Genomic DNA, 72,089 nt, shown 5'->3' with positions numbered 1-72,089 from the left:
TCTCTCAAATCCAACAAGCCCTATCTACCTCTCTCCTTATCTCTGTATATATCCATCCATACAAGTTATGTAAGAATGTCCTCTGAGCTCACTCTCAAACTGTTCAGGGAGGATAAAAATTAATCAGTTTCGACGGCTCTGCGAGACAGCAGGAATGTGTCAGAGTAGACACGTTATTCTCATTGAGAAGACTGGACGTCCTCCCCTCAGCCAGCAGCAAGGCTGGGTGTGTTGATGTTTAACTGGCAAACAGCTCAAGAAGGGAAACCTTAGAATGTAGAGCTCACAGTAAAATAATACCACTGTAAAGTTGCTGCACACCAGCCTATTTTAGGTTGGCTGTATTTAAATTTGAAACGTTCTCCAGAGATGATTAATCTTCCATTGACATGAATGGCTGATATCCATCAAACATCATGGCTAAACATGTTGTAATCATCACCTTCCCCTAATTCTATGATTTATTTTATCAACAATATAATCAAATAATCACACTTGATGATCTGACTATATAAACTCCTGAAAAAATGTGATGTGATGTGTGATTTTAAAAAGGCAACATAAGTTTTCGTTGTGCCATACTGAAAAAGTGTTAAAATGACCGTTCTCGGGGATGGCTTTCAGGGATTTTGGCCAACACAGAAACTGTGCAGTAATACTATACCCTCTCCATCAAAACCCATTAAAATGCTAACAGGCCAGCAAGCTGTGGTTCTCCTGTTGTTGTCTGTGTTTACAAAAAATTAAAAATATATATACAAAAAATAAAGAAAAAAAAGAGGGAGGAATGGGGAATATGTGAACTTAAAGATGGCTCCATGATCTTCTGACTCAACAAAAACTTTGCATTTTTTAAATTTTTTTGTCTCCTCCTTTTTTTTGCGATACAGATACAAATACGATACTTTTGAAATGATATCGTGCTGAAATAGTGCCTGAATTAATATTTCAGATAAACAAAAAAAGAAAACACAATGATGGTCGGCAAGATAAAGAACATCTTTAATCTTTTTCTTAAGACAAATTTGAACTTGAAATTTAACAATACATTGATTGTTAACAGTTCAAAGTATACTCTAACTTATTACCTTACATTAATAAGTCTACAGTAATTTCACATTAGGAAGAAGCATTGAATTAAGTTCTCGGTCCTCATCCTCAAACGGCTCCACTAGAGCTGATTTCTTGGCACAATTCTTGTGAGATGGAGGCTGAAAAACACATAAAAGTAGTGTTTAGACGAATGAAAGTATTATTTGAAATATTCCACGATTATTAACTTACATGTTCCTCTGCCTTGCCCTCCTCATGATTCATTCATTGGAAGCTATAGGCACAATTTTGCACATATAAATAGCAATACTTCATAACAAAAACTGTAGCATGGCACACATGGGAAAAAAGAATGAGCATAAAATACCTGTTCTGTTGCACTGCCAAGTGCTGCTTTCTCCAACCTCTCCCTGGCATCAACAACAGCACATCCAAGTTTGCCTTTGAAGCGATGGGGCATCAAAGTGGCCTCCTGGAGGGAGTTCTGAATATTTTCATCCAGAATCATGTTGTGTACTGGCAGATCTGGAACACAAATACACATTTTGAATTACAAAATGGATCTACATTGCTAAGGCTTTTTGAAAAACTTTGAGATTTATAGGGATATGCTACGTACCGAAAAGTCGCTGTTTCTCTGGCAGGACAGCTTTGGCCATGGCAGTCCTCTTCAGCTACACCTCAACAGCTCCAAGTCTGGCACATCACTTTTAACAGCACTGTTGTAAACCTTCTGTGCTGCCTGGTTTAGGTGTATGTGTGAAGAACCCCATCTTTAAAAACGTCAGATTCTTCAGTGCGACCTTCATACTGCTGGCTTTGTGTACAGTGGCAACTAAAACTTAAGTGTTTATCTGGATTTCCTCCAGGGCGTCGTTTATTTCGTCTGCCACCCATACACAACTTTGGTGTTTAGCACTTTCTGCTTAATGTGGCCATGACTGGTGTAGTGCACAGTAACTGTTGCACTACACATGACTTTAATTTTTTAATTTGAGCAGTGGAGATTGCACAGTGGAAAAAAAAAATAAGATCCATTCACCACCAATTTGGTCACAGCCCAGCTTTAGGCATTTTAAACTGTGCTAGCTAACACTAGCTACTAGCTAACGGTCAGCTACCTACTGCAATCAGAGCATAATGCTACCTAGCAATGGCACGTCCATTTTTGGAGCACCAGAGGGCAAATATTTCAATCGACAGCTCAGGCGTTTAAGTGGAAATCTGTGTTGCAATTCAGTCTGGTAGATCGATACCGGTCGTATATGACCAGGTGCCATATCGGCAATGGGTTTCGGTATCCAACCCTACTTGTGATAGACATGTGTTATGCAATACTTTTACTATTCTGACCAAGTAAAAACCAAAAGCACTAATAATAACAGTTTTAACTATTTTAATGAAGCTGCATTGCACCTGTCAGCAGGTGAAAACATAGCTGACTGAGATAAATACCTGTTTGTGCTGCAGACACTGTAAAAAAAACAAACAAATAATGCAATAATCACCTCCCCACTAACATTTTAAGAGGTGAAGTCAACCACACCACAACAGCTGGTCAAAAATGGTCTAAACAACTCACACACACACACACACACCCACACCCACACCCACACACCCACACACACACACATATATATGATACACACAAGCAGGCAAGCATATAAATATATAAACTCCCTGTTTCGGTTACTTGCTCCATACACACACAAACACACACACACACACACACACACACACACACACACACACACACACACACAGTCACGCTTTCAGATCTGGCCACCCAACACTCATCTAGCTAATAAAGCTTTTGGGCCGCAGCCCAGAGAGGGGCTGGTTTGAGGGGCTGTTCAGAGTAAACAGAGCTTTAAAAACAATAACAAGTCACTTGTGAAAGATTCTGAGTTTGCAGCGGCTCTGTGGACTAATAAACTGTGTATTAGTGGGCAACTTTATTGGGACCTTAGGGGAAATGTGTGGAGGTGTTTGCTTGAGGAATACAACAGAGATCAGACTGCCTGGTGTCGCAGAGTCAGGAGGGATGACAAACACACACGTACACACAGATGCAGACTCTCACTTATGGCTCGTCATTGTCATATTTATGGAGTTTCACCAACAATTACACCAGACTTTATTTATAAACTCAAAAGTTGTGTTTTTTGCTGAAAGCCGAAGTTTATTGTAAACAAGAGGCGCTGATGCAGCAATACTTTTGCCACAATACAATGCGTCATCATCTCACAAAGCATCGAGTGCAGATTAGTTTGTTACGTCAAGAGCTTGATTCTAGTGTTTATCAAGCATTAGTCAGAGAGAGTATTGTAAACCTCTGTGTTTTGAAGACTGCAGAGTTTTCAAATTCAAGGATTTGCCATTCAGATAAGTCCTGCTGGAGCATTTCATCACTTCACCAGAGTCCTGCAGTATGAAGCAAGTTCAACATACCCAGGTTATCTTTTCATTATCTGGCTTAACTGAACCTAATATTGGCCGTCCTGGATAACCTGTACTACGAAGCTGGCTATCAACTGGGTAAGTTAACTCTGAGTTTACCTATTCAGCTACAAGTGCGTTCATGTGAAAGAGGTGGAGTTGTTAAATATAAGCAACATTGTCAGAACCATGAATAAAGTACTTAATATGATATGAGATGAAATGCTGATACCTGGTTATAGTGTCATCCAAAAGTGATATTCAACAAGGTGAAATCTAAACAATATGATCACGTAACTAAAATACTAAAGAAACACCAGAATGTCCACCATAATTTCCAATGATTAGAGTCAGGTTAAGGATATATTGTAAATAGATATAATTATTAGTTTCTTACTGAGTGAGGACGCTGTACACATACATAGGGCACTTTGAACACAAACCAAATTGTAAACTACTCTGCAGCGCTGATGCTGTTCTGTGTATTTGTGGTGCGAAACAAGCCAACATTTGATTTCAGATTTGTTGTCGTGGTAATTATACTCTAAGGCAGCCACACCTTTATCCATAATTGTTCCGTCTGGTGTTGAACAGACAATGCTTCAACATTACTTGGCAGATGATGGTATGGTGTGATGGTTATCAGTTCAGGATAGGGTCACTAGTTTCCTCTATTTTGTGTTATCAAAAACAAACACTCTTCATACAGTCTGCAGCTCTTATACAGAGTACATGTTGAATTCCATCTGATCATTACAGATCGAATATTTAATTTTTTTGTCATGTTTGAATGGAAATTCATATTTTGAATAACAAATGATGACCCTGATAGGCTCACATGCACTTACAAACACAAGCACACACAGCCATGCTCTGCTCTACTGAAGTTCAGGTCACCCCATCTCACCACAGTCTCCGCAGACCGGGGGAAAAATGAAATAATGTTCACACTGACAAAGAGAAAACACACTCTCCATCCAAAGAATGAGAAGGGAAAACAGGCTAGCAGTGCAGCTAGTGAGGTGGAAAAGTATTCCCCACACAAAGAATCAGCACAAAAGGCCAGGCACGCTGGAGACTGGAAGATGTAGCCACAAAATCCTGGCTCTAAAACCACACAAAAAACAATAACTGTTGATCTTTGGAGGCTAGAAAAAAAGAAAAACCTGCCCCGATGAGTTTTAATGCAGAGTTGTAAAATTAGAACGTCTGTCTAGAAATATCTGCTGTCTTTTTCCGAATCCGAGACAGCAGGGCCAATATTAATACACCTCTTAGAACACAGAGGCAATGTTATTTCAACTGGATATTGAGTATCTGTATGTGTGAGTGTTTGCGTGTGTGCAAAAATTACATCTAGGAACAGCCAAAATGACCCCTGAAAAGCCAAGTTTAAAAACCACACACACACACACACACACACACACACACAGAGGAATCTGTACTATGTTTGTTTTGTTTTGTTTAATTCCAGACCCCCAGTATGAGGGCTGACAGAACAGTGAAACAGGAGCTGAACAAGGGCCAGACACTGCCAGGAATGAGACCAAAAAGTACTCACTCACACCTTCCCAAGCCTCCGCCGAGGTGCACTTCATCTGTCATATTTACAGCAATCTTGAAACCATCTCTCAACAGAAGAACACGGACTGGGTGCTCACTAAAAGAGGTCGTTTTAGGGTCTTACTCCGTACCTTGTACTGCAGAAGTGATAATGTTGACACGAGAGACAATATTTGAACAATCATTAATTATCTAGTAACCTTTACAGTATCAGAGAGAACACTATATTATTTGGACTTGATTAAAATGTAATTGGTGCCAAAAGACAGTGTCTCACACAAAAAGGTTAGTACTATAATTTGAAACTTTTAACGTTTCCACAAGAGGGATAGATAACACGGGCCCACCCCTGTTGGAAAAAAGCTCATCAAGAAGTAAGCAGCTACTCATGTATGAAATAAAACATCTTCTAAAACACACTCGAGAAGATCACCACACTCATGACTCATGAGGTGCCAAGAGAGAAAAGAAAACCCTCTGCAAAATTATATCCAAAGAAATTGTTTAATAATGCATTCAAGGTTTTGAGAACTTCACCTTCTTCAGGAGAAGTGCCCTTAAGTACTTGCACTGGGCACAGGTCCACAGGCCCCTCTTTTTTCCCCACAAACAGAGTTTTTAAAAACCCAGTAGAATATCCCAAAAAATAAGAAAAAGAAAAAGTTTTCTTATCCTGCTTCACTGCATTAATTTAATATTCTCCATCTATAAAATATTTTCAATGACTCATCCTGCACTCGGGGGTGCATGTATTCAGTTCAATGTGATTTAGGGATTCTAGCTAACCCTGCCCATCATATACAACCGCAACAGACCCTTTTTCACAGCAGATATTTGGCACGCCATAGCAGGAAAAGCACAGGTGTAATTTATAACATTAAAAAAAAGGGACTGCATTCACTTTAGGTGCCAGTGTCCTGCTACTGTGTATGCTGGCTGACTATCATGGCTTACCGGAACACTTCATAGAAATGAACCCTCATTCACAAAATGTCATTCATCTAATTATTCATCATTAAACAAATGCTTTGACATTTCCAAAAGAGCGTGGTTTCTGACTTATATATTCATTGCTCATTGCTCCTTCGCCCTCCGCCTCCTGATCTAAGAACCTAAGCAGGGGACATGTATTGCTATGACAGGCATTTTTCACAGCGGCAGACATTTTGATTCGTCATAGCAGGAAAAGCACACATGCTATTTATAACATCAACAATGGCTCTGTTCTATTCGAGCATCCTTGTAAGCCGTGTGGTGTGACGATGAGTCAGCATGCACAATACCAGGAGCCGCAAACTGAAGCAGCTAAATGGAATTCAGTCATTATTCTCTTTATTATATACACCTGTGCTTTTCTTACTGTGTTGTGTCAAAATGTCTTCCCCAGAGGCTCGTGGTCTGTGAGCTAAGACCGCTTTTGAAAAATACAATCAAACGCATCCCTACCTACATATTCTGTTTAATTTGGACATACTTCACATTATAGAGAGCAAATTACACTCACTGCTATTTTACTGGGACCTCACTGGACCAAAATACACTTTGAGGATGATTATGTAGTCAAGTGAAATGCTGTCAAAATCATGCCAAATCAGGAAGCACACAATCTACAAAAATATACTTTATTGATTTTATGAAACACTAACTGATCCTTCCAGTACAGTCAAAATTTATAATTCATTTTTGGCATCTTTGCTGTCAGTTCTTGTAGCTCTTATTTGTACAACTGGGCCTCAGGGGCAACAAGCTAATGCAAACAACTTTGATATCATTTCAGGAAATAACCCTCGGGGAAAGACCTCTTATAGAGACCAATACAAACAATGCTGATTTTGATTTTATTTGAACGACATGAGCCGTGGTCACTGATGGGAGAGCAGAAATCATCTGTGCTTCGCCACATCCAAACAGACAGGCAGGTAATTTTAGACCCCGAGAGAACAAATTGGCCTGTTTCACCCACACTAGTCAATCAAGAGAGTGAGGGGGAGGGGAGAAAGAGACACACAGACAGAGAGAGAAAGAGAGGGTAAAACAGTGAACCAGACAAAAGGCAGCGGACAGCAGAGATAAAAAAAATAAAAATAAAAAAATAAAAAAAGATTGTTCAAATAAATTAAAAAAAAACTATAGAAAATGGGTAATCATACACAAACTGTGAAAGAAAAAGTGGGAGAGAAAAAAAAAAGAAAAATCTGTGTCTCCATCCTCCCACTGGTGGTCCATGTTCCCACTGTTGCCTCTCTTGATTTAATTGCCTGGGTAGGAGTGAGATCAGAGCTGCAGTTCAGCACGAGGCTTCTATCAGACTTGAGAAACAATAACAAATAAGAAATTAAAGAGATGAGAGAGGAAGAAAGAGACGATAGAAGAAAGAATAAGAAACCAGTGAAGCATGAGGAAAAGGCACATAAAAAGCGCACACTTGGAGAACAAGCAGGACGACTGAGCGCAAAAACATGAGTGAAAGAAGGGGAGGGACAGAGGGAAAGCAGAAACAAGGAGAGTTGGTGGTCCATTTCCTTGTTTTCAGCTATATTTAATTACCCAAGTAGGAGTAAGTTCAGTAGATCAGTAGTAGGAGTAGCAGGCCTTCATCAAAGCAGCAGTCACTGCTTATTAGAATATTATTACAGAACAGCAGCAGCCAGCCAGTGGGCTGATTACTGACTGGGTCCAATGGGAGGCCTCATTTGACTGGAATGTATGGAGGCTGAAATGGAGAACAGGGATAAACACAGAAATACCATTTATAGACTAGACGTTTTGATAGACTCTTATAAAAACTGTGTCCACAGGAGCGAGATTAAAAGACCAGGCGGTCTTTTTCATTATGCAATGACTTTTCTATGACTTTCATTCAGCTCTGAACATGAGATTTTCTCCAACTCTTGCTTTCCAAATATCTTGTTAAAAATGCATGTCATAGTTTTTTTCAGTTAATGGCAGCAACAATCTATAACCTGACAAGACAATTATGCAGATAATCAAAAGAATATTATTGTTGTTTGTGGAATGGCTGATGGATAATTTCATCTAGGGTGTTACAACTTCTTAAGAGGAAATTTATGATAGCCTCACAGGAATAAAAACAAATATTACAAAATATAAAACGAATCAGAGCAAAGACTATGTAGAAGATTAAATACAGAAAAGGGGTAACTACAACAGTATGAGCAATATGATACAACTTTATAATATACAACTTTCTCTTTCACTTATCCAGTGTTTTTTGAGCTGACACTATGACAAGGGTAATGCATGGCTTAGGTGATGGGACAGGAAGACAGTTGGAGTAGATGTTTGCCTGTGTTAAAATGGGTTGTTAGGTTTACTCAAATCATTCTGCTTTCTTAGTTAAATCCAATATGCAGAAGGAAGAAAAATGGCCGAAGTCATGGAGAAGCAAAATATTTTTAAATTGGAGCATAAAGACACAGAGCAGGTGACTGAAATACAGACCCAATCTATGAACACCAATTCTAGGATAAAACATGAGTAGAACAGCATGGTGGGTAATTAGCATAAACTACAGGATTTCAGATCATATCCCCACCACCAATCAGGACAGAGACTGAACTCAGGTTGATTGGTTGGTTGTGTGAAATTAGGCAAAGCGATGCCTGATATTTATCCTCAGATTTGATATGGCTGGTTGACATGGTCCTCCGCTACACAACACACACAAACACAAGTAAGCACGCAAGCAAGTACACAGGCTGTTTGCCTCAGCAACACACACCAACACATTACATCCCTCCGAACTCACGCACACACAGAAACATACACACACCTAGTGTGGTCCAACCGACGACCACCGTGACTGAATGAGACACAAACACACAAACCACAAGCATTCAGTCATTCCTGACTGAGAAAATATTCATGCAAAAGGTCGATTTGGTAGAATGGATAACGTGTGTGAGCACAAATTTAACACGAGGGGCAGTGCGCAAGAAAATTCAATCCTGCGTAGTAACACTGTACCAAGCATTTATAGTTTTCACCGTTTTTGAGAATAATATATTGTAGGTAGCAAAGGCTTTCAAATTCGGCTCAAAATAAAGCCGAAAAACACCTCATAATATTTGTCCATAAATGCAAGAATATCCTTTTTTCTTTTTTTTCTTTTTTTTTTTTTTAAAAACAGCTTTTTTTCATCTTTTTGCTTTTTTGTTCCAGACTTTTTGGAAATACAAGGTCTCTTCGGGCAGCTGAGTGAAACAACTGCCTTGCCGAGTTGGATATCCACTATTTGGCATGTTTGTACTAATATGACTTGGATCACAAGTTTAAGTACCAGCCCTGCCAAAAACCACAACGGTGTCAGCCGGGGTGGTGTGGAGGATTTCTGGAGAATTATGTCTGGGATTTCAGTTTGGGCAGTATCTTTCCCGACGTCCTGGGATTAATCTCAGTCAAACAACACAATGAAGCAGTGAATAGAATGTAGCGCTTTCAAATGAACTGAATCAAATGTCTTCTTACTTCACTGCCTTTTTAACCCCCCCGCCCCTCTTTTTCTGTCTAATACAGATACAAACTGCATCAACATGACCACATGCCAAATATGAGGTGGCAGTGTGTGTGCATATGTGTATGTAAAGTCCAGGCGTAGAGCAAGTCAAGGTTGGCCTAATTGGAGGTTGTTTGTATGTCTGGGAGAACGTGTAAATGATGGAGGTAAGAAGAAAATGAAGGAAAGGGAGGGAGCAGGTGGCCTCCTTCATCTGGACCACAGCTGTACACAGCATGACTCACACACTCCTACCTTGACCAAAAGACAGACAGACAGACACACACACACACACACACACACACACACACACACACACACACACGTGCGTTCAAACACATTTGCGACTGCACAACACTAAAAAACCTGGAGAAATCTTGAATTAGACTTCAGGGACGTCCATGTCACCTGCTGACGCATGCTTCGTTATGGAGAACAACACGTTAAATGAATCATTCAATAACAAAAACAAAATGTTTTCATGTCATTTTCTTCTGTTTGTTGCATAATTGCTTATTATGCAACAGGAAACATCTTACTATGTTCAACATTATTATTCATGTTTACGTTTAAAGCCTCTGAGTATTACCATGAGGAAGTCATCCACCTTTAATTTATCCTACATTATCACAGCTTTTTTCCAAAATGTCAAACGGTGTAGTAGTGCTGAGGAAATGAACCATTTAGATCCCTCCTGAAAAGCAAGCTGATCAATCATCTCACCACTGGTCAGGAAAACAGTCAAAAAATAATAAAATAATAGTACCGCATGTAAAATATTTGATTGAGGTCTACACTGAAAGTCAAGATGGCTTCCATTTTTCTGCATGGGTCGTTGTGTTTCATTCACTTTTTCAATCAGGCTTTAAGGTCAGTTGGCAGCTCTGTTCTCTTCTCTTTCACGGGATCACCTACAGGCTACAGGTTATTTTGCTGTGTGTGAGTACATGTGGAAAGGACATGGGGGTGCTTGCCCTCCAGGGTGTAGTTAAGGTCCTTTGGAGCTCAAGCTTTCCCCCCCCCCCCTCTCATTTCACTTTGATTCCTGGAACACTTAATGTAGCACATGCGCGCGCACACACACACACACACACACACACTTAACAAGACATGGGCACTTTGCTGACAACAAGTTGGGCAACAGCTCAGACAATGTATTCAATTAAACTGGCAAATGAGACACTGACTCAACCCCCGTCTCTCTGAGTCACTGTGAATTACATGAATGTTGCTTTGATTTGAAACAAATTTGGAGCTTGATCAATTCAAGAAAGGCATATAAAATTCTTAATTTCATGGTGAAAAAAAAAAAAAAAATGATGTGCCAAAGCTTTCTTTGACAGGAACTTGAACTGATGATTTGTAAGTCATGCCAAAAGTGTGTGTTTGTTTGAAACTGAAGAATCAACTGTATGTTTTACCGATTTAAAAATCAGCCATTGGTTAGCTGCAACTAGAGCTTGATTTAATCAATTATATAAATGTTTTTCTGTGATGTATGTGTTATGTGGTAAAAAACAGAGATATGAGGTAAAGTGAGGTAAAAAAAAAAAAAAAACGGTGCATGCTGGTGTTATGAAAATAACACAAAGTTACTTATTGTAGTCTGGCCTGCTGGCTTTGTATCATGTATCAACACAGCCACCAACTGCAGGGTCAGCAGAGGCTCATGGGAGGCACTTAAGTATTTGAAAAACATTTAGCGTCCAATTGCTGAAATCTGCATCAAAAAATATACACCATCTCTGGGTCAGTCCATCAGTCAAATCTCAGACATGATACTAACTCTTAGATTCAGCGTGACATGATATTATCTCATTGAGTTGTTCCAATTCCAAATATTGGAATCGCCTCCGATACTGCCTAAAATAGTGGATAAGGTATCAGCAAGTACCCAAGTTACGCACCAATCCCCACATAATCTATTCATAAACTTTATAGTTTCACACACGGATCAAAGCAGTTTTCGAAGAAATCAGTTCTTCGCCGCTCTAGAACAGTAGCCTACACAGGAAGTTGCGCTGTGCAGCCACTAGTGTTTTTAAGCAGCGGAGAAGAATTGATTTCTGGTAAATAGTGTAACGTTAATTGAACGCTGAACACTGGAAACTCCCAACAGTAAGCTGGAAACATGTACAGCATGCACGGCTTTAATTCTGAGGGGCGGCACTAGTTTTAGGATTTCTTACTAGATTTATCTATCTATTTATTTATTCTTTATTACTGACAGTCAAATTAGACAGTAAGGTCCTATGACATTACCTGAGCCACGCAACAATGATCAGGGCTCTTACACCTTTTCCAAAGTCAAATTCAAGCAATTTCAAGGTGCATTTTCAAGCTTTTCAAGCACCTTACAGCTGTTGTAAGTTACATATTTATATACATATAGTATATACTCAAAATGATTATTTCATTCCTCACATTAAATCCAATGTTATTATGCTATAAACAACCAAATTTCTGTTTCGTAACTGCATTCCACAGAAGGGTGACAAATTAAAGAAAAATAAAACAAAGTTTCATGTTTCAAAATGAGTGACCCATCTGTAAGTAGATTTGGCATCCTATAAAAACCTGGCCGAGCCAATATAAAAAAATAATTAGACAAATAACTTTTCAATAAATTCTTTATCGAAAAAAGCTCCTTTTAGCCCCTTTTGCACTGGTGAAAAAACCTGCTAAGGCCCGCTAACATCGGGCTTTCGTCGGCAATGGAAAAGGGTTTAACCGGCATTCACACCCGGGTCAAATGATACCCCTTTTCCACCAAAATTAGCAGGTTTTTTTAACACACAACTGCAAGGAGCAGAGCACACGCAGACGAAGGGGGGGGGGGGCCTGCTAGCCATCGTGTTAACTGGTAAAACGGATCTGTCAAGCGTTATCTCTGGGTTGGTGCTCCTGTGAAAGCGTTGAAGCCTCTGTGTGAGACCCTTCAATCAGTTATTGTTTATTTTAAAAACTTGTTTTGAAGCTTCGTTCACTCTTCCATCCTCGTGCAGTGTAGCCGTGGTGTTTCCGTTGTAACAGCCCCTGGACAGGTGACAGGTATGTCTACAGTGTCTACAGTGTCTGTGCTCTGAAAGTTGTTACAGCAAGAAAGGGGGTGAAAATTTGCGGGTTCACCTGGGTGTTGTGTTTATGTCAATCCCAATCAAGCCGAATGGAGCCGGAGCCGATAAAAACCCATACTGTACGTGTACTGCAGAGTCATTTGACCCGGGTGTGAATGCCGATTAAACCCTTATCCATTGCCGACAAAAGCCCGATGATAGTGGGTCTTAGTTGGTTTTTTGACCAGTGGAAAAGGGGCTTAACTCTGCAGTAGACACGGGTCCAAGCACTTTTCAAAACACCACATTAAATTTCAAGCATTTTCAAGGATTTCCTGCACCCATATGAACGATGACAATTGTCACATCTATACAAGGTTAGTAAAATACAGCTGTTTTTTTCCTTTTCTTTTTTGTGGTATCGGACCAGGTACCCTGTATCAGCCAATACACACAGGTATCTGAATCAGTATCCGAAAGGAAGGGGAAATAAAAAAAAAATATGGTATCATAATATCTTTAGCTCATTAAGTAAATAAACGTCCATAAATCTGCTTCGAAATCAGACCAAGAACACTCCTTATAAGTCAAGAACTTGCCTGAGAATCGTCATGTTTAAGTTTTCTTCAGGATCAAAGTAATTGACTCATAGTTTTCTGTATATCCATGTTTATATAGCAAACAGGAACTACTAATAGCTAATTCTGCATAATTTTGATGTGCCGATATGACATGAGGTAAACTAATATGCAGTTTACATATATGCAACAAACAATGGACAGTTGTCTCTATTTTGTCTCGGGGGGCCCACTGTGTGGGATTTTGAAAACCCCTTGGTTAGGGTATTGGTTGGGCTAAATGTCAGGATAATTCCCAGATGCTATTAAGTAACATCTCAGTAAATGCAATTCCCTCAGAAGTTTGCTAAACCAACATATGTGTTTTTAGAGTAAAACAGGGCAAAGTGCCTTTCAGACCTCCTCTGAAGATTCCTTTCCTTCTCTTTGTAGACTTTTTGTCTATGTTTTTTACTGTCTTACTTTTCTACATTCTTCATGGCTTGTTGGGATTCCATGTCTTGAATTGTGGTTTCCCTTTGCCATGATGGTTATTTGACTGAAACTTGGCATTACTCATATTCTGAATTCTTAACATGCCCTTTTTATGGTTGGAGCATTGGAGAATTACTGTATTTTCCATTGTTGGAGAAAGCCAATGCATGCTTGTTTGAACTTATTTGGCACAAAATCTGATTTAATATAGCCTAGCGTGTCTTGTCCCCTTTGGCATGATATAATTAAATAAGCTGATTTTACCATTAGTAATCTTATTGATGAATATGACTATACAGATCAAAACAGAAATCTTGACGAGCTTCTTCGCCTGACAAACGTTAAAAAAACAGCAAAAAAAAAAAACAAAACAATCGTCATAGGTGCTGGACCACTGGTCTGTTTTGATTAAACTTACAGGGATGCTGCATCTTGTTATTGATTGGCCAAAGGATGAAAAGGATGGCAAGTTTACTAGTTCAACCAGGATACAAAGCAGATATACACAATTTCATCGATGCACGTTAACAGTGCACGACAAAATTGTATGGCTACATACAGATTTGAACTTTCAAGAAAGCATGTGTATGACAGTATAATATAGACTTGGCAGCCAAATACTCTATCAAGGCCTGGATATAGTCAAGTTATAGACGGTGACATTAAGGAACACGAACAGGCTAGGACAAAAACAGCACCATAAAGAATAAAGATGCAGAACAGAGAGCCACCATCATCCAAATGTCACGCATATTAGTCTTGGATAAAGAGAATGCTGCTTCGCATAGACTGTTTTTCTTCCCTCCTTTTAAGGGAAAAATTTTGACTCTTCTTTTGCTGCTCACTGTGCCCGTTTCCAACTACATAATGACTTTGCTTTGCTGTTTGGTCTTGGAGAAGACATCCTAAATCTCAAAGGCTGTGTTTTTGTTATGGGACATCAATCTGCAGAACATGCACTAGAATCCATTGAGCCAAAAACGCCATGAATCAAGGAAAACCAGGGAATGGTTTCATTGATGAGGTGCCAAACTAGGCACTTCTAAATGTACAAATTATTCATCATTCAGCAAGTGCTTGGCCTGGCATTTCATCAGAACACTTTTTCAGTTTGAAAACTGGAAGCAAGGGGCGTCGTATAGCGTAGTGGTCTAAGCAGGCGCCCCATGTGTAGAGGCTACAGTCCTCGCTGCAGTCAGCCCCGGTTCGAATCCCTCATCGGACGGACCTTCGCTGCATGTCATTCCCTGCCTCCCTGTTTCCTGTCACTCTCCACTATACTGTCCATTAAAGGCATAAAAAGCCCAAAAAATATACTTTAAAAAAAGAAAACTGGAAGCAAGGAAATGAGTTTTACAGCCTCTCTTGAGGAAACGCAAATAATTGTAGCTCAAAGATGACAGAGTGGATTCTCCTTCACTTTCGAGCTAGAACCTGCTGCTTCACTGAACTCCCTGAACCATCCCTGAAGAGGACTTGTTGAATTGATCCTACAGGGGCTTTCAGCAGTTTATTATCTGGTACCACGACAGCATGAATGGGGTCTAACATGGAGTGTGTGGACGCGTGTGCACAGCAGCAGAAATAGATAATCAGGCTGTCTGATATGCTTTTGAAAAATCCACCTGGAAACTTGACTCCAGTACTAACATCTAAACATTTCTCACAAGCGATTTCCAGAAAAATACTGCTGAAACCAACATTGTGCTTAAAAAAAAAAAAAAAAAAAAAAAGTAGAGATGAAACCCATTTGTTTATGTTTAACTTAATCTCAAGACCAAATTCTGCTCTGACCTTTTTGTTAATAGAAGTCATTGTAATCATTATCATTTAAAAGTGCAAACATTGCTACATCTCATAATCAAAACAAATGAGACTCTGTATTGTTATCCAGGAGACAGACTTTTTTCAGGCTTAGTATTAAGTTGTGTATTAGATAGCAGCAGTCACCTCCTTTCTGTTATTCGCTTCTCAGAATATTAAAGGTAATCTGCCTGAAATCAGTGTTACAGACAGTTTTATCAATATTGATATAATCTCAAACTAAACATCAGTGCTGGAATGGAAAGTTTTCCCCTTCCCGCCTCCTTCTATCCCTTTCCTTCTTCCTTTCGACTGATCAAAATGAAACTGTAACTGAACAAATTCTATTTTGTTTTCATTTTAATTTCATTTTTATTGGAAGAATTTATCTAAATAGTTGATTTCAGTTCATGTGACTTTCCTATGGTGAGCAGACTACAATATTCATTTTGGTTGTTTTTTCAGTTTTTTAAATTTACAATAGGCACCACCGAGTGCCAAATTTCACTCTTCAGTGTATGTGATTCCCTCTTTTTTTTTTATCCCACCTGCCTTTGCTTTGTCACATCTTTTTCCACTCCGTTTTTTCCCCAAAATTTCTCCTCCGTTATGTCGCTCCTCTCCCCTCTACATTTCCTACTCCCCTCTCTATTTCTCTACTCTTTGTACTCTCATCAGCCATCAGTGCGTTGCTGAGTCCAGGCTTGTATATCCATTAGTCAGTGTTATCTTCATGTCAACAGTTCCTCTCAAATATTTACAATAGTCCCTGGTGGGGGAGACATCCAGCCAGGGGTGGGATGATTCACCCTTTGTTAACACAGTCACCCCAAAGTAACTCTGTGCCACTCAGAAACACATGCACATGACTAATGAGCTTCAAGTGTCCCAAAACATGTTTGGTACACTGAAGTACGTGACCTTTGAGAACAGGTCTTATGTAAATTAAAGACAGGAGAGATCAAGCTGGAAGGCAGCAGAAAAGTATCTACAGCAAAACCTACAGTAGAAGAAGAAACCATCACAAACCCACAGTGTGACATTTTCCTCATAATCATCATCGTTGTCAGTATAAAATCCAATAGGTTTTACAGAAGCCATGACATCCAAAGTCTGTACAATTGGGATGTTCACACCACATATAAATACATGTGGAACTGGACTGATCCATTTACTTTACACTCAGTTGGTGGTTTAATAGGAACACCTACCTGAAACTAATGCAGTCTAATATGACAATAAATCCTTCTTCATGAAGGTCATGTTCAGTTTGTGCTGAAACACTTTAAAAGAGCTGTTCTTATACAGCCTAACTTCATTGATTTGAATTGGTTGCACAAAGTAATAGAAACACTCGTCAACATAACGCAATGCAATTCAACAGCGCCACAAACTGCAGCCTCCAAAAATGATCACAGACAAAGAAGTGAAGCAAATACACATTGCTTCAGTTTTAGTGGTTAGCTAAAAAAGGTTGGGAACCACTGTTGTAGATTAAAGCTAATACTATGGGTTGTTATGGTGATTTTTTTTGGTGTTCATGGTATGCAATTGAATAATAAATTATGATTATAAATATATAGATATATAAAAATATAAAATCAATGTAAAAAGTAGGAAAGAGTCAGAAAAAAAATCCATTATCCACAAAGATTTTGGAAGTCTAAGAGACCACACTATTCTCCTTAGGCCAAGAGAATACCGTCAATGCATCAGCGACACATTCTTTTTTAACCACGTCAGGCAGCAGCAGTTGCTGAAGCTAGAAAACAAACCTAAACATACACTTTGAAATACTGTATATACCAGCAGTGGCAGATAGGCCACCCCAGGTTAACCACAGATATGCTGCACGCGTACACTTCGTAACGCTTCCATTTGGGGACACCCACTGACAACATACACAGAAGGCTTGAAAATAACCAAATATTGCAAATGTACATACAAATGTGCACGTGTCGCACAAGCAAACGTGAGCCTGTGCTTACACACAGATGCAAACACATACACATTCAAGCAACAAAAAATATATTCAGAGTGACTCACCAGTAAACTCTGATAGATAAACAAGATGTTGGAGGCCAGCGAGTTTATTTGACATTTCTCTTTCTCCTCTTCTCTTTGTGGTGTCTCTCTTGGCCCATCTTTAACCGTGACCTTCTGCCTGCTCTATTTGTTTTAGAGGTGGTATTCTGTAGAGCTGTTCAGGGAAACACACACTCTTGTATCCATTCACACAAACATACCGTACATTGCACACGCAAAAACACAGACGTTGCTTAATGGAAGGAGGAAATGTAGTAACACATGACGTTAGTTAAATACTCAAGCATTTCCTGGTAAGAGATTTTTTCTTTTTAAGAATCTGTCTCCTTCTAATCAGAACACTGGTATTAAATCAACGATCAACTAGTGCGTGAACTCTGAGGACTTGTTTTCTCTGAAACTACATTCTGTCAGTTTTGTTTTTAATAACCAGATTTATCCTTTTTTTTTTTTTTTTCATAGTTTTGGCCATCAATACTTGGAAACATGGTGACAAGAAATAAAAAGTCTGACCGGACAAAACATTTGCTCTAGACAACAAGTGCTCAGGTGATTGTAACAATCCCCCAGGTTAGCCAAACTTATTTGGAAAGAAAAACCTTAAAACCTTGTGCCAAATTGTCCATTGTAGGCATTACAAACCTGTTTGTCCATCTTCTGGCAAAATTTCCAATAGACAATCGCTTTGTGAGATTTGTATAAATAGATATGGGTTTTTTGAGGTTTTTTTTTTTTTTTAATTTTTTATTACATGTGGGAGAGAGCACAGAAACAGATGAAAACAGGTCAAAGTACAAAGTCAGTATTTCATAGTGCTGTCATCATGAAGTCATCAGCTCAGTTTTGATGATGATGATGCACCTTCCAGGGTAGTCTTTCAGCCCATGCTGCACTAGTAGTTAACCTTATACCTTCATAGACTACAGGGCAATCAAGGAACACCCACACATCAGTGTGCACTCAGCCACACACACACTTATTCTCCCGGCCTGGTGATGAGCTGGCATGTGGAGCAATCCGTGTGCATGTCAGGTTGTGAGGGGTAACGTTTCAAAACACGCCGCCAATTTTGCTCAGAAACAAAGATGAGGTACCCTTACAACACACACACACGGAAAAATTTGGAATGAACATCTAGAACTGATGTGAGTAGATGATGGAAAAAAAAATTTGGCAGCAAATAAAAACATTAGGCTTGCGCATTAGTTATTAGCCTTTATTGATTGTCCTACTATTTACAAATAGCTGATGGCATTTTGTAAACAAGAACACTTTTGGAAATATTAAAGCATGCACGTGAGCCAATGTACAATATGACAAAGAACTTCTCTCCCATTTCACTCTTAATTTAGATTGAAAATTGTGTGTTTCAAAGGCTTGGAGTTTGTACAATCTCCATCAAATTTTGGCTCTGTCAGTCTTCATACACTACATCAGTTCTATGACCACATACAGTGTAATATCATATTCTTGTTTATCAACAGAGTTATCCTTATCTTGTTTTTAAGTATGGGACAGACTGACTCATTGACACAACAAGACAGAACTGTCTAAAATCATAGCAATAACACATGGTGATCCCGTTTTGTGGTGGATTTTCCAATTTACAGTCATAACTTTCTGCTTGAGCCATCTCAAACTGAATGAATTTAAACTGCTCTACATACGTTTTTACTCAATCTCCATGTCTTTTTATTGCTTGCTATGTGCACTGTCAGTGGTTTGCATGCAGACTGTGTTGAATGCAGCATCTGGTTTTTAAGATCCAATAGCCATTTTTGCTAAATCTGATTTCTGTGCCCGAAAGTCAAACTGCAAAGACAAGTGTAACTGTAGCTTTGGTCTCAAGAATTATCATAAGACCAACAAGAATTGACTGTGGTCTCTGGGTTCACTCTATCACCAGGAAAGACACTGGAAGGAATTCCATGTTTCGGTGCATATTTTATCAGGCAACAAGACAAACCACACTCAAAATCAAACTCAAACGCACACCCATTGTGCTAGAACAATATTTCCCCTCTTGGGAAAGACTCCATCAGACTGGAAAATAATGAAATTAGTTTTCAGGATCCTGGGTATATGGTAAGGTGCAGATTCACATGCTTCATGTCTCAGCCTTTCTCAGCATATAACAAAACACAAATGTTAAAGGCTACAATTCACTAAGTGCATCGTTTTCATAGATGGAGTGGTCACTGTACGCAACTTGAGGGGAAATCTCCACAATCTTATGTTAAACAGAGAAGGACCTCTCTAGAACTAAAACTAGTAGTTGATTGTGTATGCAATAGCTGATTGTGTACACAATCAACAGAAAATGAATCCACAACTACTCTGATGACCAGTAAAGTATTTTAACAAGCAACATAACCAAGTCTACAGCCATGCTGAGTGGTGCTTTGAGCTAAATGCTAACGACAGGATGCTAACATGCCCACCATGACAATGCTAACATGCTGATGTTTAGCAGCTATAATGTTTACTATCTTAGTTTAGTATGTTAGCATGCTAAGATTTGCCAAATAGTGCGAGACACATTAACATTTTGACCTAATGAAGAACACGAGGAAAAGCTACGGGATGAAACAAATTACACGCAATCCATCCACTAGTGGTTGAGACACATTCAAAACCAATGTGGACCTCTTGGTGGTGTTAGTGTAGTCATGGAGATCACTTAAGTCACTAGCATTCATCCTCTGGGAAGATTGAATGTCTATTATATGTGGCGATACCTGACTGGATAATTGAAAACTTTGACCTGGTGGCACCACTAGATAGGAAGTAATTCGATAACCACAGTCAGTTGACTGTCCTCTGGGGACCATGAAAGTGAATGAATTTCATGGCAATACATCTAACAATTGGATTATCTGGACCAAAGGGGTGGACTAATCGACTGATTAACCCACACCGTCATCCCTAGAACCCAAACTGAGTCTGCACATTAAAAGAAAACAAATGTGACCAAGATCTGAAAGAAACTTACTGTAACTGCTAAACACTGCTCTGCCTTCAGTCTCTCTCAAGCCCTCCAAGAGCTCAGACAGGGTGTACATGGTGTTCTCTGTCCACAATCACACAAACCAAAACAACCCAAACATTTAATTATTATATATCAGTTTTTTTCTTTTTTTTTTCCATTAAACCTGCTAGATTGAATCCAAAGTAGGGAACCACTACAGGAAAAATGTAATAAAGCAAAATAAAATAAACAACCTGTCCTTTACGTCTTTGTACAACTCTCCGCAGCTCATCTTCATTCAGGACCTTCATGCTCCCACTACAACAGCCGAGTAACATCTCTTGTTGTTGCTGTAGCATACACACATCCGAACACATCGCACAGCTCTAAACACACACAAACATACGAGCACACACACTTTTAAACATACTTGCATGCACGTACACACAGGCAGGTCATGGCCTCTTATTAATATTTCCTATTCTGGAGTGATCTCTTGGCAGACTGAGCTGTGCTGCTGCAGTGTGTGGCCCTGGCTGCACAAACACATCAGAGTTTCACTAAAACCGCTCTAAATTAACTTTTATTACCATTCCAAGAGGTGACTCATCGGACTGTCATACCAATGAGGGGTTCCCCTACTTCTATCCAATTTTTCTCCCTCTGTTTATTTCTGGTGTGTCTGTATTTGAGCCTCCTCCTCTTAGTCGTCATCATCATCACCACCACCATCATCATGCCTTCTTTCAGAACCGCACAGTGTGACAATACACTATATCAATTTGTTAGTTCAGAAAGCGTGGTGTAATTGTGCTATACTGCCCTGACCAGAAAACCAGTAGTTTGCTCAAAAGGTAAGTCAGTTCATGTTGAGCGTTTCTTGTCAAGTAATGTGCTATTGTCATGTAAACAATGACTATCCTCAGACCCTATGATATGAAGTGTGTAATTTGACTGATTCAACTATGACTGATCACAAAATGATAGTTGCCATGATAACTTGCCAACTAAAATCCAAACACACAGATCTATTACTCAGCCTTATTGGATCGTATTTCATATTCAACTGCACTAACACAGCCCCTTGAATTTCTCTCTTTTTTTCTTTTTTTTTTTTTTATAAAAACAGCACCGTCTTTGATCTGAACACCTGTAAACCTCTGTGATAATGTATTGTAGCATTTAGCAGTGAAACACGATTTAAGTTTTAAAGATGAATGAGCAAAAAGGCATCTATACTGTAAATAAGTGAAAACATGAACAAAAAAAATGAGTACCAAAGATTCCCTTTGGCATTGTAACAAGATAACTTGTGATGTAGAGAAACAATTGTTTTACAAAAGACTTTTTGTAAAGTTTTGGAATTGATCAACCAACAATAATCCAAGAGACTGACTGACTTCTATTTGCTGCAAGGCACATTTGAAAAACAATTCTGAAAACATCTGCGAGGCGCTGCATTTCTCCTATCTGAGTGATTGATTTGAAATTATTTTCTTGTCTGGCACCATGCAACTGCTGTTATTTTTCTCTGCCTGTAATCTGTTCATTGTGTCAAAGTCTGTCATATATTATTCAAATCTGTTCAGTTGGCAGGGAATTAACTGCTCTCTGTTATTACTGTCTGTTTGCAGTCAGTCTAAACTGTCAAAGCAAATGTATTTATACACTGACTAAAAGAGTCCTTGTCTGTTACCACCATGTAGTGTGACAATTAATGGCAGGCACATCAAAAGAAGTCTGCAGACCTACTTCATGTGCTGTGCTGTAGAAAATCCCATGTGCCATCTGAGCCAGTTCTGGCCCAGAATGACCAAACAAATTTTTTCTGCAGGTATTTTTGCAAATTTGATGCAAATTGAGTTTACACTAGAACATGTTGCCTCCAAGAACTTGCTGTATGCTCAAATAGTATGCTCAAACTCTGAAGTCTGACACCGACAACCCACATACCTGCTTTCATGTTACCAAACTGCCAGCCATATAAAGGAGAACCACAGAGTACTCTATTGAAAACCAAGAGAGTACTCTGTGATAAAGTTTATTTTGCTTTAAGTAGTGCAAGGTTGACTGACTGAATCAAGTCCCCCCCCCGTCCCCCCCACCCCCACAAGTAAGCACAGCCATTTGCGATCGCTACTGAGATTACGAAGTACTACAAACCCATACAACTGATACCAGCTCTCGTACTGACTCACTGCCCTCAACCCGCACATGTCAATCTCCGGTCTATATGCCAAAGAGGCCGCTTGGGAGATTCGTGGCTCGCTGGATTTTTTCTTCATGTACCAGAATAAGAGAGTAGACTCCGCTTGTTAGCCTGTTGATATTACTCCTGATTTCTTCTGCCTGTGAACTTTGTAGATTCTTGCTGCTGGAGTTAATTTACACCACTTTTGGTGCCTGTTAGTATTAATGTATTTTTATTTAAATACTTTTATTGTCTCCATATGTTATTCCATATTTCTGCTACTGTCATACACACAACTTGGAAAAGTTTTGTTTATTTACTGTAATAAACATAAATAAAGTAGACAAGTAGAATCAAGACAATTATCTCAGCTTACGTTTTGTGGCCTACAACTTCATATATTGTGAGGATAATGAAACATATTGTGTTACTTCCAATCAACACCATCATATCATGTTTTTGTGCTCTACACTCAAACATTATGGTCTGAGCTTTACCTCAGTCTTTATTGTTGTCTTTGCATCCTTCTTCATGTAGCATTTGACCGCATACTCTGTCTTCATGGTTTCCATACAAGACTACAGTTTACCTCCCTTTGCCCTGTCTATTTGCTGGCTGTAAATGAAACTTTGCAGGAACCAATGCTGTACAAAACAGCCAAGATGCCAAAATAAAATCTCCTCTGTCTTTATGGAGCTGAGCTCATAGAAGCATATTTGCTGTCAACGCTTTCTAATATTCTCACTTAAAGAAATCAAACCCAGATGATAATTATGTGTTTTGCTGATTAAAGTATGTGAAACATTGGTAGAATAGAAACAAAAGAGACTTATATAAATTGAAGCTCTTAACAATGTACTGACCAATGTTTTGTTAAAACGATTATCCATGTGATTATCTAATAAACAAATAAATCAGTCCAATGTGCATGTGAGCATTAATCTCCTTCAGTAAGAATGGAGGTGGCAGATTGCTCTTTGTTGTGTGTTCCAGAAATTCAAAAGAAAGGACAACAAAGCACTGTACTGTCTCCTCTTGTTCTATCTTTTCATCCCTCTTCTCTGGTGGCACGGAATATCTATTGTCTATCCCTCACATATGGAAATAAAACATCCACAACCACATCACATTCTTTTCTGTGCTTTCAAAACTTTCAACTCATGTGATGATGTGGGTATCAAGAGTTTCAAGCTTCTACCACTGCCACCATCAACACCATCATCAGCTATCCACACTATAATACTATACATCATCAAGACACTCCCTCAACCCCATCCTACTGTCATTCCTTCACTGATACAGTACCGCCCAAATTCACTTATTTCTATAGTGTGCCTTGTTATTTAATACAAGTTACAATCAAGCATCTTGAGGCTGGCTCCAAAAGCCAGTCAATCCCCATAGACTCCCATGTTAAAATGCCCAACTATACAGCAGAAACAGCCTGGTACTTAAAACAGTTTTGGTCTCTATAGCCAATTTGTATTTTATATCCCTCATGACAACTGTACTTTGGGTGAATTTTATATAACTAACCTGTTTAAATTTTATCAAGGCTTTAAGTTACACATAATTGAGTGCATGTCACTTTGAGTGACAGGTGGGTGAGCGTATGTTTTTATCATGAACCAACACGCACCGAAGTCTAGGCTCCACACACGCTCCGCCCCTCCTCTTTGCCCATTTTTTCGATTGGCCAGGAGCTGTGGAGACAGTTACCGCCAAGGTGGTGGCGGCAGAGAAGCCCATTCTGAGCTTTAAAACCACTCCTCAGACACCTATGGGTGAGGTCACAGAGGGTACGTCCATCTTTATTTACAGTCTACTATTACAATATATGGGGAAGCCTAGCTATCTGCAGTAGCGGGTCGGTGGTCGGTCTGTTGGTTGATGATATATGTAGCTACACCGAAAGGAAAAAATAAGTTCTTTTCAGCTTGATTTTGCAATACACTGGCTGACTGGATTGGTGTCCGTTTCGTTGCGTTACATTTTCATCACACTTTGCAGGTTTTTTTCCCCTTCTCCCTTAGCCAAGTTTACTCTGGCACATTCCTAACAAAACATCATTATGCTGCCTTCAGGGCCCTGATGAAAATACCAAGCTGTCCATGTAAAAACCAGTCAGAACCAACCAGAATCAGTCATCATATATCATGTACTGTATGAATCGGCTCACATACACAGTGAATAATTAAGGGCAGGAAAATTCATCTTTACTCACTAACAATTCATTTTAAACCTGGAATCCAGCGTTGTGTCGATGTACAGCAGCTCCTGTGTTTGGATTTATGTAGCCTACTTTTCATGAAGGTATTCCAGGATCCTTGATTTGAGTGACTGTGTGTCACCGTCCTGCACTACCAGAACTGATCGAAAACTGGCTTCACAAAGGAGATGCTAACAAAAAAATCATGAAAAAGCAGTTTGCTCCTCAAGCATCGTCTGAACCATGACTTGTTTTGATCCCCATCTTGTAGGGCACTTTGTTTTTAGCTTGTGTTCAGGTAACCTGAGCTCCACAAGCTGTGGAAGACCAAAAGAAGCTGGCTAAGCCCACAGCACGGTCAGTTAATGGATCTTTCATTGCGTTTGTGAGAAAAAAATGTGTTTCATATAATTATAATGAAAAAATAAAAATAACATGCATATGTGTATTTATAAATGTTTGAATAGTAAATTAAAAAAATAAATTAAAAAAGTAAAAAATAAAAAACTACTATACATATTATTATTCTATATCCAAAGTCGGTAAAGATACCTCATCTTTGTTGGAAAAGTTGCCAACTACGGCAAAGAACCCAAATACTACTACACTGCTAGGTGCTTCAGATTAGTGATTATCTGATTAGCACAGCCTTACTCGCTAATGTTCTTTCATTTTTCTTGTTAGCCTAGTTTACTAATAGGTCAATAGAGCAGGAGTAGGTCAAGCTGATAAGAATGCCCTCTGCTGGATCATAAAGGCAAACTACAACTGATGCACTTGTAGACTGCAAATTATTAATTTCAACAGGTCATTACAGTTCAAATATTTATTTTTTTACCCCAAGAACAAATGCTCAAATTTTTAAAACAATGTTAAAGCCGTATTATCTTTATAACTGATAAAAAATCCCATTGTTCCTGCAAGGGTTTGTTGATACAGCTATGGAAAAAAGGGGAGCACTTGGTGTGATGCGACGGATGTCCCTGCTAACGCAAACAGAATCGTTGTCATGCAAAAATGAGATTGCGTAGGGGTGCGAATCAAGATTGAGATTTTAAAAAAATGATCAATCGTGCAGCCCAATGCACCAACACCCAGCCCAAAATATCAGCATCAGTGTCTCCCTGGCAAACATTCAGATTTCATCAGACACCCATTCAGACTGTGTGATCAAACACTTCATGCGAGTCACTGATCACTGAATGGGCCACCATACAGCTGGGGAGTGTTCAAAGACTCTCAGGTAGGTAGGCAAGTGAGGTATGCTGGCTTCTGCTGTTTCCTTCTCATTCAAACACCAAAACAGAAACGCACACGCACACACTCACACTCATAAGTGGCACATTCCTTCTATGACATAGTGCTGCCCAAATAAGGGGCTCGGGTGTTTCTCCCTTTGTAGTTTTACAAACACTAAGAAAGAGACAGAAAGTGAGTGAGACAGAAAGAGAAAGGGAGGGAAAAGATCTGATGTTTTCCTTTTTCTGCCTCGGCTGTGAAACCCCATCCCTCTTTCATTCCCTCCTTCATTGTGTCAGACGCTCTTTTGTGTGTGTTCTGATGAGGCCCCCCATGACACCGAAGAGGTTATCCAGCTGATACCTGAATCCCATTGAAGACACCTTTCTCTCAAAAAACACACACATTCACTATCTTTTTTTTTTTTTTAAAAACAAGCCTCTGTCTCTCAATTTCTTTCTTTCTTCTTTGTTCTTTTAGTCACCTCTCTGCCACCCCAACAGATACACAGGTCACATCACAAAAAGATACCACAGAAAAAGTGTCAGAAAAACACTTACATCACCGTTGAGAGGGGGTTAGGGAGGGAAAGAAGAGTGCCAGTATGAGGGGACAGATATCTTTTCTCTTCTCCCATCTGTATGTCCTTTCCCCTCGTTCCTGCCTCTTGTTTGCATTAATGCTTTCCTTCACCCTTGAGTGATATTGTGGTTTTGAAAGAAAGCTCTTCTTGATTAGGCCATATTTCTATCATTAACAGAAATGAGTAAAGTTTCATCACCTTGAGGAGATAAGTAAACGCACTAACAACCCCCTACCAAGCAGATACAGGATACCATATTAGGTCAGAGCCCAAGGGATTGAACCTCCCTTCCAGACCTTCTTTTTGGTGGTTTCTTTGGCAATTCTCATGGAAAACTCTGGAGTTCCCCCTCGATAAAAGACACCTCAGATGACAGACCAAAGGGCCACCATGTCACAAGATAAGGCTGGCTATGTGTTACGGTGCTGGGTATGATGAGACATAGGGAATAGTATGTGTGTGTCTGTTTGAACAAATGGCAACTCTTGAAACTATGAAAAGCTGGCACATATAACTTTAACCCTTCACTTTATCCACCTCTGGGAAAATATTTGATAGTAGTCTATTCCATTTTCTATATTCAATTTTTCATTTGTCATGACTCAGAAGTCAAATTATTCTACATCAAAGAGCCTTAAACATCAATGAGAACATAATTCATCATCCACTACCTTGTGTTTTCAATGATAAATTTAAGGCCCCTGTCAGCACTAGTAGCAGCACAACAGTAATAGTAGTTAACAAAGGAACAGCAGCAGCAGTAGTAGTGGTGGTGGTGTTGATGATAGTGTTCGTAGTCAAAGTTTGTCTTATTAATCTAGTTTTTCCATAAGTTCTACCAGTGATTCATTTAAGAAACCGTTAAAAAAGGAGCCTCCAAGAATCTTTTTATATACAGTGGCATCCTATAGTGGCATATACATTTGGCATCCTTCAGGATAAATAAACATTCAAACAGACCAATGAAACATATTGTTTAAAAAAAAAAAAAAAAAAAATTAACAAAAGAGCCTGGATGGACCACGGCAGCATTTACTGAACCACTCTCTCTACACACAGTATAAACACACAAACTCACAACCCCTTGCAGAGACAGAGCTGTTCAAACTACCACCCTATAGATCATCCATTTTACAAGCAGACAGGCCCAATTTCACACATTGGGGACTTGGCAAAGTTAGTGAATGTTTGACCCCAACCTCAGACTGAGCTGTGGGTGTCTGTGTTTTCGTCTTGTGGGTAATTTTAAAACCTTTATGCAATAAATATAAAAAAGGAAATGTGTTTTCTTACAAGAAACAGAAAACAAAGGAAGTTTGACAAATATTACCACATTCAGCATGAAATAGTGGCTCGTCAGACCACAAACTGGTCTTGACATTGTTTTATTTCGTCAGCATACAGGACACCTATAGTACATACCTAATACAACAGCTTCTATAGTGTCTGCAACAATAGTTGTTTTCTTTCCTCACGTTGCTCTATAAGCTGTTGAAACACACACCCACACACACGGTAGGTATGGGGGATGCTATGAAGTAGGGCTGGGCGATTAAACGATAGCAATAATTAATATATATATTATATATAATTAATGCTTATAGCATGCCCACAAATGAATCACGAACAGTCAATCATGTCACAGGAACAGAGGTCTGCATTGCGCAAGTTAGGATGCACAGTGAGAGGTATCATAGTTTGTACCTCAGAGTTTTTAAATGTTCTGCTGTTTGGCAAGTGTTTGACATGTTCTGACTAAATACAACAGTTTAAAACCACAGTTGACTGTCTGGTTTCTTCAGCTTTCACTCAGAAGCAAACATCAGCCTTTAAACCTGAAAGAAATAAGGATGTGGCATTTATCATGATAAATATCGATAGACTGAAATTTTTATCGTGATAACAGTATCGCCCAGCCCTACTATGAAGTAACACACAAGCAAACTGCCAGAATACCTGGTATTATGAGTCCCAAATGAAGATCGTATAGGGTAGAGGTCTTACAAAAGTTGTTTTAAAGAGCTTTGACTAAATTAAGAGAGAACATCTATGGGACATGGTAGATCAATAAAAAAATGAAAATAAAAAAAATCAAAGTTCTTTTCTTTTGTTATTTTTTTGTCAATTCAAAAGAAAAGAGTCTGGATATTGTCTCTCAGCTATTATTAATTTGACTGTCACCAAATGGGAACCTTCATACAAGATATGAGTCTAAAACTGCACAACACAACTTGCTTCGTTATGTTTACTTTGTGGTGGGGTTGCGGGCAAATGACAAGAGCCCGATATCCTGTCAACTATTTAGATACATTTAGTATGGACATGTCAAGTGGGAAGCATTGAAAAATAAATAACTGTCTCAAGTTGAGTGATCTATTATAGCGACATCTTATGAACAAAACAAATAAATGTCATAGTGGAAAGCACCACAGTTGCGTAAGACATATTTTCAAGGATTCCCATCCCAGTGTTTGTGTCTGATGACAGCCACAGCGAGGCTACATCATCTTCAAAGTCTTGCAGTGTGATTCCCCCCTTAATTTGCATAGGTTGGGTTTCCTAACTATTCAGTGTAAATACAATTTGTTTCCTTTTGCATTTCTTTTTTGCCCTTATAACTCTTGCCTAGCCACAAGACAATAACAAACTGATGTTAAGTGGTCTGGGAAGATGTTTCAATAAACATTTTGTTTCTCTTAACATTGTGATGCCTCAGCTTTAATGACACATATGCACAAACATACAGATGCAGACAGGCGTGTGCACGCGCACACACACACACACACACACACACACACACATACACACACACACACCACTAAATGATTCCCTTTCTTACTTCAGAGAAAATCTCATCCCCTCACTTCTTACCACTACATTAACCACCCCCTCACCTCTTTTCCCCCGCCTTACGCCCCTCTCCTCTCATCCTTCCATCCCAACCTCTCAACAATTTACATCCAGAGATTGAGAAGCAGCTGGACAATAAAACCATCTTAAAAGGACACACTCCCACAGTGTTTATGTTAGCCAGCTCTGAGCAGCAATGAAACTCAACAGTAAAGAGGCCAGTTGTGTTGCCTGCTGGCCACGTTAGTGTGTCTACATTTATCTCTGGCCGTCACAGTCAAAACGTCTTCAGGACAGTCTGGGGCAGACATTGTGTATGTTTGTGTGTGTGTCCATGTGACGATGTATCCAAGAGCCTGGATCTGGGGGCTTTTAAGGCTTCTTCAAACAAGCTGTTAGGACCATCAGATTAGACATTAAGGAAGGGAACATGCCTGAGATCAAGGATGAAAGAGATTCCTCTCGTTGAGAGGTCCACCATTTTTACCACAGATTGATGTTACACCATCACTCCACCTGTAGCTATAACAAGACCAGTGCTGTAGTGATAGATTAAGATGGTGGCTACCAGCAGGTCACAAATTCTACTACGTGCAATTTATAAAGGATGAATAATCTCTTATTTAACATTTTTTTACATAATACTTAAATGGGACCTTACATTTAGGTCTAGGGTCTAGAAAAAAGCAAATGGTGGCAATAGTTCAAAAGCTAGCACTTTTGACTCATAGTTTTGCCATCCTTAAATTCATGATATTATGTGCTTGATGCTTGGCTACACTGTCATTACAGAGGTTTAATCTCTTCAAATATAGCCACTTAAACCTGATCCCTTTTTAAAATGTAGTCAATATACATTGTAGGCATATTTTTGAGTTGAGTATGAACATAACAAGCAATAATGTGCTTTAATGAGCCTCTGCTGTGTGGTTACGAGAACAGATTTCTCTGATTTGGGACCAGAGTTTGAAATGTTTAATAATGCCTCCTGCGGTGAGTTCAGGCTGTATATACCCATGATGCATGTCAGCAGAGTAGCAGATACACTGTGTAGTTCACATTTAGTCTGACAATTGGTTGGAAGACATGTTAAACAGATGTTGATCCTGGTATAAATACACATCCACATCCTCTGGCCTGATTTTGACACACACAGACACAGACACACACACACACACACACACACACACACACACACACACACACAGACACAGTCCACTGTGGTGGGGATCCATGTACAAATCTCTCCAATCACACATAGTTTCATCTGCACGCCTTTCAGCAAGGATTACTTTCATGTACATAAGGCTATGTTCGTTCTCTCTCTCTCTCTCTCTCTGTGTCTCTCTCTCTACTAACTAGGGCCTGTGGGTTTGTTGCAGGGATGCTTTTGAGTGCTGTGAGGAAGCATACTGCACAGACTCGAGGCTGTCTGTGTAGCTCTGATTTAAAATGTGCCAGATGAACTAACAGCACTGGAAACAGCTCGATTCCTATAGTGGTGAGTGAGGGAAGATGTGGTTTCAGGAGGATTTAAGAGTAAGTTCTGCAAGCCAACTGAAAAGGAACACATTTTTTATGTGAATTCGGAAAATGTACAAAGTTTATATTTGGCATTTAGACTCAGACCTCATCACTCCCAACAAGCATGCACCAAGCTGAGCACACCAGAGACTGGGGGGTGACAATAGTAAATAATCCCCCACTTCAGGGCAGACTAGACCCTACAGTGACTTGCAAACTGAAAGTGAGGAGACACGTTGGCCAGGCTGGGGCTAGCATGCTTACATCAGTAGAAGAAAATAAGTGATGGAAATAGAAGCAAGCTCAAACAGTACACTTAAAGACATGGGAATGAGTGCAGCTGAGTGGAACAGCAATAAACCCCAGAACAGTAGTAGTGGTACTGTCTTCAGTGACAAGAAGTCCTGCAACAGCTGGTGGGGTCCCCACAGACCCCTGATCTCAACATTTAGTGAATCTGGGATTACACAAGACAGAAAACTAAAAAGCCTAAATCTACACAAGAACTTGAGCAGGTCCTTCAACATGTTTGGAAACAATACCTGCAAAGTACCTTGGAAAACTGTCCTGAAGTGCACCTAGGCAAAGAGTGGTCAGCCCAAACACTGATTTGATTTAGTTGTTTTTACTGTGCTTTCTTTTAAGTTAATTGATAAGACCAATAAGACCCATAATACTCTAACATGAGTATTCATAAAATCAACGGATTCAAAGCATCATAATGGTCAAATGAACCAAGGACCAAAACAAAAATATTCAATGACTGCAAAAGGTTAATTTACAACTGCAGCATTAGCAGCAAAGCCGAGACCAAACGTACAGAGCAAACACAGTATTAGCACGACTTACCAGCTGCAGTACTTGGCTCAGTGAAGTGAAGCCGGTCTTCAGCATCTCAGACAGCACAGAAATCCTTTCGAAAGAGTGCGGTAGTCCCCTGCGAGGAAGAGCAGGACAGTAAACTCCCATTCAGGCGATGTGGCGTTTGAGGCCCAGGGCTGGTAAAATGGCCGCTCACTTCATTACGGAAACATAATTCCTCTACAAGGTCCAAAAACCGACTTGGGTGACTCTGGTTTCCCGGGCTAGCTTCTTTATGAAAACTTCAATAAAGGCTGCAACAGTGGCAACATTAGGCAGTTCCGTCGCGGTGTCACCTGCTAATTGCAATTCAGCAGCACGTGTGCAGCAAACGAGTGGGTGGAGCAACGACGATTTAAATTGACCGCCAATCAGTATTTCCATTTATTGTACTTTCTACTACTACTCCATTCCATATGATAAATACTTTTTTTTGTGGGTTAAGATCTTAAATACAAAACATGTGATCAGTTTATAAAATATGATGTAGGCCTACTATACAGTATTTACCTCCACTAAATACAACATTAAATTATGCCACTTAATACATGAAATGTAGAAATGTTGAAAAACTGAAATATCACATTGATATTGACAAGTATTGAGACACTTGAAATTTAGCTCAAGTGTCTCCCATTTCTCTTGATCATCTATGAAATGTTTCTGCACTTTGATTGGAGCCCAACTGTGGTAAATTCTCGCCTGTCTATGTAAGGTCTCACAGATGACATATCAGTGCAAAAACCAGGCCATGAGAAGGGATGAACTGCCTGCAGAGCTCAGTGACAGGACTGTGTTGAGGCACAGATCTAGGGAAGGCTACAAAAACATTTCTGCTGCATTGAGGGCTCCCAACAGCCGAAGTTTGGAACAACCAAGATTCTTCACTCAACCAAACTGAGTGATCGGAGGGAGAAAGGCCTTGGTAAGTGAGGTGACCAAGAACCTGATGGTCAATTTGGCTGAGCTGCAGAGATCCTGTGTAGAGGTGGGTGAAACTTCCAGGATAACCAAGGACAACCAATTCTATGCATGATGTCTGGTTTCCTTCAAACATGACGCCTAGCATTGAGGCCAGACAGGAGAATCTTGTTTCTCACACTCTGAGAGTCCTTTAGGTGCTTATTTTGCAAACTTAAAGAAAGGGGAGGAGAGGCTTCCATCTGGTCTCTCTGCCATAAAGCCCAGATCGGTTCAGTGCTGTGATGGTTGTAAAATTACCAGGTTGCTGAATCTTTATGAAACAAACAAAATGATGTGTCAAAATGTAGTTACTTTATGTACAAACAATATTTTTAAAGTCAAAGTCATTTTCTTTATTCAGCAAAATCACACTCCGCTCACAAACAACTTACACACAAAGCTTTTTGTTAAGTACAGTAACATTAAAGTTATGAGTACACCTGACACAAAATAAATGTGTCACATGACCCTCGTCTGACTGGAGATTCATGTCAGTTTAAAACAATATTTTCAACCAACTGAGCTTGCTCGCTGCTCGGCTAGAGACATCTTAGCATGAAGAATCTTAAAGGATCAGTAGAGGATTGCCTGTATTTGTTAGTTACTTCAAAACATACTGACACTATACATAAAACATAATTCCCGTACATTGAAATGTGCAGTAAGTCTTCCCATTCAGTGATGTTGCATTCATGACAGTGCAACCACTATACGGTTTTAAAAAAATAATGAAAAGTTGTGAAAAACTGGAGATTTTGAACATTCCGTTCATTCATTTCAATGGGAAAAATTAAATAAATCGGAGTGTATGTAATATATGAAAAAACTGAATACAACCAATAATGTCCTGCTGAGCTGAAGTTTGAAAGGAGTGACCATGCTGAAGTGTGTAGAGGATTTAAGAATTAAAAATGGTGGAATTGGAACCTGATAAGAACACATAGTGCTTTATATATTGCTAATAATAATATAACACCCAGAACAGATGGGTTAGCAAGGCCCCAGGCCCCAGGGTGTCTGACTGTCGGGGACCCCAAGAGCCACAGGTTCATTGCGTGTTGACTTACTCTTATATTGTAGTATTTCTGGAGAAGGAATCTGAAGAATCTGAATACTTCATCTACAACTGCGTGTTTTCCTCTCACACATGTAGATGCATGCTCACTGACCTTATCAAACATGGAATCCACATAGTTCGTCTCATCATCAAACAGTTTCGAAAGCATTCACTCACCAAAACACACTCTCCTTATAAATAAATAATTAAATACCATCCACATCAAATTGCATGCAAGGCCAGGCAAAACAAACAGTTTTTTTTTTCAAAGAGAACTTTAACCTTGTAGGGAGGAAGGATGGAGGCTTATTGTGGCTGGAACATGCTGGCTATCCTTCAGAGCTCTGGGTAAATACTGGCAGTGTGACAATAGACTGAAGCTGAGGAGGCTGTCACCTCAGCACTTATCAGATCATGGATCTTCATGCTCTTTCTCTCACTCTCTCTCTAACACACACACACACACACACACATGCACACACCACAAAGACGCACATGACCTTTGTCGGGACCTTAGAAACTCCAGATGCATATTTCACTATCAGAAATAAATATATAGAAATATTAGATGAAGATTGGTGAGGAAATAACTTCCCTTCACATTCAAGAAGATAACTATTTCAGACAGAAGGTGAACACAAGATAAGCGATCTCTCACACACACAATCCTTGTTAGTAATTTCTCAACTCGTTCTTTTATCACTATCGCTGCATCTCGCCTCTGCTGTGGGAGTGACAGTTCTCTTCAGATCTCCTCCAGCCTGAGAGCAGATAACAGCCTGTCTGAGTGCTACTTGTTACAGGATGAAGCCACCCTCATCGCACACACATGCAATCCCTCTCTCCATAAATCTATCTACGGACTAATCTACTTTATTTCTGTAGGCACCACTCCCCATCTAAGTACCTCCAGTTCACTCTCCGCTGATGAATAGCAATCAAGTGCCGCTTGTAGGTGAAAATGTCACACAAACTGATATTTACATTTTAGTCATTATCCCAACCCTCATGACGGACTCATGCGATCCTATTCTGTGGCACAGGGATACTTTGAGGTTATAGAGGCGGCTTTTTCATAACCAGCGTGTGCATCCTCTCTTGACTATCCCTCATCAAAGTAGAGCCATTGTATTCATTTTTTGAATAGAAGAGATGCTTGTTGCATGACACTGGTTGCAGGATGGCAAAATGAAACTGCCTCCCCGCTGTGTTTCAGTGCCTTTTTTTTTTATTTCTTATGAGACTGTCTTTAAGTAAAAATGCGAGTACCTTCTTGAAAACCGTGCAATGTAGTTCAAGGTGCTGCTTTTGTTAAAGCTTAAATCCTTTTGCACAATATGTTTACATTATTTGGTCTCTTTAAAGCAGAACTACGCAGGTTAAGTATGTGTGCCAGTGTGGATACAACTCCTTCCCCTCATGATCCTTCATCCAGGTAATTGCAGCAAATATTTGAGTTTTAAACCCCTGCTGCACGAAACTGGGCAGGTAACATTACCATCAAAGCTGTGGTAGACCTCAGGGGAAACTGTGCAGATCAACTTGTTTACCATTAGGGAATTCAGTTGCACCTTCACGAGTGTGTCAGGAAAGAAATGACACCTTCAGGCAACATCTAGTGTAAATACAGGTTTATTAGGGATGAAAATGTTCCATGATAAACAAAAGAAGGGGAAAAAACACATTCACAGTACATTTCATCATTTTATTTCCTTAACATGGTGCATTGAAACGTTGTACAACTTCACAAACCCATTGTTGCTCTGCACAAATATGATGCCGCTTTACAAAAATACTCTCCTTAAGAAAAAAAAAAACCAAAAAGGTATTAGGGGGCATATTGGTAAATTTTTCAAGATTTTCCAACTCTCTTAATTTGATCAATACCTCATAAATGACGACAAGCTACAAATATTGAGCCAACTTTTCAATCTAATAGTCGCTAAGGACTGCAATTGCTTGTGTTAATTGACATGTAAGAACAATAACCCCTCATGAACACTAATGACATCTGCAGCTCTACACTAGCACAACATACAGTAAATTCGCCAGCAGCAAACTGAGGTCTGATGGTTTAAAAATGCAATGTGAACACAAAACAGAAGGCAATTGGTCATGTTTTAGGATGTAAGACTAGTTGATGGAAGTTGACTGGTCCGTTAGACATCCTGTGGTAGATTCAGTAAAAGGTGATTGGTCTGATGAAGGTCCTATGAAAAGCTATTGGTCATTTTATGGAGAGGTAGGATAGTTGTCATGGTCAACGTATCAGGTCCCAGGATAACTAACTTCTTACAGTACTTGTAAAACTGTTAAATATGACAAAGGCTGCTGACATGTCACCTCATGGGCTGTTATTCCTCAAACCATGTACCACGTTTCTTTGTAAATCATTTACTGTATCATGACCATAAAAACTCAGAGTAGGTGAAGTGAAAACAAGGAGGTGTTAGGTGTTTTTAGTTTGATTGACTCGGCTGAATAAGGACAAGTGTAGAGTAGGAGTTACTGTCAATTTGTCAGTGACCTTTCTTGAACAAGTCAAGGGTTATACAGCAGCCAAACTGTCTATATTTGCGCCGTAGACTGTCGAGGTTGAGTGTAAATGGGGAATGTTTGGCACAAGTTTATGTTTATGGCAAATGTTGGGCTTTAACAAAAGAGAGGGAAAAGAAAAGATCCTGATCCTGAGACAAATCCTCAGTCAATAATGAACAATTCATGTATTCTGAAATGTGGTGAGAAAATATAATTTAAAAAACTGCATTGTTGTTTTAGACTCTTCACACAGATGTCAGGTTAACATCTGGCCCTACTTTACAAACAGTGATCCTTCATTTCCCTCTAGAGCAAGAATGAGGACACACATATTGGAGTGGATGAGCCACATTCACTTGTACAAAAAAAAACAAAAAAAACCTTCTTTACCGCAAAACGCCAATGGCTAACATCACATGTACTGTAACATCTGAACCACACAGGAAGATGGGACACACTTGGGTCAAAAACATCATCAAACCCATTCAACTATCAGAGCTACATGAGTGTTTGTACTGTCTTTACTAGCATTACTGGGCAGCTGTGGTCTCAATTGTAAAGGCCACATCCATTTGTTTTTATTGTATTAAATGCTTGATAGAGAAGGTTTGAATGGATTTTTTTTAAATCTGCTTTTGGATCCATGTGTGATTGCTGCACTAGCGGCATGGGTGGAGGCCACAAGACGCACTCAAGGGAAAAGAAAAAAAGCAAATGGCGTGACTAGGTTCATCTGGCTGGCTATGGCTTCTAAAACGTGATCACGTAGACCTTGTCTGGGCTTATGATAATTATTAGACCGAATACAAAAATCTCCCAATACAGTATAAAACTTGGACTGAAAGAACTTTACAAAAATGTTGCACTATTCTGCTTTTTTTCTTTAACTTGTACAGAAAAGAAGGTATTGAGAGAAGTCATGGTGTCTGGCATAAGCAGTTCAGCAAATAGATCTATATAAAAGGGAACGTTAATTGCCTTACTATAACAAAAACAAACTCTGTAGCGAAAGATTGGCGGGGACTCTTTACAGTGTGGAAAAATGTTAGTGCCTCTTTCTCTCTGATGGTTCACCTTTATAAAACTGCTTTTGTTACGTATTCACTCCAATTCATCTAAAATTTTCCTTTTAACGACTTTTTCCTAAAAATATCTTAACAATGAACTTTAACATATCTAACATCTCAATGCATCTGCATTTCTGATTTTTGTTTTACATTAATATAGGTGTCTAATAATAAGATGACACTCTATCAGGTGTTCCAGAGATTATACAAAGCACTTGATCTAATTGACGTACCCTTCCTTAATATCTAGAAATAAAAGAAATGTCACAGAGAGAAAATATCTGTATTTAAGTACATTACCACAGTGGGAGCACTATACAAAACTATAGTATCTGCATTGCCTGGCTCCTACTGCACATGCGCCTTTTTATTTATTTATTTTCTATTTTTATTTTTTTTACTACAAACCTTTTCTTTTATTTATAGATCATAGGAAGGGATTGCCAATTATTTTTTCCTTTACAATCATCTTTGCTGACTTGATTTGAGTCACAGTCAGAAAAAGATGATCTTAATGCTGAAATAATTTTGGAAAAAACTTTGCCTCATTGTCTTCTACCTCGCTCTCACTGACTGTGCTCTTTGTGGGGGTTTCTGTTTGGAGCAGAGCCGCCTTACTGGCTCTGGGACTCGCGGACCTTGGCTTGCAGGGCGTCACAAGTCTTCTTGGCGTCGCCTAGCAACATCGCAGTGTTGGGCTTGTAGAAGATGGGGTTGTCAACAGCTGCGTATCCCACACCCAGGGAACGTTTCATCACAACCACCTGAAAGGGAGGAGATGCAGTGCACACACAGATACACTCTCATTAGCTCCTGATTGGATGATTACAGATGACAGTACTCAAGCAGAAGCTTTCAAAAAAAAAAAATTTGAGGAGATGCAAATTCTGTCTAAACTATCCCAACTTTTCTAAAGTACAACAAGAAATTTCCCCTCATCCCTGCCATTATCTCCTCCTCAACGACCTCAAAGTCTGTTGACCTTACATGTAGAAATGTAGATGTAGATTTTTTCCTTTCAACTGGGATGCTTGAAATTTAAAAAAGCCATTTTTGTAAGTGGGCTTGAATTCCACCTTGGCTCAGATCTTACTAACAGCTGCTGCATTAACATATTTAACAAACCTGTTTTCATTTAAACCACTGAGTGTCAATCAGTTTGATATCTAATTACATAAAATGCCTTTGTAGTTTGTTTGGACAGTTAATTCAATATAGAAGTCTTTTAGTTGAGTTGGATTTGAGCAAAAGTCAAAAACTAGTAAATGTAAAAGTAGCTTATGTCGGTGTGTGTGCTCACATGACTCCTGCATGCATCACTGGACACTTATTAATGACTATATCAAAGCATTTGTGTGATTTCTCCGTGTCTCCGTGTGTTTCTATCCGTGCACCTGATCGTGTGTCTCTCTGTATCCATGTGTGTGTTGAGGTAGAATGTCTTCTTTGATTTCCCCAGGGGAAAGTGTGTGGAAACTAGTGGGAGCGCTGTATAAATCCCAGATCTCGGATCTGTGCCAGTGCGATGCTCTGAATGTCGTCATTCCGCAGCGACACAGGCACCACTAATAGGATCAGGATGGGACTGCACCTGGAACTGTGAGAATCTGTGTCTGTGCGTGCGTGTGTGTGTGTGTGTGTGTGTGTGTGTGAGAATGTGAGCATGCATTTCTTAAGGTTTGTGTGTGTCTTCAAAAGGAGGCCCCATATGGGTGGACTGTAACATTCAGTTGTGGCGATAAAAAGCAGTCCAGTTGTGGTAAAATCTTCCATTCCTCTTTATCTGTTTGGGCTTCGGGACGACCTTGTTTATCACACATTCATGTCCCAGATGTCTCACCTGCTTGGACTTCCAGACCTCCAGAACAGGCATACCAGCAATGATAGAGTTGGGGTCTTCCTGCGAGGCTGAATTCACTGTGTCATTGGCTCCGATCACCAGGACCAGGTCAGTCTCTGATTGGACACACAACGCATAAAATTACAAACTTTCTCTCCATGATTTCACATCGCATTTATCTGAACCCATTTTTGTCAACATTTGACTCTTTATTTCTAAAACGCAACCTTTGCCTCAGACTTCCCGTTATCTTTTTTAATTCGGTCATTTCTATAGCATCAAATTTCTATGCTACACTATAATGTTTGGTAGTCAACGACACTTTGTTCAGTTTATCCTCAAACTCAATTATGTCACGGTTTTTTAAAAAAAAAAAGTCACCGTCTATTTCATCAAACATGTGTCATGTCCTAGAATAACAGTGCCAACAAACATTTGAGTTCATTCAGTTATGGGAGAATGTGTTATCCTGTTTTTTGAGGATTGTGGTTATGACTAGTGAGTTACGGCTCATTTAGTCAGAGATGGTGCATGATGGGATCAATATTGTGGAGGAAGTTTCCCAAAATAGGTTTTTTTTATGCAACAAATGCAAATGGCAGAAAATCCAACATGATGAAAATTAGCGTGACCAGATGCAACAGATTTGGCTTTGACAGAAAAATCTCTGGAAAAATTAATTACTGTATGTTTCTACAACTAGTGGTTTCCATGTTACTGGCAAACACATAAAAAGTTTTTACTGTGAATCTGTCAGCCTCATTGCAATGATTTTTATTTGATGAACAGTGGGTGACATTTCAAACTAATCTGCAGCTAGTACGTCTCAGCATAAAGACTGAAAACAGGAGGGAAACGGTCTGGCTCGGTTCAAATAACATTACTTACAATTACAAACTAGCCGGCGCAAAATCAAACATATTGGGTGACAATAACTCTCAATGAAGGTCCGTAGACAGATGAGAAAGAGATTTGATCTCACCAGAGAAGTCCTCATTAATCTCTTCCATTTCCAGAACAATATCATATGGGACACCAGCTTCAGCCAACAGCACGTTGAGCTGACCAGGCATACGGCCAGCCACGGGGTGAATACCAAACCTGAGGGAACAAAAGGCTCATTTTCAGTGAACACTTGGTCACAGTCACTCATCTATAGACGGGGTTATTAGCCACCATTAACTTCAACCTGACCTTCCAATACCGAAAAGGGAGAGAGGAGATGCCTGACGTGCTTGGGGAGAGATCAAAATAAATGGAGTTGGGTGGAGGAGGAGACAATAAGATGGAGGTTTTAGACAATTGGAGCTGAGAGAAGTTTGTGATTATAGTCTGGTTACACACACGCTTCCCACTGCACTCTTCCACCATCTATTACTTGCTGTGCATGTGTGTGACTGGGTATACACAGCTCTCAAACTCAATTAGCCATGTCATGTAATCAAGATAGGAAATTAACACCAGCCACTGAATTCTAGTGGCTGGCTCTCCCTTTACCCTTCTAGCCACTCCGCCATGTGACCGACCACCATTTGGAGATTTATTTTCTATTTGTTGGGCGAGTTTAGGCGGACACAGGGTGCAGATGGCCTGTCGGTTCTGGGTTCTATTAGCGACTGTGGCTGCTGATTGAAAAAGTCAGTTTCTGTACTTCATGTTATTCCGTGCAGTCTGCAAGCACAGGGAGGACAGTGGGAAGATGCAGAAAGTGTGTTGTGCTTCCAAACTTCATACTGGTGATATATTGCAGTGTCCAAGGAAGAGGAATGAAATGGCAAGAAGCACATGAAGACCAAGAAGGAAGAGAAGATGTGTAGAGGGATTACAGAGGCAGGTATGAAGAATCACAAAATGGCAAAACGGAAGAAATGCATTCGAATTAGAAAGCAGAACAGAGCAAGAAATCAGGGTGAAGGAGGTTTTTCTCTTTTTCACTGACCACCCACTTTCCTCTAATCAAGTACAAATGCTCTAAGTAGCAGCAGCTGCAACAGCCAGGATCAAACGACTGAGGCAGGACAATTACACAAGCTTCCGCTGTACCTTTCCTTTCGTCTATTTCGCATTTCCTTTTTCCCATGCTTCTTTCGCACACAGGTCTCCTCCTATCTTTCCTATATCATCTTCATGTCATCCAGTCCAAAACCTCAACTCTTCTTTTCTGTCCTTCATGGTACAATAAACATCTTGTATTGGGCAATATTGTTGTCTTTATTTTTCCCCTCCTTAATCGACATGTACATCCATCTATGCTGTCCATCTATCCGTCTGTGTGTAGAGCTTTTTTGATTAAACAAATTCACATACACCAAATGTAAATCGCCCCTTTACCTGACTCTCTTGCCAGCATCTTTCAGCATCTTCACCAACTCAGCGATGGGGTACTGGGCCTTTGCAGCGCAGAGTCCATAACCTAAAAAAGGTTTGAAAAAACAAACCAAGAGGTAAGTTTGAGCTGATTTTACAGCCCAGTGCAGTCTACACAACTTTTGGAATGATTTGTTTGTTTGAGACAAACTTATGCGACAAAAACCCTGGTATCAGCATGGATGTCTCAACAGGCTTGTCCAGCACAGGTGGTGCTGAGACATGTCTCGACCTCAACATGAACTGTCCAAGACGCTATGACAGTTTTCAAACATGTTTGATTTTACTGTATCCAAAAACAAGATGTGTTTGAAGTTGGACCACCATAGAGACGAGTCTGATGCAGGAGTTGATTATCCAATGAGCTCGCAACAGGAAACCGGGGACAGGAAAGGGGGCGACAATGGTCACACACAGTTGACTGTATTATAGTCGAATATTGCTTTCATTTGCTCCAGTCGCGGATCTCTCTCTAGAACAGTGAGCTGAACTGTGAGATCAGTTTTATAATTTGTGCATCCCCACATCAACATGACAACAGCCTGGGGACCAAAAAAAATGTCATGTACAGCAGTGTGAGCAGAACAGCAAGACTTAAGGCCCCTGTTAACTGAGCAGCTTTGAGCTGGGCGACACCAGAGTTGACAATCGTGGCAGAGACATGGAAAACTTTGGTGGTAGATCACGCTGTGAGACGCGTCCACCTACGACCGGCTGGGAGCTTTGGCGAACGAAGACAAAATTATGAAAGTGGACCAAAAATTGCAACTTTAATGTGGTTCGATGATTATGTTGTTAATGTTGCAAGAGTGCAGAGAGAGATAGTACATGTCTGTGTCTTGACAGGAATACCACTTAAATATTAAACACATGGCCCGGATTCCAAAGAAATCCGTTAGAAGTGATTTTAAGTTGAGGTTAAAAACAAACAAACATAAAGGTGAGCGGTCCTAGAGTAGGTCTGTGAACTGGTTCTGGAGGAAGAAACTTACAAATGATTGATTGAATCTTTTGTGATTCATTTATTTCACTTAATCTCTTTCTGTAACTTTATTTTTTGTGACCTTGTACTTCCTGGGCTGTCTTCATGTCTTCCGAATAGATACCTTTCATTATTCATTTTTAATTCAACATTTACAATACATATAAAATCAAGTTACTTGCTACTTTTACTTACTTACCCTTAGTTGTAGATAGGTGGCAATGTTTTCTGTCTTCTTTTGTTTTGGATTTCTTTCATGTTTAATAAAGCTGGTGTGTGGTACTTGATTTTTATCACACCGTCACACACACACACAAACACACGTCAAACGGTCCAGCGGTGTTTACTAGCCTTGTCACAACAAGAAGTCAGAAACTGTCTTGTTACACACCAATCAAAATGACAAAGTTTCAAACTCAGCAGAGTGAAAAAAAAACCAAAACAAAAAAACCCTCTACAAGAAACATGGTTTGACTGTCTGCAGTACAGATCCATGATTTAATGGTTTTCACTCTTTTTTTTTCTCCTCTCCATCCCAAGTCTTTCATTCCTTGTGCTTCCAATATTCTCTGCGGAGTTTCTCCTATAAGAAAAACAAGTGGACCCAGACCATGGAGAGATGGGCCAGACGAAGCCAGGAAAACACTTATGTTTATCAGGCAGAGTCTTAACCGTTTCCACAGATGTCAATCAGGCAAAGTGACTGTGACGGCTTCAATTAGGTAGAATGGTCAAAATGGAAACAAGGGGACTGACTGAGAGCCGGCGCTGTGTAACAATACCAGTCTGACTACTGACGACTGCAGCCGAGAAAAGGATTAGGGCATTTGGACGGTATGTGTGGTGAAACTGATGTCATTAGCAAAATGTTACTTACACACACATTGGCTGATGTGATGTAATAACTTCATGTCATTTTCCTGTTCTCAGTACAGCAGAAAAAGGTTTCACTGAAATTTCAAGACTCAAGGTTTAGAGGCTTTGTGACGCCTTGACTGAGCGTCGAAGCCTCACCTCCTTCACTCAAATTATAAAATTACTCTCACAATTTGTTTCTTATTCTAATCCTCATATTAGCTCCGGTTTATGCTTTTCTTTAATTGTTCAAAGAAATGTGTAGCACTTTACTGTCCGTCTCATCTTGGTGTGGTGTTGTTTGTAGACCATTTTAAGAAAAGGCCCAAAAAACAAACTAACATTAATTTCCACTCCTTCATTTCTCCCACTCTTTCCAACTCCAAATTTCTATGGCCTGTTTTTGGTTTTAGCTGTCAGAGGTATTCCTCTTATTCTGTCTCAAAAAAGCAAAAAACAAAAGATGTTTTAACTACATTGGATGTAGCTTCATGGATTATTCTTTATTTTACTTTTTTTTTTTTTAACTCCTCTCTACCATGTGAGCACTTAAATTTTGCAATTCTTGTAAACTGCATTGTATACAGGCACTCAGCGCTGTGACTGGAATCACCAATTTGCAGGCTGGATGCCTTTAGTCTGTGTTTACATGTACCCACGCGAGTAAAACAACACTTTGGAACCGTGACTGGCTCACAACAGTCTGGTGAGATGACTGAACCGTCACTGGGCCACACAATGATGGTTTTAGGACAGCAGCTCGTAACGGTCCAAGACGGAGGTTCAGACACGTATTTAGAGTCAAATATTGAAAACGTGAAATGAAGAAAACCCATGTAGCTGGAACAAAGGCTGGACCCTTCGCTGTAACCCCAAAAAAGGAACTTGGAGCCAATTTTGAACGTAGCATTTGAATTGTCAACAAAAACCCAACATACCCTCACATCCTATCAAATTTTCCCTTGACCTTGCGTATATACACTGCACTGTAGAATGTCTATTTACCATGGACTGACGACCACACAGAAACCTGAGTGTGTGCGTGCCTGTATGTGTGTGTGTGTCCGCTCTACCATGACTTGTCAATTAGCCTAGCAAAATGGTGATGTAACACGGGTCAAGAAAAGGTTAAATAAACAGAACACACTTTGCGAATGCTGAAAAAAAAAAAGAAAAAAAAGAAAAGTGACTGGCAAAGTCAAAGTACCATGTTTTTCCACTCACGTTCAAGACCTCTGAAGAGTGTGTAGGAGTATGTGTGTGTTCTTGTATTTGTGCGTGTCTTACCTGGAGTGATGATTATGCTTTGGGCCTCTTTAATCATGTCGACGGTCTGATCCACGTTAACCTCGGTGTGTGTGCCTGTGATCTCCATGGGCTTTCCTGTACCGGTGGAGGACGTGCCGTAGCCTCCCAGGATCACATTAGCCAGTGAACGATTCATGGCCTGAGAGGGGAGACAAGATATTCTGTATTCCCTGTTTTATGATTACCTTAACCTTTGCTTAAACTTTGCTGATTTTTTACAGCAAATTGTGGAAAACTGGGGAAATTTGAAAGGGAAATTTCCTCTAGTAAAACACACATTTGAGAGCTGAGATTTTACTGAAATACAGGGACTATACTATCTTTCTATAATGATAAACTTAGAGTCCCTCCTAGTGGACAGGAGGGGAACAACCAGTGTGTGCTCATCTACTATCGCTCATCAAATGCTTTACTTTAGGATTTCAAACAGTGGTGCTGGGACATTTCAGTGGATTTTCTTCTTTAAACCGAGGCCGTGTTCCACTCACCACACACATAATGTATGACAAAATGGCTCCAGATGACCCGATGAGAGCTCCAACGATGGTCAACAGGTTGTTATTGAGCAAGAAGCCCTCAGCACACAGGGCCCAGCCTGAGTAACTGTTCAGCACGGTGATTACCACTGGCATGTCAGCACCTCCAATGGCTGCTGTCAAGGTTACACCCTGAAGGAGAGAAGAAGAAAACAGGAGACGAGTTTCATCTTCTGCTGTAATCACATTAGCCGTTTAATACAGCGATTAGAGCAGATTTAAAGGGCAGCTGTAAAGAAGAAGTGATCCGTAAAGAAGAAATGAAGAAAAATATAATGTATGAAAAAGAATTCTCCATCCATCACAACTGGGATTAGCCAGTTTAGTGATGTGCGCTTCATGTGAAATTCACTAGGACACCTTAAAGAAAAAAAAAGAAAAAATACACCCAACCAGTTCTCTTCCATGGGATTTGCACAGGTGCACGTCATGGATTGTTCTTGTTCATATAATGTTGGTTCATTTTTAGGAACTTGTTCAAGTGAAAGAACCCCCACACGCGGACAGTAGATGATACGTTACACTGTACTTTAAAGTCTGATTGGAGATCAGACATAGCTATTTTAAACTAATTCATATATAACTATAACTGAAATCATATCCATCCAACCTCTGGGGACACACTGATCATTTTTTTCTGGGACTGAGTCCAGCTGCTGATTTTCCCAGCAACACGTAGATATGCAGAGCAGCAGAAATGCTGAAACAGCAGCACGGCACTGTGTATATATCTTTTTCTCTTTATGGTAATTACATTAGTCTGTGCTCTCTGCTTTTGGCTGCTCTGCCTGGATTCACTTGATTATGATCTATTTTCAGAAACTGTACAACTCAATATCAGTAGAAAAACCTACCGAGGACTATAATATCTATACAGACTGGTTAACCATAATTCAACATAATCACTTTCCTTTCTTCTGATGACACAGTAAAAACTGATGATGACCTGTCATGATCAGCGGCCATTTGCCTGCTAGATGCGAAGTTAGGAGATTTTTGTTACATTTTCTTTTTTAATGTCTTCTACATAAAAATGCTTTTCTACTGACGTCAGTTACAATTACCTAAAGTAGAAATATCATTATTTTGCCACTTATGCAAGAGACTGATTAGCCATAGAGTATTTAATACTACCAAGAAGAAAACATCTACATTGTGCTGTTGACTGCGGACATCTTCATCTCTGACAAACTCTGTGGCACATTTTCAAAAGTTAAGCATGATTTAACAATGGCCGAGCCCAATATAATGAGTCGAATACAAGCAAGAACCTGGCAGATGTACAAAGTCAAGCCTGTTTGCCTCTATGGCAGCCAGACTATTTCCAGCTCTCTGCTCAACTCCGAACAAATTTCTGGGCAGCTACTGTTTCCTGTGCAAGAAGCCTCTTATTTGACTTTTTCAGTAAATCCCTTCTGTTGTCTCTTTTCTCACATATTACATCCTAGTCTGTCTCCAGCATTAAATTCTTCTGACTCTTTTATGCCTTTTCCCCTTCCTGATGTTTATTAAAAGTCTTTTACCAACATTCTTACATGTTCATTCTGTCAGCATGTAAGAAAAATCCAATCTGATTTTTCTCTTCAACGGCCTCAATGAGTGCAAAAACAGACTTTGGAAATATGAAGACACACGGCGTACCATGACGGCCGAGAGAGCGGAAACGGATCCGAGACAGGTGATGCCTGTGGTGTAGCTGGGATCCAGCATGTAGGGAATCATCCCACCAACGCTTCCTGCCATAAGAGTGGCGTTCAAAGCATGACGACCAGGGAGCATCAAGGGAGCACTGTTCAGCAGACCTGCACGACGAGAGAGGGAATGACGGGAAGACAAGGGAAAAGAGAAAATGATAGAGGTTAGGAATAAAAAACACCACTAATAACTGCAAATAAAGACATTCATTTATTATTCAGCTGTGAGCTTCTCATAGACAGGGGAAAAAAAATCTAAGCAGTAGATTTCATGTAGCATTTATCATTAGAGTTCTCCCTCAGCAGCCACCACTTGAGACTTGTCATTAACTGAAAGTCATGCTCATGCATAATTTGTCATTATGAAACACTTGCAGCCAACATGGAAATTACAGTGTGGCTGCCAGGACTGGTGCCAGCACATGAACCTGATGAACTCATTTTCTTTTCCATTTACATCAGGCGACAGCGGGTATGAAGCATCACATCTCCCCTTGTTGATAATTACAGTACGACCATCATCTGTCTGCAGCATTTTAAAATAAACATATACGACTAATCCTGTTATGAGTTTTTAAAGTTCATTCAATTAAAAAAAAAAAAACTATCACCATATCTATCTTGCAAGCATATAAAAGCAGTGTAGGCCTTCTCTTCACACTGGAAGTGTAAACGTTTGCTCTCTGTGTACGACTGTGCTTCTCACCTTGCAACTTGCCGTACGCCACCAAAGAGCCACTGAAAGTGATGCCACCAATGAAGGTGCCGAGGTATGCGACTATCTTGGTGAGGTTGGCTGCTGGGTCTGTGGCGAAGTGAGGGTACTCGATCATGTATTCAGCCACACAGGTGAGGACGGCAGCCAGCCCCACCAAGCTGTGGAAGGCAGCCACCAGCTGGGGCAGGTCAGTGATCTGGATCTTCTTAGCGATGGCCAGACCTACAGATACAACAAATACATAAAGTTCAGTGGTCCTGACACACTCTCTCACACACACACACACACACACACCAACACACACACACACACACACACACACACAGATAACATGCAAAACACTGGGACTGCTGGGAAGCGGGTCCATATGAAGGACCAGGTGTTGCTGCTGAGGCCTGTTTGGGAAAATTCCAAGTTTGTGAGTGGGTCAATGCCACGTGTGTGTGTGTGTGTGTGTGTGTGTGTGTGTGTGTGTGTGTGTGTGTGTGTGTGTGTATTACAGGAAACCTTGCCACTTTGCTACACTTGGCATTATTGTCTCTGTGGATAATTTAGTCTAGGTTTCAGCTTTGTTACTGGAAGAATTATCATTCAAATGATTAAGCTGTTGTGAGTGAGGGAGAGAAAGTGAGTAATGCATGATGCTGATCATTTCGACAAACCCCCTGGGTCTGATGGGGAGTTAGTCATGCTGCTTTTGATGTAAACATCACAGAGAGTCTCTGAGCTGACCACACCTGCTGCTTAATCTGGCCAAGCTTGGAATACATGCAAACATAAACACACACAAGGCTAAATCCATGTCCACTCATTTTCAGACAAGAGGTGTTCCATCTTCTGCAACACAATTCTGCAAGTCTCGAGAGTCTGCCTGCAAGTCTGCCTTCTCTTTCATTCGACGGAAATACACACAGACTCACCAGCAGTGCCACCTACAGCCATGGCTGCGCTCATCTGTGCCAGAAGCTCAGGACTCGGTTTGAGGGCACCCAGAGTGGCAACAACCCCCCCGGCGACTCCCATCATCCCCAAAGCGTTACCCAGACGGGCTGTTTTCTGGTTGGAAAGGCCGGCCAGGGCACCAACACAGCACAAACCTGAGCCCAAGTACATCATCTGGTGGGTGAGAGAGAGAGAGAGAGAGAGAGAGAGAGAGAGAGAACGGAAAAAAGGGGTTATAGACAAGGAGTGAGGGACCACACGATGAGGAAAAAAAGGCCAAATGATTCACTTGGAAGGTCCTGTACAACATCTGGGAAAACACAGAATACATTTGGAGGCTGATTAGCCAACTTTTACATGGTCATGGGCTGAGGGACTGAGAGAATGGTTTGTGTAGGAAACCACAGATACATGCTTGAACTAAACATATGGAGATGGCATAAACATCCTCTCACACCTGCTCAATGTTGTATCCAGACTGCAGAGCAGCAGCGTAGCCTCCGATGAAGATGCCTCCGGGAAGCAGATAGAGGTAGTTATGCTCTGGAGGATCAGTGGGACGCTTGAACATGTCCAACATCTTCTGTGTCACCAGGAAACCACCTGGGTGAGACATAGAGAGAGTGACTATACCTGCTCTTAAAGGTGCTTTACAGAACAAAAGGAATGGTAACACACAAAAAAATCCTTATTGATAAAAAAAATAAAGCAAGAAGCCAAAAAGAAAAAAAAGAGAGCAAGGGAGGACAAGGATGTAAAGACCGAGAGTCAAGGTGCCTGAAATAATTAATAATTTTAGACAACAGGTGTTTTAAAGCCAATCGCTAAAATCTGTTCCCAGGAGCAATAACCAATGTTAGGAATTTAATGACTCTATTTTATGTCAGTGTAAATATTTCAAGTAGAAAATATCAAAAGTGTCAACCTGGGAGCAGACAGTGTCTCACTGCTTTATAGGAGATCACTTTACTGTGTGTATGTCTGCCTTTTTCCCCTCTGGCATGATTATAGCCACGTGCACACACACATGCACCCATACATACACGGGTGAATCAGAGGCTAGCACCTGTTTCTTTTCAGTTCATGTAATTTTAGTCTTAGACTGTCCCAGTTAAAACATGTAATAACAATCTGACTACTATTATTGCAGGCCAATCTGTGTCAATATATTAATATGGAGGAATGTTCATGTATTTAAACAACGCAAAGCCAGTTTTCACTCATTTCTTTTGGTTATTTTTTCCCCCTCAGAATGGGTCTCCTGGCACTATATTTAGAAAGCTTGCAAAAATAAAAGCAAATCAGCAACACCATCATGAGGTCTAATAAAGTCCATCTGAAATCCCACCTAGTCATTCATTTTAGTAGTCAAAAATAATGTCAACATTATTTTTAAATTTACTGTTGATATTTTTACTATTGAAAGGAACAAAAAAATCCCTTATGGATATGTTAGAAATGCTATTTTTCTATCAAGCTATCTAACCTGCAAACTAGTATTAGCAGTGCACTTGGTGGCAGTTTGATTTTACAGTTTAATAGTTTAAGATTAAATGATTTTGATTTGATAGGCTAGAAAGTTCTCAATCTACGCAGATGCAGAACTAATGACTTCTCGACTGGTTTATGCACAGACAGGGGAAGCAATCATGAAACCCAGGAATACTACATATTACATTTCTCCCTTTAGTGTTATGATATTTTTCATGACATGTGGGCATGTGATGTTACAGAGCAGTTGTGTAATTTATGCGGTAACAAAAAAAACATAACGCAATTTATTTCAGTGGTAAAGAAATACATGTGCTGGTTCACGTCCACTGTATCGTTCTTTACAGGTCAATCATTGAATTGAACTGACTGTCTTAAGAACCGTTTCTTTTAAGCCACTTATAGTCAAAGTTACTGATAAGAATTAGCTAAATGAGTGGATGGAAGATGGAATCTAATGAGGCCTGGTAGCTCAAGATATTCAACACCCAGGTGTCTTCCATAGATTTCCACATTTTACGACTATGCAGACATGGAGGGAACAAGAAACTAAAAAATTCAGGGTCTGTTTTACTGGAGCTAGATTTCTCCATTGTGTTTCGTCACTTGCCATGGAATGTTTCTTTTTCTGTGCCGAGGGGATTATGGGTAATGTGGTGAGCCGCTTTGAAATGTCCGTGTGGAACTCAACCCATGGAGAACATCAAAACTGAAATCAAACAGTGGGAAAGAAACTAGGTATTTTCAATAAAAGCTGTGGAATTTTTGCTTTAGTTAAGGGACCTAAAAACACTAAAAAGTGGTGATGCCACAGAGCCTAAAGGGCTCGTGATTTGTAGCAGGATTCACAGCCTTTGCTTTGAACTTAAAACCCTGTGGCATCCTGCATCTCTCACACACAAAACTCCAATATGTTTCGGTGCAGCCTTAAAAAACTCACACAGACATTGGGCTGAACTGATCCATTATGCAAGTTAACTATTCATTTGCTTGCATCAAAGTCTCCCCTGGTGTCTAGCTGTCTGCTAATAAGAGAAATTAAAACTAATTCATGGCTCAGCTCTGGAGGCACTCTCTGGTTCCCAGGACTATTAGAGAGTGATGAGTATTATAATGACTCCAGGAACACTTTGTCATTATAATAGGGATTATTAAGGGGAATAGCAGCAGTGAATGTGTGTGGTCCAAGCCTGAACCACCGACTCTGGTCTGAGCAGGTGGGTAGAAAGGGCAGCTGCAAAACTTGGTCGAAAGGCATGTTATTGTATAATCAATATAAAACATTTCAATTTTCAGCCTAAGTTGATATTTTATTGGCTTTAGGTTGCTGTAACTGGCAGGGATCACTGTGAGGTGTCTATGTGCGGGTGACTCACCAGCAATGTTGACCGAGGAGATGAAGGCGGCGAGCACAGCCAGTGTCTCAGCAGTAGTTGTTGGGGTGTAGCCTCCTCCCATCAGGGACAGACCACCCACAGCCGTCAGACCTGCAGAACACAGATATTTTAGCATTCATGAACCTCAACTTTCATAATACAATATACAGGACATTGAAAACTTTGATGAAGATGTTACAAAAACAACACAGCAACTCCACAAACATTGATTCAGACAGTCGCAGCAGAAGTTCATCTTAATGCTGATTAGAACCGTTTAATCAGCACATTCATAGACTCGTTCTAAAGCTGGCTTCTTAAACTCAAAATACTGTTTGCTTCCCAGATTGGAAAAAAAAAAAAAAAAATTTGAGATAAAAAGAGAGGGAGAAAGAAAGAGAAGTGAATGTGTGTGAGTGTGTTTACCAAAAGAGGCTCAGGAAACCTTGATAACATCAGTCGTGTAATGACTTACAGGCAGTAAGATGAAATAGACAGCATCCCCGGAGCCTGCATTCACACGGACTTGTTTGTGTACAATTCAAGTTGAATAACAGGTACAGTATGTGTGTGTATGTGTGTGTGTGTGTGTGTGTGTGTGTGTATGCGTGCGAGCAGGTTTGTGCTTTAAGTCAATAGTGTTAGATTGGATTTTCAAATGAGGAAAATGTGAAGTTTGACCTCTTCTCACCCTGTTTCCCCTTTTTCGCCAACGGAGTTCATAATCATGTGTGCATATCAGCTCCTAAACAAAGCAAGTTTCAAATGCTGCCAAACATAATTTCACAACTTTTACGACATAAACACAAACTAATTTAAAATTTCCACTGTTACAAAAGAGAACGACTACAACAGGAAGTATTTAAGCTTATTGTGATGAACATAGGAAAAGATTAAAACAAAAACCTTTCCAAGCATTTGTTGTTTGGTTTCTGGAACAAACATACGTCAAAGTGTGTCAGGCTGCTAATCATCACCTTTTTCCATATACTAATGATTAGCATCTTTTTTGTGCTGGCCTACATCCATAAGGTAAACTAGATATGTGCCTGTCTACTCTTGCACGGCTCTTAACTGACCTGCAACATTTGTATGCCTCCGAATACATGCGTTTCTCAATGTTCAGTAGCAGTATTGTGCTTTTTTCCCTACATATTTATCTAGATTGGGGTTTTTTTCCGCTATTTTTCTTCCCCCACACTACTAATATCTGTAAGATATATTCAATGCTATATCTCACCCAACTGGATTATTAACATTACACAGATGATTATTTGGGGCGTGAGGTTTTCATGCTCTGTTTGCATTTGGCCTGTGTGATCACTGAACATGGTTCTTGCTTTAGCCGTTTACACTCACAAATAATTCTTTCTTTCTTTTAGCCTGTTCTTGCAAGAAAATTGAGCAATCAATGATAGGATTTTCTATTTGTTATAGCCATAAACACTCTCAAATAACACAAAATAAACTCACTGTTAATCAAGAATAATTGGTTTATAATAATAATAATATATAATTATTAAATAATGACTGATAAACTGGTAATATAATATACATTCACATCCATCACATTCCTGAAACTGTATTGTGCCCAATCAGAAGGCTGAACCTGGTCATTTACAACTGACAAGCTGATGTGGTAAAGCCAAGTTTGTATCAAAGAGTTTTTAATCTAAAAAAATGAAGAAGAAAAAGATACGGTTACACCATTTACGTGGAGTTTAAAAGCATGCCTGGCTACCAAAACTAACACATTAGCCTGAAAGAAAGCCAATAGGCGTCAGTGGAGCTGCACGCACACGCACACACACCCACACGCACACACACCCACACACACACACACACACACACACAGGGTGGGCCAATGACCTGTAGGTGTGTCTCTGTTCAAACATCGGGGGCCTGGCTACAGGCAGAGTGTCAGAGTGTGGCTAGCTGTGAATCAGTGCTCTCAAGTAGATTAAAGCATTTATATGAGACACCAGATGTAAAGACGTACTTCAATGAGCTACTGGATATGAAACCAGTCTCTGAAAGATTTAAGATGACCCACCAGTCAGAGTCACCACTGGTTGTAACACTATAATCTCCCCATGAAGAATGTAACTGTCCCTCACGCAAACCCTGAATTCCAATACGATTCCCTAATGTCTGAGTGATCGTGTGTGTTTGTGTGTGAGTGTGTGTGTGTCTTTACGATGCCTGGCACAACAACAGAACTCTTTGGGTCTCACTGTTTCCATAACCATAGTCAGTGACAGGAATTAAAAAAAAAAAGAAAGGTAAAAAGGCTACAGTAAATATGAAGGGAAAAATACCTGGACAGGGAGGAAAGGGAAAGAGGAAAAAGAGACGAGGATAAATTGAGGGCAGACAACGTGAAAAGAAGAGAGTCTCCAAACGAACTTAAGGCTAATTCATTTATTTCATTTGTGGTCTCAGATTCTACTGATATTCTTGTAGTTATGACTTTTAGAATGATCCCATTGTATGCTCAAACTTACATTCAAGAGTGAATTTGACAGGAGAAAATAAGGTATAAAAGGATACGTAGACCCAGAGGAACAAGGAAAACAGTGTGAAGATGTGAATGTGAAAATAGGGTATAGGTGTCACTCATAAAGTTTTAAAGAAAGTGAAAAGTTTCTCTTGGTTGTTACACTGCTGGGACACCGCCACCGAGCTCTGATGTCCCGCTGTGTGCACGAGTAAACGAGCAAAGGACTTCCCTGACCCTCAAAGATCACCGACAGTGTGTTACTTCCTACCCTCAGTGTGGGTCTTCAAGTGATCAAAGCCACGAGAACACACACATGCACTTACCTCTCTAACCTCTTAACCCCTCTGTGTTAAGCGGCAGCCGACAATAAGGACACAATCTTTAAAGTTTTTATTTGGACTGAATGGCAAAACCTGAGAAAGCAACAGTGCGGCTGCAGAGACGTGCTGGACTGACATGTGACATGTTTGATCTTTGAGCTTTAGTGTTTTAATGTTTTATGATTTGTTTTGAGATATCTTATTTGAGTTGTTAACTACTAATAGCCAGACATTTCTCTCTTCTATTAATCCAGCAAGTTAGTTCCATATGTGTCCATGAGGAAAACTATGCTCTAATGTATTTGTATTCTCTATCTATTCTATTTGTTTTTAAAAAATCTATTTTACTGGTTTAATTGGTACATTTCAACATTTTTATTTCTTGTGTGCATTAGTCTCAAATTTGTTAACATTTGTATTGTCTTATCCGCCTCTCAATCATCTGTAAAGCACTAACGTGAACCAAAGTAATATACAAATAAAGTTTGATTGTATGATTAATTGAATTGCGAGAGACTGCAACTGGTTCAGACCATTTCTGAAGCTACATGACTGACTATAAGCAGTGGTTACTTGAAAGTGGTTCATTTAGGGCTGCGTGATGTTACTAAAATGTTCAGAAAGGTTATTTTAAGTTAAAAGATTACATAGATGACAGCTGACTATATTAGTCACTTTGAATCACGACAGGCTGTAAACTGTGACGTGAATAACTGTAGTCTATGTGGACCTGCTGCAGTTTACCGGACTGTCATGTTTCAGGATAGTTAGCTGATTCTGGTTATTTTGTGGAGATGTAGAGATCACTTCTACGAGAGGGAGAGACTGAAAAAAAAAGACACTGACCTTAGTCCTATTTGTGTTTGTTGAAGAGACATTATCCCTGGCTATGAGAGACGAAGTTGTGGATGTTGAGTGTGTGGATTCTATTTTATTCAGGCAACACTAGTTAACCAGCCGTCTGCAGATCTCAGGCTGATGTCTTCTTTCACTTGTTGAATACAGAAGAAATCTAAATTCCCAGGATACATTTCATGACGCATTGGTATTTATCCGATATAATCAAATCGAATAAGGAGATCAGCACCACTACCCAGCCCTACTCAACACAACTAACCTGAGATGGCGTTGGTGACAGACATGAGTGGAGAGTGCAGAGCAGGAGTGACCCCCCACACTGTGTGGTATCCAACGATCCCAGCAAGGCCGAAGGTGGTGACCATCTGAGTGAAAGCGGCGTTAGGAGCCGACAGACCCAGACCCAGCAGGGTGGCAACACCTGGTACAGAGAGAGAGAGAGACGGAGACATAGTTAAAGAAAGTAAAGGGGAGTTATTTTAGCAACTAGGGAAAGATTTTGTTTAAATAATATGTGAGTTACTGAGATGAATAACCGCTCAAACTAACAGATTTGTTCTTTGGCGTCATATGCAAGTGATCAAAGAGAATCTGTGGCATTCACTCAATTTTTCTGGACTTTTCATATAAGCCATGCGCATAGAGTCTGTCTTTCTCCCCAAGGAGGAAATAAAAAAAACAGTGGGTTTTAGGATAAGAATACAAAACACGAAAGGACCTTGCTATTCAAGTGTTAAAGTGGTTCCCAATTTCTTTGCCTCCCATAGATTTGTCCATGTCTAGAGGCTGGAAAACATGAACTAGCCAATACTTCACAAAAAGACTAAAGGGAAGTCAGAAAAATAAATGTTATTTTGGGAAAAGATATATGTATATAACCATAAATATATATGAATATAAACACACACACACACACACACACACACACATATATATATATATATATATATATATATATACATTTTTTTTTGTTATTTTTCTATGCTGTTATCTTCATTCAACCCTCCTCGGTTAATCTCTAGAAATAAAGTTCCTTAACTCTAAACCCATCTGGTTGACTGTTAGATGTGGTAGGCATCTGACCACCCATGTTGTCCTTATTTCCTGTTATTTGAACTCACATGTACAGTTATAAGTCAAAGAGAAGTTTGTCTGACTAAATTTGTGACACTGCTGTCGTGTAACGACCTTTCTTTACCAGACTAACTGTTGCAGCAACAGAACTTGTCTGTGTCCATGAGAGTCAATACAAAAATATTAAAATGACTATGTTACATGCCAGGCTAATAAGCATGTAACCAGCACTAACCAAGTTCTCACTCTTTAAAAACAGAGCAGTTAACATCAGTAGCTGTGTGGTGGTGTTAAGTAGGAAACTACTCCAGCACCTAAACAATGTGTGAACCATATTAACTGCATGTGGTGCACTTACACAGAGGGCTGTGTGGCACCATGGGAACCACTCACTACAGCACTACATCAAACAAACACTCAGTGTGACACTGTTTTTACAATGCACACTTCCTGACACTAACAGGGTGTCTGTGTGTCTGTGTCTGTGTGTGTGTGTGTGTGTGTGTGTGTGGCGCGTGTGCTTGTAATCTCTGTCACTTCTCACCTCCTGTGCACATTCCTGCAGTGACCTAAAAAGCTGATTATTAACCGATCCTTCACCTTATGGCTGGACCTCAGCATCCCTTAAGACCCAATTTACTCAGACTTAACATCGTCCTGATTTCTTTACTTAACCAGAAAATCTAAGTTTAATGGCACATTCAGTTTTAATGGCAACAACTGACCTCCAGTGTACACGCTAGCAGTGGTGAGTGTAGCCCTGAAGGGGGAGACTTGTGCAGCCTTCTGTGCCTCCAGTTCCTGGACAGACTTGGGTTTAGGAGGAGCTGCAGTTGGCAAATTGTTAGGCTGAGGAGCGGGGAACAGGTTCTTTCCATTCTGAAAGTGACAATAAATTGAAAATGGTACAATTTGAAAGGTAGAAAGAGGGAACCTTTACCTTGTAGAGAAGAGATGAATGGTCAATGAGGGCAGCCATTACTTCGTGATATCAACAATATCAAATGACATTTCTAAAGAAGTGATTTGAGGTCTGCCTTTATTCCCTGATCTCATTACCCGATTCTCGGCAAAGACCTCTGCTGCATTAGTAAATCTGTGAAACATTAGACTATGCTGTCAAGATCAAAGTAAGCAAACTAATGATCAGTGGGTACCGAAACTAATATCTGTATTTCAGCATCATTTATAAGCTTTATAAGATCACTGCTGTGATCAGATATGGGTCAAAATACTATCTGCACTCTGTGTTTACTTGAAAAATTGAACATAGCTAGACTGCGACTGATTAGAGCAAATCATTTATAAATAAATAAATAAATAAAATATAATTACTGCCTCTCGGTTGTATGCCTCCACCACTCACACTAATTGCAGATTACATCCGTGTTCATCAAGAGTCATATAAAGTATTAACCATTTGTGTAAAACTTTGTCATAATTGCTGTGTGAATTTTTGAGTTATGGCTAAAGACATATTTTATGTGGTAACAGTGACCTTGACCTTTGACCACCAAAATCTGATCAGTTTGTCCTTGAGTCCAAGTGAAAGTTTGTGCAGAATTCGAATGGACTCCCTTAAGGAGCTCCAGAGATACTGCGTTCACAAGGGCAAAATCATATTTTGAGGTCACTGTGACCTTGACCTTTAACAAATCAAAATGATTAGTTGAATCAAATTGCTACAAACCAACCAATCAGAAACCAGCCTTTACCTTCGACTACCAAAATCTAATCCGTTCATCCCTGAGTCCAAGTGAATGTTTGTGTCAAATTTGAACCAGTTCGCTCAGCGTTACTGACATGGATATTAAAGAAATAAAGCCACATCTACAGTAGTGGTGGTGGTGGAGCTTCACTGCCTCACACACACTAAATAAAGATGCTACACCTCTGTAACTAACAATAGAGTCAGACAGTTAAAAGATTTTTGAGGCTGATCCTGATATTCATATTAAAGAGTTTAAAAAATCTCATAACATATTTGTTATGAAATTTGTTTTTTTTTGTTGTTTTTTTACATTAACATAAATTTACTTAACATAAGGATCTCTTAAATTTGGTTATTGCAGAACTGTGACCACAATCTGTACCGAGGACATTTTACAGCTGAAAAATGAACTTGTGCGACACCACTTCTAAACTAAAGGAAAAAAGGAGGGGAGCTGTTCAGTGTAGGAAGGTGAGAAACGTAATCTGCTAAACTTCATATGACAATGCAGAAGAAGGAGTGGACTGGCAGCTACCCTGGATAACAATTAATTAATTGGATGGACAAAATAAGCTTCAGTCCTAATGTCATGACAATAACTCCTTGATTAGCCACAGCTGAACAGACCAAATTAATTCATTAAATAACTAAATGCTATATCAAAAGTGATTATAAAATAATGCTAATGATTGAAAAGTAGAATAAAGTTCTGAGGAGTAGATTATGCCAGATTTACCCTGAGTCGTACTCTTTATAATGTAATTTTATTTGCTGCAATTAAAGAATTTTATTGTCTGAAACATTTTTATAACCAATTTATAAGTGACTTAACATTTCCACTTGAAAGGCTAAATCAAGGGCTTTGTTTCAGTAAAATCATAAAGACAGAAAACCATGCTGCTGCATGGTCTACTGAGGAGAAATGACTCCATAGGGAACTGTAGACATGCTGCAAGTAGATACAAGTAAGAAGGGAATTATGTGTCCTTAGGGTGACATCTAGTGACTGTGGCAGAGACCCACAGGGCATTTTCAATGATTTTCTATATGACTGCATGAAATTTGTGGGAAATCTCAGCTGCGCACATACATGCTTGTTGGTTTGACCGCTGGCCACATGAGACCTCGTACCTGCATGACGACGGATCCTCTGACAACGTGATCCATGGTCCCATAGTCGAACAAATCCTTGACGTCCAGGTAAAAGTTCTCTTTGCCAGGGCTGACAGCCCTCATCAGCTTAGTGATGTTGTTGGAGTAGAGAGTGCTGGACTGTGTTGGCAAACGGCTGGGCAGGTCTGTGAAGCCGATATGGGTCACTCCCTAAAACAAAGAAAAAAGACGTTTTGTAGTGTTGCACCAAACTGGAAGGGAAAACCAATGACAGATGATGTGCGACAATTGACACAAAGCAAAAAACACCTATTAGATTTGGTATGAACATGAGCAAGTGTGGGCAGTATGTGCACTGACCTTGTGTACCGACAGCTCGCCAGGCACTGTGGTCTCAATGTTTCCTCCAGCCTCAGCAGCCAGGTCCACCACCACTGAGCCATCTTTCATGCTCTCTACCATTGGTTTGGTGATCAGGATGGGTGCCCGCCTACCTGCAATGTTAAAATGGACACACAGACATCAAGGAATTACTCGTCACATTTACTATACATTAAGGTTGAAATCAAATGCCTAAAAATCTGTGTAGAAATGTGGTGAAAAAGCTACAAATATACACAGACCGCCAGGCCACATTATGGCCTACCAAGCGACTAACATTCACAACAGCTGAGCTCACTGTGGCCATGTACAGAAACAGAAACCCAGAGTAACGGAACAAAAATGAAGCTGTTATAAAATATGTTCTGGTACATTCCGGTAAAATTATTTTTAATGTTCAATATTCCGTGACTTGTCCTTTTTTATTTCTAAATTCTCTGACTACTTGCCCAGAATACATGTCTCATATTCTGTGACATTCCAGATATTCCACGACCAGGGGGGAAAGCTATTTACATGGCCTTGAGTTTGAGCACAGTCTATCATGGAAACGTGTCCTTCACTTTATAAATTTAGAGTCAGCATTTATGTTGTGCCTGAGTTTGTGCTTCTGTGCGTACCAGGGATTAGAGCTGTGCTGATGACAATGTCCACGTCCTGACACTGTTTGGCAAACAGCTTCATCTCTGCCTCTATGAACTCTTTAGACATTTCCTTGGCGTAGCCTCCCTGGCCCTCTCCTGACTCCTTAATGTCCACCTCCAGCGGCTCTGCGCCCAGAGATTTAAACTGCTCCAAAGCTGCAGCTCTGGGAGAGGGGGAGATGAGGTGTCAGAGGTGATTTCTTTGTCAAGCAAGAGGGAAAATATCTCTGATAGAACATGAGAACACACACATGTGCATATTCAAAATTTCCATTCTCTAAACTTGTAATGCAATTGTTTGTCCTTAAGACTGCATACATAACTGTACTATATGGCAGGATGCCTTAAGATGCATACACCTGAAAGGTTCAGTATATAAACAGTTAAAGTAAAGATTTTCTTGCAGACAGCATTTTTTTGTACAATTCTAATTCATTGTATTTACCTTCAGAAATCATGAGAAACCTCTCTATATAATAATATGCATTGTTGGTGGCAGAGTCCGCCACACACAGAAGGGATTTACAGGAAATGAGGCATGCATGAAATACAGTATAATTTTATCTCATTCATAACAGCCTATTATAGTATTCATTTAATTTGTAATTTATAAATATCATATCAAAAACAAACCTGGTATCAAATCCTCTGACAATGGCCCCCATGGCTCTGGCACTGCCAGCAGCTGCCAATCCAGCCACACCACCTCCAATGATCAGCACCTATTCAAAAACACATATATGGGATGGGATGACAATACAGCCATATGGCCTGTTCAAAGTTAAAACTGGCATACACACACAAATTCACACTTTAGATAACACTTAAAGAAACACACGCACTCATACTACACACCTTTGCAGGTGGCACTTTTCCAGCTGCTGTGATTTGTCCAGTGAAAAAGCGGCCGAAGCTGTTGGCTGCCAGCACAACTGCCTTGTACCTAAAATTACAGAGGACACCAACACAGGAAATGATCAATCAAAATAAATCTAATTATGAACTGTTCTTTCATGTGCTTAAACATGTCCAATTAAGACATTACCAAGCACCGTTTGTTAATATGTGAACACACACTGCCTGCTGTTAATGATAGTCGGCTGAGAACAAAGCCAGCCAAGTTAACTAACTAGCTAGCCAATGTTACAAGTCTTTTAAGCAAGAAGACGTCCCAACTATTGCCACATTGCTTGCTTTTTATATTTGAAGGGTATTGTAAATATGAACAGTATATCAATATAGAGTATAAACATACACCGTACATACGATCATATCAGTGAATCTTTCAAGTTGACCCTTCTCATAAAAACAGTCAACACCTGAAGGCACCATGTACAAACCCTGCAATGTTTGCCATGGAGCTCAGTGCGTCGTAACCCTGGGCAATGGTGACTCGCGGAACCTGGTCCATAGCCAGGACAGTGGCTTTCTTCTGGGACAGCATGTCCATCAACTCAGGGTTCTGAGCTGGGTAGATGAAGCTGATTAAAGTGGCTGCTTCCTTCATCATCTCCACCTCGTGGACACCCAAAGCCGGGTTGAAAGTGGGAGCACGGACCTGGAAGCAGAAAAATATGGTCGGAGAAGATAAGTGGACAGGGACAACATGAGAAGAAAAGTGATATATTCATCCTTCAACCTTACCCTCTAAGCACATCAAGTACACTAATGACAACTTAAAACTACTCAAATCTACACTTATTTCATTCATTCATTCACACACCTGGAAATGTTTGATAAGAAAAAAAATCCCTGCACGTGTCAGCCTGCTTTTCATATTCTTCCCTACTCTTCCCTCTCCATTTTTCTGCCTCAACTACCGTGTCTAAGTAAAGACATACTTCACAGTTACTTGTTGTTTTAGCCTAGGAGCACTGGCTCTCTCCCACATTCCCATGCTCCGTCATTCCCCCTCTTCCTGCAGCACCAACACCACAAAATGCACATTAGGTACAAAAAGCTGCTGCCATGTTCAAAACACTGACTGGCCCACCCTGTTCCATCCTTTATCCCTTATTTACTCTTCTTATACCTTCTTCCTCCCCGTCTCTGGACTTGACAAACTATTAAATACCCCCCCAGCCCCCCACCCCCCCACCCCCACCTCACTTAAATCCTACCTTAACCACCACGTCAGACGCCAAGACATCTTTAATGTCTTTAATTGTTGCTCCAGCCTGGGTGTACTGTTCATCAGCGAACTTAGAAGGCTCTCCGGCTCCGGACTCCACAATGACATTGAAACCCTGTTTGATGAGCGCCTGCACACCAGCGGGAGACAGCGCCACACGACGTTCGCTCTGGAAAATTTCTTTGGGAACGCCGACTGTGAGTTGTTTGTATGGAATACCTGGAGGAGACAAAGAGAAACAATACAGGAGTATGTGAGATAAGCGACAGCTGTTTTATGAATTCATTTGTGCACATTTCATTCCTTAATGACGACAGAGTCACCCATGCCAGGATAATGAACTGTTATTTCTGGCCTTGTTGAAACCTATTATGGGGAAATGGTTTTTAAAACCAACAGGCTACAGAGACCAAAGCAGATTAAGGTTTTTCCAAAAGTTTTTTCACAAAGTATTTCACAATGTTTTCTCAGTTTCCTCAGTTTAACAAAAAAAAAATACAGATATGAGGATGAAAGAAATGTGCACAATGTGTTTCCAAACAACAGTTACACAAAAAATACACAGGATACAGCTATTTTGTTGACTGAATGGATCATGGCAGATATATGTATGACTGAACACTTTCTCTCTTTCACAAGTTAGAGCTCATGATTTAAGAAGAGGACAGTTCAAGAAGAAAAAAAAAATCATTATAAAGATCAAAACAGCACCAGAAAAATACTCCTTCAGGGAGATACGACTGCAGCTTCAAGGAGAAATTACCTCAGCAAATGAACGTGAGTGGAGTTCAAACTGAGTTTACCATAAATACAGAATATGCAGTAGTCAAGGTCACTCAGTGTGCTGTAACAACATTACCATCTACAGCCATGCTACCCTCTCTGAAGCTTTTCACCAGTTTAATTATTAATAATAGTTGCTATACGTTGCTAATCAGAGGCTGATGAAAATGTCAGGTTTTGCAGGTATTTGTTCATTCAAAGCATTTTAGCCTGATAGCGGCGCTATGAATGTCTGAACTAAATATCATGGTAATCCATTCCCTAATGTTTGAACATTTCACACTGAATCAAAAGTTTCAACAGTCAGAGTCAGCAGACTTTTTCATCTAAGGGCACTGCAGGACGGGATACGGTACTGAAGGGCATCACAGTCACCAGGGAAATACTGTAAATCACTGTCAAACTTGTCTTTATTTAAAGTCACACGGCCCATTTATATTCTAAAATGAGAAATTAAAACACAGACAAATGTTTTCACTGTGGATCCAGACAGCTTTGCTTTGTTGTCCAAGATTTTTGCTATTCAAAGCACAGCCGTTCCACAACTGTACGAACAAGAGGGGAGCTCAAAATGAGAATGACATTGGTAAAGAAAAGAAACACAGGAGACTAATGAGTAACCAATGTGAGAATGACTAAGACAAAAACAGAATTAAGTGGCTGAAAATAATTGTAGTGGTCTTATTCGTGTCTGGTGTTCAAGCAACAGGCAGGTCACATGTTGTGTTGGCTCCTACGGAAAATTCCACTGCAGCCCTTTCCCACTGTCTCCTCGTCTATATATAAACACTAGCGCCTCTGACAGGCTGCCGTTCCTCTCACCCTGCTTTCGTGACCTGTCCTCTAATAACTTCTATTTTACAAAAAAACTCCACAGCACAAGAAAAAAAAAAAAAAAAAAAAACTGTTTCCAGCTGTCCATTTGATTTGATTTGAAGTCTATAAACCAAGAGTGGCCACGTTGCACTGCTGGTATACTGTTGTTTCTACCACACATTTTGCAGTCAGGTAGCAATCATCTTGAGACTCAGAGATTAAAAAGAGAGAGACTGGCAGCCTATCCCGTGGCTATCCGATTTCTGAACAAAAATCATGTTCAGAATGAGGACACAAGTACACACATCCATCCACCACTATAGGCCGAGAAGGCTAGTGAGCATTACCTTGTTTAGACTTTACATATTTGACTTTTAAGTGCTGTGAGTGATCTCATAGTAGAGGTGATATGATAACCCTTAAAACTCACCATCTTGATTAAAGATAAGCGTCATAAGTGTGTGAACTTCAGTGTCCTTAACAACAAAACTCTAAGGGTCACATGTAAAGAGTCTCTCTGTAGGATTTTGTTAAATCCTTCTTATTAAGTTTTTCCAAGAAGTTACCTGAGCTAGTTATTGGCTGAGCCCAGTTCCAAGCTAAGTATCTGCCCCCAAACCAGAGCCACCAGTGAAGCACTGGCCTACTGGGCCCTTCAAGCACTCAAGTCCCCACATTCAATTTCAGTGGAAGTTGTTGTTCTCTGTTGACACAGTGAGGTATAAATGATTCTGTAATATCTTTCAGTTGTATAATCTTTCCTTACAGTATTAACCCATGTTTTTGAGTCTGATAAGCCTTCCAACTCCTGGATGTATGACTTAAACTTGCCTCCCCGAGATAGATTGTATTTATCTGTCTCACCAGCACCTGAAGCAACCAACCCCAGAGGGCCCTGTTTTCAGTTTGAACGCCCACTGAGGCTGCTGTGTCTCTTTCACAATGTAAAAAGAGACAGATCTACACAGGTAGCATCTGCTAACCAAGAGGCAAAAAAAATGTATTCATTTAACAATACTAGTTCCATAAACAAGTGCATCTAAGATGGTAATGCTAGCAACTGTCGGTATATAAAGCACAGTGTCACTCAGTTCACAAATGCACCCTCACATCAACGTGCGGCCTCAGTCTATACTGCACATCTATAGGCTCCCCAGAGGTCAAAGCATAAGTGCGTGTGGTGTTCCTTCTCCTCTACTTGTCTGACAGATTGTAAGCTGATACTTGTGTGTCCAGAATAGACCCTGCCAGCTGTTTCTGGAGCCAACTGAACTTTAGGAATGTAGTCAATCTAGTCAAAGTGAAACAGGTCACCAGCACCCCTTTAACACTGGACTACACACAGATAGAGGGACACTGGCACAATCATGAACCCAGCATGCACAGACATGAAGCACCTGCAACCAGCTGGCACTGGCTTTCGCAGTACACACACACGCACGCGCAAACACATACACAGAGAGAGAGAGAGAGAGAGAGAGAGAGAGAGAGAGAGAGAGAGAGAGAGAGAGAGAGAGAGAGACCTTCTGTCTGGTTAGTGGGTTTAGAGTGAGGTCATGGAAAAATGCAGAATAATGCGTGAGGCCTGCATTATCCTGAATGTGACCTTGGAGCTCAGGGCAAATGAAGGTAGCAACACTGACCTTTAAAATAGACTTCTAAGAGTTAAAGGGAAAAAGCTACTGTATTGAGTTAAGGAGAAACAGGATTTTCCCCTGTTTGGTTTTATTACTCTCTATTTTGCCTAAACAGTGGATTAACTTCTACAATGTGCAAACCTTAAAAAGGAGTGAGCATGCAGAGAAAAAGAATGAATGAATGGTAGCTCTACAGTATAATTACATGACAATGACAGATTTGTTTCACCAGTTGCAAAGGCCAATGAAACCATAATGTCTGTCTTTTTCAATTGTGAGTTGTACCATTTTACTGAAAACCTCTGTCTATGTTTATGTAATGAGTAGGCGACACCTGCACCTGATACACAGGTGTATGAGAAAGCAACCAGAAGCTACAGGTGGCATTGCTTTCACGCTGCTATCAGTAGTAAAACATGTCTCTATAAACTTGGGTTTCAAATGTTTTAAAGGAGGAGGAAAATCAGCCTGAATTACACCGTCCAATTACGATCTTGTTTACGTACAGCACTTCTACCATAAAATATACTGATTCTGAGTCTAAATGCATGTATATTGTGCTGAATTTAGTACGCAATTATGCAGTTTTGTACTGCAGCAGTTTGTACTGCATAGAAACACTTACATCTCGGTTAGAAATGCTCAGGCTAACAATAATTTGCTGACATAGAACTGGGTCGTCCTGCCAACTTCAGCGTTTTCAGGCCATCCACACATTATCAAAGAGTCTAGAGTGTATAAATATTTTCTGATTCAGTTCCAACACACTGCTCTCAGTTAGCTTTAAAAGTATTATCTATTTTTTGTGGCTGGTGTGACATACACCTAAGAAAGGATGAGCTATATAAAGGGACATAAGTAGTGAATTAAGTGATTAATTCATCATCAAAATGGTTTTAGATAAATTCTATTTTGCTCTACTAATCAGTTCATGGTTGAACAGAATGTAGTGAGTGAGTGAGTGAGTGTCACAACCTCTATGCTTTCTATCTATGCTGTGCATACAAGACACATGCTTTTTATGGATAATGTGACACAGTAAAGTCAGTGACCTCAGTGGAGCTCCTTCATTGCAAGAACATTGAGTTGATTCATCCTTTCTAATCAACAAATCTCAGTTTTCTGCAGTTTTTGCACTGACTGTAGAATTAAATGCTTTCTGTAAATTATTCTTGTTACGCATGCCCCTGTAAAATCTCTGTGTATGTGTAGCATCTTACCTGGACTGGCACATAGTCCAAGGGCTTGATGGGTCCTGAAAAAACGAATGCATGATGATTTTATTGTACGGCTACTCTGCAGCTTCATACAGGAAACTCCGCTGAACACAGGGGCAGAGCAGCTGGCCGCCACTACACGTAGGAGGCTCGCCATGGTGCACACACACCCGACACTCACACACCAGGAGGAGCTCAAAAGGACAGGCAGCACCCCTCCTGAGGAAGAGACATGAGAGACAGGTGAGGGATAAGGGCACCAACAAACAGAGAGGGGGAGGGGGGTTATGGGTAAAGAAGAATAACAGGAAGATGAAAGTATGAAAGTGAAAATAAAATGATGTCACTACTTTTTCCCAGCATTATAAGCTGCTAGACTGCTCACACTTACATTTGAAAAAGTTCCACAGAAATATGTCGCTACCTGTTCACTTGTAGAACAAGCACAGGACCACAACCTTTCTTTATGCAACAGGTCACATTCTCTAATAAAACATTCCTACATGCATTTGTACCTAAATCCAATATATTCTGGCTGCTGGGTTCACATTATGAATCTGTCCTAGGTTTTTGTCATCATACAAGCATACGTTTATTTCTGACCCATTTTCAGCAAGGATCATTTTGGAAAGAAAAAAATGGGTCACGTCTGTATATTCACAAAATCATGTACAATCACAGTCACTTTTTTAAACTGCAGCCCACTGAATGACTCTGAGGCGGCAAAACAGCATGAATGACCACATGTTTACTTAAAAGGGAGATAATGGAACTGGGATAGACTGGGATAGCTTGGCTGGCATAGTAGGGTTTAGACTAGAATTAACTGGCAATAAACTCCACTCTGTCATTCTGTGTGCCCTCACCCCTGTGTTCAAGAGTCCAAACCAAATAGAAACTTAGAGTAATAAACACCTTAACTCAAGTCATTCATCAAGTAAAAATGCTTGTCATTTGCTGGTACCAGCTTCCGATATGAGAATTCCTGCTTTTCTCTTTTTTATTTTAATGTAAACTGAATATTTTGGGGTTTTGGGTTCTTCTGAACTTGTGACTGGCATTTTTCAATTTTCAGCAATAACTGATCATTAAAACTCCAATCCATTCTCTGTTGATCAGCTAATCACTGCAGCTCTAATCAATATATCATTACATCTAATAAAAGTCATACAATCAAAGCACAGAGAAAAGTTCTGATCTATAAGCATTTTGGAAGTAGATTGTCAGTTGTGTTTGCTGATTATATTTTAGATTAGTTGATTAATCATTTTGGACCATAATTACAAAACATTGTGGAAAAATGCCCATCAAAACCCAAATATATTGTCTTTATTATCATAGAAAAGAAACTAAGAAAAGCAACAATTCTGCACCCTGAGGTGGAAACTGTTGACTTTCAACATTACTTTAACGAGACTGATGAAAACCACAAAAACGAGCTGCGTTAAGAGCAGACAGGATTAACAGTCACTTTACGGCCTGTGTGTGTTGTTTTATCATATCTGACCTGTCATTAAAAAACACTCAAGCTAACACGTCATCAAATTATGAATCACTCAGATTCAGCTAACATTTTGCTGACGTTAGCTTATAAGAAAAAAAAGGATGAACGCGATCATCTTTGTCTTTGTCTTGAAAAGTGCCGGATTAAACCCGGGTCAGGACTTGAACACCTCTCATACACCCCTGGCTGTGAATAAAAACAAATGTTTTCGTTTAAACCAGTAGCCTCCACGCAGCAACATGAGAACCTGAGGCGTAAAACTGACGGATTTAGTGTGTTGTTAGTGAACCAGTGCACGGTGCCGTTTCTCTATGAGTCAGAGATCAACACGGTTATTATCCAGGCGAGCACCACTTCTCTCTTTTTGTCTCTACACCCTGTGAAATCTAGCGGGGCGGTGTTGGTGTTGGTGTTGGTGGCAGCGGCGGTGGTGGTGGTGGGAAGGGAAAAGGCTACAATGAGCTAACTAGCGCGCTAGCTGGCGGCTAACTCATATCTGTTTCGTGCATGAAAGCGACGTATGACTCAAAAAGCTCCATACACAGGCACAGAAATGCAAAGCGAAACAAATGCGTGGTGAAAAGTGAGAGTGGAAAAGTTAGCGGCAGTTAAGTCGACTGACCTTTGCAGACAGTCCTGGCTCTGTGCAGCACAGGCGAACTTTCTGTCGACCCGGAAGATGTCTGCAGAAGCCGCTGGTGTTCAATATTGCTGGATCATATGAGAAGCATCAGAGGATATCCGATGACTTCTGATGTGCTGGCTGTGCCTGACCAACGGGACATGACAAAAGCCATTAAAAAAAGTGTGTGTATATAAATATATATATCGCTCAATGAAAGTTACATCAACATTTTGTGGATTGACAATAACATTTATGTTCATATTTTATACGCTCAACCGAATTGTCACTTAAGACTTAATTTCGGGCACAAACTTGTGTTAAAAATCAGTTTGAAGCATATGCATAAGTAGATTTCTAAATAGAAATGAATACACATCCTTGCACACTGATAAAGATGTTAATGAGTTAGTACATTTATATATTGTACAACATTATATATACTTTATACAGTCTATGATTGTACTGTAGTAGGTTCAGAAATGGCGTTTCGAAAGTAAACCATACGGAAGATGCAGTTCTTTATACTCCCACTGAGGGTCACTCTTTTACTATTTGTAATCCACCAACGTACTGTGGGATAATATCTATCTATCTATCTATCTATCTATCTATCTATCTATCTATCTATCTATCTATCTATCTATCTATCTCTCTGTCTGTCTGTCTGTCTGTCTGTCTGTCTATCCATATATCTATCTTAGTGTTTAGTTTTCTTTAAGACTTTAATACATATTGGTTAATTGTACACAAAATGATTTAGTTTAGTCACATCGTTTGCGCTGAAAAACCATTAATATATATTCACAACAAGGGGTGTAGTGCTATTTTTTTAAGTAGCAGAGCTCACCTATAACTTGTAAGTTTTTCAAATTTTTCTAAGGTTTTCTAAGTATACATACATTAGTCAACTATAATTGATTCCATGATCAAATAATTTACAAATAATTAATAAAGTCATCATGTTGCAACTCATTTATTTACAAAAAGAACAGATTGCAGTAATACTGCCATAAAGGATTATGTCTATAGTGTCTCAATATCTTATTATAAGTCAAATGACAGACTGGAGCCAATAGTTAAGCCATTTTGATGGTTTGCTCATAAGAGCAAAGGACTAAGACATAAACAATGCTGCCTCCCCCTGCCAGCTAGCTTGCAGCCCAGCACCAGGCCGGTAGCTAACACTACTTCCCTTATGGAACTAAGCTTAGAGTTAGAGCAGCAGTTCAGCCTAAAGCCATTTGTTCAAAAGGAGCTAAAGGTTTCAAATGAAAGGAAATGGCAGCAACCATAAATAAACCTGACAGCTTAACAAACAGCGCAGTCTGAAAAAGTTTACACCAGTTCAAAAGATGTGAATCTGAGTCAAATGTGCCCACCAGTGAGTGAACCCTGACAACTGTCTGCCAGGAAAACATACTTATCCCTCCTACAACCACATGTGTCACATATCAAAAATAGAATAAACGTGAATTAGATTTTATAACTAAATGAATGACTTGAGCACTTGACTTGAAATACAAAGTAACACGAAGCAAAACATGAGGAGAACATGAGGAGTGAAGAGCAGCACTTGATGAGAATCAGAATACAAAGTAGGTTCTAATAAAATTTATACAAGAATGGGATTTGATTCATGATCCTACAGTTTACTGCTTTTTGATGTAAACGCAGGGTCTCTCACCGTAAGTCCAATGTTTTATGGCCTTTGATATATAAATATCTTTGCAGTTTGCAGCCATAAAATACTTGACAAGAACTTGGATCCTTTACTTCTAATTACTTCCCTTATGGAAGTAATATTAGGTCAGAATACCAGTGAAGTATGATATGAGGTAACTGAAGTGAAGTCTGTTCCCTCCACCCCATTCCCAAGATGTGTTTGCAGAACTATGACAGCACGTGCATGTTGCCTCATTCCTCCAGTGATGTGATGATGTCCTATGAATTTAGTGCTTTGAGGGAGAAATTGCATCTGCGCTTCTGTGCTAATAAAGACACATGGAAGGTCGATGGGTTTCCTGTTCATGAAAAACGAAAACTGGGACACAACCTGTTTTGACACGTGTACAAGGAAACAACAGCAATAACTGCTTTGTCTGTCTTTGTTTATCTCATATTCAGCATATCTATTCACTCTGCACCAGCACGTGCTTTCACTTACAGTATTGTATATATTGTATACAGTAGATATACTCTCTCTCACACACTGATCATCTGTTTCTCTTTATCGGGCTCAGAGAGTGGAATGCATTATCGCTACGCCTGGTTCTCATTGAAGCGTTTCACCCTAAAGATAGTTCTTTTAATTGAATTGGCTTTGCTTGCGCTTCTTTGATTTTCTTTTTTCCCTGATATTCTCTTTCCATTTCTTCTTCTTCTTCGCTGACAATAAAGCTCTGAATTTAACCAACACATATGTAGTTCTGAGGTCAGGATGCATGCAGAGGAATATTTCTACCTTTATTGCCCATTAAAAATCACTGCAACCTAATTTTATGGACACCTGATTTTTATGACACAGTAAAAACAAGAGAGCCTATCTTCAACGTGGATTCATTAACCCTCTATTATATAACACACAAAACATCTTTTCATTTGATCCAAGTTCTTGTCAAGTATTTTATGGCTGCAAACTGCAAAGATGTTTATATACCAAAGGCCATAAAAGAGACCCTGCGTTTACATCAAAAAGCAGTAAACTGTAGGATCATGAATCAAATCCCATTCTTGTATAAATTTTTATTAGAACTCACTTTGTAATCTGATTCTCAATGAATGCTGCTCTTCACTCCTCATGTTCTCCTCATGTTTTGCTTCGTGTTACTTTGTGTTTCAAGTCAAGTGCTCAAATCATTAATTTAGTTATAAAATCTAATTCACATTTATACTATTTTATAGTGAATTCAACTGAATTCAAGGTGCAATGTAAATATATGACACGTGGTTGTAGGAGGGATAAGTATGTTTTCCTGGCAGACAGTTGTCATGGTTCACCCACTTGTGGGCACATTTGACTCAGATCTCACATCTTTTGAACTGGTGTAAACTTTTTCAGACTGCGCTGTCTGTTAAGCTGTCAGGTTTA

General features: G+C 39.9%; 1 protein-coding gene across 1 annotated transcript; it reads right to left on the bottom strand.

Moving 5' to 3' along the window:
• Nucleotides 1-35,587: 35,587 nt before the first annotated feature.
• nnt (nicotinamide nucleotide transhydrogenase) lies at nt 35,588-69,106 on the bottom strand. The gene is made up of 22 exons (XM_023401518.2): nt 68,999-69,106; nt 66,876-67,091; nt 62,409-62,638; nt 61,629-61,846; nt 61,144-61,231; nt 60,922-61,010; nt 60,265-60,452; nt 59,624-59,757; nt 59,282-59,473; nt 57,165-57,318; nt 55,625-55,786; nt 51,688-51,798; nt 49,278-49,423; nt 48,799-48,994; nt 47,867-48,100; nt 47,108-47,268; nt 45,419-45,598; nt 44,910-45,069; nt 41,750-41,831; nt 40,401-40,519; nt 39,419-39,534; nt 35,588-38,342 (listed from the first exon to the last, which is right to left on the bottom strand). Exons 2-22 carry the CDS (start codon nt 67,027-67,029, stop codon nt 38,193-38,195), a joined length of 3,264 nt encoding a protein of 1,087 aa, XP_023257286.1. The 5' UTR covers nt 67,030-67,091; nt 68,999-69,106; the 3' UTR covers nt 35,588-38,192.
• Between the last annotated feature and the right edge of the window lie 2,983 nt (nt 69,107-72,089).

The sequence above is a fragment of the Seriola lalandi genome, unplaced genomic scaffold (assembly GCF_002814215.2).
Source record: "Seriola lalandi dorsalis isolate HSWRI2012SDOR001 ecotype SW California unplaced genomic scaffold, Sedor1 jcf7180002053686, whole genome shotgun sequence".
NCBI classification, from domain to species: Eukaryota; Metazoa; Chordata; class Actinopteri; order Carangiformes; family Carangidae; genus Seriola; species Seriola lalandi.
Note: the sequence above shows the minus strand (reverse complement) of the source record. Positions and strands in the feature narration are given on the sequence as shown.

Bases quoted from the DNA above. Each gene is read 5' to 3' on its own strand.
- nnt (XM_023401518.2), bottom strand. From the start codon at position 67,029: ATGGCGAGCCTCCTACGTGTAGTGGCGGCCAGCTGCTCTGCCCCTGTG. The intron at 61,232-61,628 runs GTTTGTACATGG...CTGTAATTTTAG, and splicing joins TCCATGGCAAACATTGCAGG to GTACAAGGCAGTTGTGCTGG. The intron at 51,799-55,624 runs GTTAGTTGTGTT...TGTGTTCTGCAG, and splicing joins TGTCACCAACGCCATCTCAG to GTCTGACGGCTGTGGGTGGT.